Here is a 72,089-nt window from a genome sequence, read left to right on the forward strand (position 1 = left end):
AATATGATGATAGACATATAAAGCTTAATTCTAAAACCTCAATAGAAGCTTCGGTTGTAAATAAGACGTGACAAAAATTACATTTGGTGCAGTCTACTATGAACGGTCAGAATGACCGCTATGGCCATTCTAGTAGTTATAGAATTCTGGTAGTTCTATTGTTAAAGCTTCAGCATACCAAGACATTTTGGACAATTTCATGCTCTCAACTTTGTGGGAACAGTCAAGGGATGGCCTCTTTCTGTTCCAACATGACTCCATAAAGGTCCATAAAGACATGGATGAGCGAGTTTGGTGTGGAGGAACTTGACTGATAGTCAAGTTCCTCCACAGTCAGGGACTGTCAGTCCCGATAGAACACTTTTGGGATGAATTAGAGCAGAGACTGTGAACCAGGCCTTCTCCCCTAACATCAGTGCCTGACCTCACAAATGTGCTTTTTGAAGAATGGTCAAAAATTTCCATAAACACAAACCTAAACCTTGTGGGCCAACTTCATATTAAACCCTACGGATAAAGGCAGGCATCCCAAAACTTTTGGCAATATAGTGTATATATATATATATATATATATATATATATATATATATATATATATATATATATATATATATATATATATATATATATATATATATATATATGTGAAGAGTTCATATGCAAAAGCCCCTAAAAGCCACTTCGGTCAAACATGTGATAACGATACTGAGTGAATGCTCTCAGCATATAGTATATGTTCATAAAATACTTTCACTTCAAACCCACTAAATCCCAGCCTCAGCCCATTCAGAAATACCGGTACTTAGGTAGAAACCTATACATAGAAGCCTGACAAAAATACTTATTTTAAAGAAAAACGTCAGATGGACTTAGAGGCTTTTGCATCGGAAGTCTTCAACATCATATTAGAATGATTTCTAAAGAATCATGTGACACTGAAGACTGGAGTAATCACAGGACCACAGGAAAATTACTTTTTGAATTGTATTTAAATATAAAACAGTTGTTTTAAATTGTATGGATATTTTACAATATTACTATTTTACTGTATTTGTGAACAAACAAATGCAGCTTTGGTGAGGTTAAAACATTATATATATATATATATATATATATATATATATATATATATATATATATATATATATATATATATATATATATATATATATATATATATATATATATATATATATATATATATACTTTTTTTTATGTATAAAAAAATATATATTTTAAGTATATATTTTTATATATACTTTTTTTGTTTGTATGAACAGTTACTTCCGGAACATGTTTTGTCATCTAAAATTTGGCAAGAAATCATTATGAAAAAATTACAACTGCCCTTAATCTCCCCTGTTTCAAGTTTGCAGTTAGACCTCGATCTTATTCAATTATTTTCAGTAACACGTTTAGATAACAGGCATTTATCACCTTTCCTAGTTTAAATGTTTAAACCAGCATTATCTATTTTAATTGCAGCACCTGGAGACCCACAACATATTGAGAGCGGTAGTTGTTTCCTGTTTAATCAGTATGGCAAAGAAAGTCGACTAGCAGGTCTAGAATGAGCAGCTCATTAGAGATGAAACAGAATATTCTACAGGGTGAAATTAAATCATTTGAAATGATCCGTGCTGTGTTAATTGTCCATGATGATTCTTAATTAAACTCCTTATGTATGTACCATTAGGACAATCATGAGAGGGGATTAACCTTTCTTGCTTAATTTACTATCAGCAACACAACGAAGATTGCTTCTTACTTGAATAAGTCGCAAGATTCAACTTTGTTTATATCTTTAGGATGCAAAAACCCTGACATTAGCGGTATTATTTTACCTCTTAACAGAGGAACGCGGTCGTCTCTGAGATCCGCCATTACTTTCGGAGAGTGAGGTCAAATTAGATTGTGGTTATAAATATATCGATAGTAGATGCCTCATTCTACTGATCCGTGCAGTCGCTAATGAGGCATCTACGTATACATCTATGACCACGATCAAATTTGACCTCACTCTCCGGAAGTAATGGCGGAGCTCAGAGACGATCGCGTTCCTCTGTTAAGAGGTAAAGTAATACAACCCGTTCTCATTCCCAAGGCGTCAAAGTCCGAAGCATGGTCAAGTGCTTTCCACGTCACAATAAAGACGCTAAAGGCACCCTGAGGCGTCACTATATCGCCGCGCTGAGTGCTCCATTCATTTCAACGAGAAACCTTTGGGGTCATACACAGACGCGTTGGGCATGGGAACGTTATCGTCATGATCATCATATATTGGGTTATGATTTTGCCATTATGACATGTTGGAGTGTGATTCTCAATTTAATCAGCCAGCATAATTTTATTTACGCTATCTAGACACGTTTTAACATGTAACACAACCCCATTCCATCCCTAAACTTGCTGCTATTGCACTTCTGGTTAGACCTAAACTGCATTTCGTTGCCTTGTACTTGTACTTGTGTAATGACAATAAAGTTGAATCTAATCTAATCTAATCTAAACCTACCCATTTGTGTGGTATATAAAACACAGGATATAACAGGCAGATACGACTGCAGGCACAATTTATTCAAAAAGTACAAATATCCCAAGTGTTCCGAGGCCAAGCGATTGATTTGTGTGAAGGAAATCCCCAAAAGCGATCAGCGTCTCCATCCGCAGAAGATCACGAATACATTAAATTTCAAATATTGCCGCCCGTTACATCAGTTTTCATAGTGAAATTGCATTGGCTCTCGTATGTCTCGTGACCAATTGCGTCATTACGTCAGCTTTGATTGTAAAATGTCATTGGTTCTCGTGTGTCTTGTGACCGAATGCGTCATGCTATAGAGTCGTGTGTATTATTTGAATGAGATATGAATGAGTGCGTTCACGGAGCGGCGGGATCATCATCTCAGCAATTAAAACATTAAGATCAACTCTGTTCTTTACATGAAGACATCTTGTGACTTCAGAAGACTTGGAATGCAACATGAGTTAATACTTTTATACTGTTTTGGTCAGTTTTTGCAATAAATAGATGTGACTGTACTTGTATTTGCCTGTTATGTGTTTCTATATTGTTTAGGAGTGGATACACTGTAAAAAGGTTGCTGTAAATTTTACAGTAACTTACTGGCAGCTGGATGCCAGTAAGTTACTGTAAAAGTCTTTACAGTATCATTACTGTAATTTAATTTGCAGTAGTAATAATGTATACTGTATTGATATTTACAGTATGAGTACTGTATTTTTCTTAACAGTACACGTACCGTATTTTCATTTACAGTAATAATACTGTATATTGTATTACAGTATGAATACTGTTTTTCATTTACAGTACAAGTACCGTACTTTTATTTACAGTATTAGAATTGATTTCCTATTACAAAATTATAATTTTTTTTACGATTTGAGTTTAGCTTAATTTACTTTAAACAAAATTAATTTGATTTGAATCTACATGCCATAGGTAAGGTTGCAATAAAGTTGATGAAACGGATCTAATCACAGCGGTCAGTTTTATTTAACACAGAACTCAAAATACTCAGAAAACAAAGGAATAAAACAACCAAATCAGACACAGAGTTTAAAAAGACAAAGCAATTAATGAAATTAACAACAGGTGTAACTGATGATTAAATAATGAAAAACCCTTACAGCACAGTAAACTATACGTTTTTTACCCCCAAAAAATTAATGAGTCCTCATGAACATTTGTCATTAAAATATGCTGTTTAATTGTTTAACTGTTTAACATTTACTTTAAAAAGTAAATTTTACAAATGTGTTTGAATTCATCCCGTGTATTTAACATGGCTAAAAATGTAAACATGCTGAAAATCAGAACAAGCCTTCAATAATTTTGCCAATCGAAGTCAACAAGCTCTCTGATGAAAGATGCCACAAGGGGATTTAGGCTGGCGATTTTTCTCTGGACCCTTTTTCCAGATGTCCGGCTGATCTGTGATTTTGATTGGCATTTGGTGCCATCAGGGTTTATTCTCAGAATGAACCTGCAAGCACAAGAAAAAAGACATTTATCAAACCAATGCTTTCCCAACAGTCATAACATGGTGCTGTATGCACTTTGATGTTAATAAAAGCAATATGTACTATATAAATAAATAATTAATTGTACAGTGTAGACAGATTATAATGGAACTTTGCGAGATTGCAATTAAAACGAGGGACACATTTTTAGTGATTATAAAGGGACAGCTCTTTGCGTGCTTTCTGCCATGCCAACTCAAACATCCAGTAGCCTAAGCTTGATTTTTTGTTAAAATTAACAGTGGTTTGTGAATGTAGATAATTTATCGGGAAACACTTATGTGATTCAGTACGGTGACCGGAATGTCATATTAAGTCGTGGGAACGTGATAATTAATCGTGGCCACGAGATAATTTTGTTGAGTTGACGACATCATTATTACAGTACATATTACAGTAAAATACTGTTCAAATTACAAAAATCCATTACAGTGTAGGTTTAGGGTAGGACTTGGGTTAGCTGCTCCAAAATATAAAAGTAACCTTTAAATATGAATAAAATATTAATAAAATCATGTCTGCTTTTACAAATGCAAAGAATAACATGCGTCTTGATCTGACGCATTGGGTAAACAACTGAAATGAATGGAGGACCCAGCGCGTCAATATAGTGACGCCTAGGGGTGACTTTAGCGTCTTCGATGTGACGCGGAAGGCACTTGACCATGCTTCGGATTTTGACGCCTTGGGAGTGAGAATGGGTTGAATAATAGCATAAATACTGCTCGGTTTCTCGCAGAAACTGATCGTTTCGCTAGATAAGACCCTTATTCACCGTCTGGTATCGTTTAAAGCCTTTGAAGCTGCACTGAAACTGGCATTTGGACTTTGAACCGTTTGGGTCCCACTGAAGTCCATTATATGGAGAAAAACCCTAGACAGTTTTCATCCAAAACCTTTCTTTTCGACTGCAGAAAGAAAGACATGGACATCTTGGATGACATGGGGGTGAGTAAATTATCAGCAAAAGTTTATTTAAAAGTGAACTAATCCTTTAACTCGAAATGAGTGCTTTGTTTGAACCCACACAAAAAAACAACAATTTACCACATTCTAATATTTTAATCTCCAATGCGTGTTCATGAGAGCACCTTGACTCATGTGTGTTGTGTTGACGTGAGAGCAGATGTTGTTTTTGCGCAAACAAGGCACTTGCTTCGTAAAATAGAGGTTAAACCACTGGAGTCACATGGATTATTTTAATGATGTCTTTGCTACCTTTCTGGGCAATTAATGACAGAAATTTCATTTTTGGGTGAACTAACCCTTTAATAGGAAACCAAAATACAACTATTGTCATAGCAGCACATATTACACAGTGTGACAAATCAAATACTGGTTGACTAGTTTAGCCAGAGGAAAGAAAGATAAGATGTAAAGTATTTCTAAATTCCTCATATTTCTTTTCTCTGAAGAGACTATTAACCTGTTAGCCGGCACCCCCACTTTTGAGAAATCCCTGTGTACTGTAGCTATGTACTTTACTACACTAAAGCTACATTAAATGACATTTGTTTACATAAACCATAAATTATAAATGTGAGTGCTTTTGGCACCTGTCTGATATAATGCATATCCCCAATTTTTAGTTTTACCTTGAATTTTACATGTAAGGCATATTTAAGTTTCACAGCTCTGAGGTGAGACACAGAATAAAATAAATCTAAACAAGCTCGACAACCAGTTAAAAACTTTGTCAATGTGAATTTCTGGGCAAGCTGTTTTTAGATAGTACTGTTAAAAAAGGCTTGTCATATCATTTTGTAGAAATGCCAGATGTCTCTGCTTATAGATGAAAAAAGAAAAAGAAAAGAAAAGAAAAGAAAAGAAAAGAAAAGAAAAGAAAAGAAAAGAAAACATTCATACATTTTGTTGGTGTTCTCATTTTGGGAAGAAAAACACTGAAACATAAAAAGAAGGACAGAGAAAAAAATATGTTTACGCAAGAGAGAAACTTTCTCAAAGATTGTTTTTCGGTTTGTACGAAATAAAACTACATAACAGCATCAGCTTATTTTGCTCACCAGAACTCACTGTCACAAAATGTAAAAACAGACACAAACACTGCAGCGTATTTACAAGTTGTGATAGAATAAAAAAAAAGTAAAAAAAAAAAACCCGACATGGTTTGAAGTAAACCTATGGTTTTGCATTTTAATCTGCAACACAACCCAGATATTTGTCAAGAAACTTTAGGCTTAGCAGTTGGAACAAAACTTCATTAGGATTTGAGGTTTGTCAGCTGTGTTAAATTTAACTTATTTCTAACCTGCAAATAAGCTTATGCTGATTGATTGAGCAGAATCATGGACTTTTGGTCTAGTCAGATTTAAAAACATGTACTCATGCTTTATGTACTGATAAATCTGCATCTAAACCAGGAGGGCTTCCTACTAAAACAGGACAATCACGCACGATCAATAGTGGCTTCTGCTCTGCGTAATAATTGCGACCCTGTTCAATAAAGTCAACCAGACAAAGGACCGCTAACATGGCAGATTACCCCAGAGAGCAGAAAGACTCATTTTAGCCTTCAGCTCTGAATAAGGAGATTCTCGGGGGTACCAGCATCAATTCATAGAAAATACACCACCTCAATTCGTTTCAAATAGCATATAACCCATTTCTGAATTCTCTCGTTATGAAAGCAAAAGATGTTTCGCCAAAACATCACTTTCCTTTTCTTTGGAATTGTGGAAGTGTATTTTGCAACAATAGGACTCTAAGGCAGATTTTTTAATTGTTTTAAAATTAAACTAAGTGTAGGTGTGAGACACATTTTTGACTTCCAGGAGGAATATCTTTTAAGGGAAGTGAAAGAGGCCACTTGGAACAAATCATCAAAACAGTCCAATTCATATTTTATGAGGCCCTGGTATTCAGGATGACAATCCGCAACTTTATGACTAAAGGCTGTGAAAAGTTCTCACAATCATAGTGGAACTGAGAAGCATAGCTAACCTCTGGCTCTCTGGACAAAGGATTTACCAAAACCTTGAAGTTGAGCATTTAATTGTAAATAAACTGGGAGTAAAAGCAAATTTGAGCACTGCAAAATACCAAAACAATCTTAAATCACGAAAATGCTAGAAAATGCTTAGATCAAGAACAAATATCTGCCAATGGGGTACGAAAAATAAACTCAAAGTGAAAACAAGATCCCCCCCTTACCTCTCTGGCAGATACATTTTCTAGTTTTATGCATAAACTAGCTTTATTTTGATAAATTTTAAACCAGTTCTAATCTATTTCCCTAACGTATTTTCCTAATGTAAATAATTTGTTCCCTGGTTTTAGTAAATCGTGAACATGATTTAATAATTTGTTCACTCGTTTTAGTTCAATCGTGGCCACAAATTGAGAATAAATAGTAAATCCTGGCCACGGTGAAATAATTATTACAACATGGCCACAATTTAGTAAAATGAGGGAACAAATTATAATATTGCATGCACAATTTACTTAAAACGAGGGAACAAATTAGTAAATATGCTGATGTTTTAATAAGTCGTGGGAATCTTCATTTAAGAATGTTTAGATATTTGTACTTGAAAACAAGACAACAATTAAATTTTATATTTCTGCTAACTTGTCAACCTCACTTATCAAATAGTAAATTGCTCAGCCTGGTCACACACAATTGTGATGGCTAAACGACTGGGTAAGAGCATCTCCAAAACTGCAGCTCTTGTGGGGTGTTCCCAGTCTGCAGTGATCAGTATCTATCAAAAGTGGTCCAATGAAGGAACGGTGGTGAACCGTTGACAGGGTCATGAGCCTTTCATGCAACCAAGGCTCATTGATGCACGTGGGGAGCGAAGGCTGGCACGTGTGGTCCGATCAAACAGACGAGCTATGTAGCTCAAATAGCTCAAGAAGTTAATGCTGGTTCTGATAGAAATTTGTCCGAATACACAGTGCATCGCAGTTGATGTGTATGGGGCTGCATAGTCGCAGACCAGTCAGGGTGCCCATGCTGACCCCTGTTCCCCACCGAAAGCGCCAATAGTGGGCGAAGGTGGCCTGGTCTGATGAATCACGTTTTCTTTTACATCACATGGATGGCCGGGTGCGTGTGTGTTGCTTACCTGAGGAACACATGGCACCAGGATGCACTATGGGAAGAAGGCAAGCTGGCAGAGGCAGTGTGATGCTTTGGGCAATGTTCTTGGGTCCTGCCATCCATGTGGTTGTTAATTTGACACCTGCCTAAGCATTGTTGCAGACCATGTACACCCTTTCAAACTGTATTCCCGGGTGGCTGTGGCTTCTTTCAGCAGGATAATGCGCCCTGCCACAAAGCAAAAATGGTTCAGGAATGGTTTGAGGAGCACGAGTTTGAGGTGTTGTATTGGCCTCCAGATTACCCAGATCTCAATCCAATCGAGCTGAACAAACAAGTCTGATCCATGGAGGCCACACCTCGCAACTTACAGGACTTAAAGGATCTGCTGCTAACATATTGGTGCCAGATAACACAGCACACCTTCAGGGGTATGGTGGAGTCCAAAAAGGGGGACCAACAGAATTTAGGAAGGTGGTGTTCATAATGTTATGCCAAATCGGTGTGTATACTGTACTGTATACTGTATATATATATATATATATATTACAGTTTATGACAATTACTTTTTGCATACCGAAACTTACAATATAACATTTAGACAGTATCTAAAATGTGAAAGTTTTTGGGGAGTTTTAAAAATGCACAAATTAATTATTTTTATATTTTTATATTATACATCTTATGTGCGCATAAGGAGGTAAATTATACATTTATTCTTTCAAGCAACTAAAATATGGCTTCTGAAAATTAGGATTAGAATGATAATGATAATTTTATGGTGCAAACAAAATAAAAAGTTAATGTGATGTCATTAAGCATTTAGTTAATTAAAGGGTAACTAAACCCCTGCTCAGAGCTTAACTCCACCCACTGGCAATTTTCAAAAATGTTGGAAAAGTGGGCAGAGCCCGGCGGACACAGAGGGGACGAACCGAGGGCGGGGCTGAGCGGAGGGCGTGCACCTGAGACCGCAGTGACGGATTGTTTGACAGCTGTCTGACTCGCTAGTCGCAAAGATGGAGAATGACTGGAGTGACGCCTGCTTTGCAACAGAGCGGTCATTCTCCTACCTTCACCTGAAGTGGAGGAGGGTGGATTGTCTGCAACAGACACAAACCCGGAGCCTTATCAATGCGAGCCGCTGCTCAAACTGCGTTAACTCCCGATGCCGACGATGCTAGTGAAGCAGCCGCACAAGAGAACTGACCTAATCTATCTGCGTCCGTGGCAACCACTTGCGTGTCAGGGTTTGAAAGCGCGTCGCCTGTATGAAAATTATCTGTACACATGACGGGCGGCAATAATATCGCAAGAAAAGCCTGACGTGTACTGACAACTGCATTATTTAACCGTATTTTCTTCAATACAATGTTAAAGCAAGTATCAGTGAGTTTCATTCATAATGTTTACTTCATGTAACATGACAGTTCATACTGGAGTGAAGCCGTTCTCCTCATGTGATTGGGGAAAACATTTCTGAGGGCGTGGTGAGCTCGTGCCAGGGGCGCGGATAGTGAGCCGTTGGAGGTACCATCCTACGTCACGATGTACCACAACGTCCAATAGGAAAATTCAACTGCAGTAGCCACCGTTCAACCTTAAGAGGGCAGCACTTTGGCGGTTTTACATCATATTTTATAGAATTAAAACACTTTATACTCAAATGTCAAAACATTTACTTGAATCAATGAACAGCATTAATAAAGCCCCAGTATTACAGATCATTAACTAAAAAAAGTTGGTTTAGGGTTTAGTTACCCTTTAAAAACAATAAATCAACCTTTTTTCATGAATTTATTTTTCTATTAAGCGGAATCGTAAAATATTTTGAATGTCTTGTAAAATGCTTGGGTCTTAGCTTGTTAGCTGTCAGTGCAAACATGTAAAATATAAATGTAATTTGCTCAGGTACAATTTAAATACTTGAAAGATCATTTATAAAAAGATACGAAAAAATATATATGTCTAAAAAGGACTAACTTGTCCGAAGCAACTAACATCATTAATAAAAATTAAAAAAATATCAGCATACTAGCCAACAGTTTTGGACGTCTATGGGTGCAGTGTGTTAATTAATGGATCACACATCATGAAAAATAAGAAAGTGAGATTTGGCTATAATGGACAAAATCACTGGTCAATTCTGATGGCTCCTTTATTTTCCAAAAAAAAAAAAAAAAAAAAGCTTGGGTTCTCTATTTACAACTTGTGCAAAACATTTAAAGGTTTCAAGGACTTTACATTGTAAGTTCAATTCAAGGCACATACATGGGACAACAACAACCGTTTAGAAGTGGAAACAAATAAAAGAAATTAAAAGTACGTTGCAAACAAAAGTTGCTTTGGTTCCCATTGGATTCTACTCGCAAAACCCAGCTTAAAGACCAAACAAATCACCATATCTTTAAAATGAGATTGTTTCAAAAATTGTAGAACCACGCCCCATCCTCATTATGAAGGAAAAAAAAGACATAGAATACTAGAACACATGACATTTTCTGGTTGTTGTTCAGCTAGTCATGGCTGTTAGAATGAACTGCCACTTGGTAATCGATTTATTCAAATATCAGATAGATTTAGCTTTATCCTAAAGTAAAGCCACTATGTCAACCGATGTGCTGAAAACTGCATTAAATAAGTTTTAATAGTGGATATCTACCAAATCGAACAGGTGAGAAACTTTCAAAACATAGCGAAAAATATATTCTTTCAAAAAATAATGAAAGGGACACACAAAGATTAAAGATGTATTCAGCCACATGTGTGGTAGTGCTTTGTTCAGACTGACCTCACAGTCATTTAGAGTAATTATTCCAAAACCAAATCAATGTGCTTTTTCAAGAGACGGATTGACTGTTGGGTAGGATTACGGATGCAAGGCATTGCTCACAGTCCCTTTTGTGTAATACATCCATTTGACTACAGGGCCACTACTGTGATTTTCAGCTCATCCATAGAAAATAAAGAACAATGTCCGCCACACGAGTGAGGCAATGAATCACTCTGAATCATAACACACCATTCTTGTCTGGAGGATAGACCTTGGCTTGTTAGCAATGTCATCTATTGATGTCTGTCAGGATGCAGTTTGCAATTGCCCTTCAAAATGTGTGCTTTCCATTTAGTCCTTGCCTTCAAAATGTGTGACTCTCACTGTAATCCACAGATCTCTGCATAAATGATGTCAAATCTTTCATGTGAACCACATTAAGACATACTGCTGGGTTACAGTAAGGCAATAGATAAAACTGTTCGTGTTTAGTATGAAACATTTCTGGTTTTGGTAATGACCCAGCAAATCCCCTCCACGCCTGAGGACTTTGGTAGAGGGAATGATGTACTGGATAGTGGCACAAATAAGTTCCTCTGCTTAGCCTGCCATTACTGTTCTCTCTGTGAAAATATATCGGAGAGAGGCTCGAGACAGATTTATCTCACTAACGGGTTAACTTTGCAGCGATTCATTTGGGTCTGCGCCACCACAACTGCCTCCTCTCGGGGAACCTGAGCCTGATAACCGCACCGGACTTGTGTGGAGGAAGTCTGTTAAAAAGAGTTACGGGTGGCCACAGGATTTGAAATGAATTGTTAATGGTGTACACATCAGTTAAAAGCCTTCAGATGAGAAATGAAGCCCTAGGATGTTCCAGATTTCAAGGAAAGTAGGGACGGGGTGGTCGGAGCAGCCTGCTGGGATGCTAATGAGAAATACTTTCAAGACCACAGAAGTGCAGTAGCCCTTTTTTTTCTTTTACAGAGCATTTTGTTTGTGCCACGCACTGAGGCAAACCTTGTGTGTTGTTGGTAGTTAACCTGTGCAAGCACCAACTGTTAGTCACAGAAATCAAACATCTGTTTGATTCTGAGTAATTCCAAAAGCAATTTGGATGTAAACAAGTATCCAGCAATCTAGTCTTACCCTTAATGCCAAGTCGGAGAGCGATGAATGGTTAACTCTGACAATTAGGACCCCCACCCCATCTACAAGCCCCCTCTCCAATCCAGAATCCTCCTGCCAAGCGAAAATAACCTTTGATTTCCCCCCTTTCTTGGACCAGGGATTATGCAGTGGGGGTTTGAACTCAGCCCACAAAATAAAATCTTGTCAAAGCAAGTAAAGTCTATGAGTAACAGCGCATGATAAATACTTCTCCACAGTAAGCCTGCATTCCAAACTCTGTCCTGGAAAACTGGTGCGCCATTTAAAAAATAGTCCTAATTGCACTCATGCAGGGATCCAAAACTCTTTCAAAGACAGAATCTGGCATGTGCCAGTTCTTCTCCATGAAAAGAAGGCTTTTGTTTAAACGGTCATTCATCATCCCACCTGATGTGATGCATGATTAAAAAGGGTTTTGGTCCGTAAAGGAAAAGCTAGACAATGATTTGGATGTCGCTGTAGAATGTTCCTGATCACATTCATGTGAGAGAACAGAAATAGATAGAGAGGTGGAGCTCTGTGTAATGCCCTGGCCTAATTTGTAAAACAGAACAACAGAAAAGGCAAGTATAAAAAAAGGGAAATACAGACTTAGTTGATGTTTTTTTAAATGTCTTCCGTTTTTACAATTTATAATTAAAGAAAACATGAAGCAGATTATAGAGCTCCCTCAGGATATGAATAGTTTACCTAAGGGGTTTAGATATTATAATGCCGAATTTTATGTTTGGACTGTTAATTACTTGATAATAAGGCTCCAGCACAAAAGCTATCCACATAAAAGTATTTTATGTGATTTAACATGCTAGAGGGTTTGTGGTCTGTTCTCTGTATGGACTGAAACAAGCTGCCCTCTGGTGGGTAAAATGAAACATAAACATGCCCTGGAAAATGCTTGCACAGGAACCCTTTTTGCCCATCTCCCTACCGCGATCACCGATGTCAGCCTCTCCTTCTGAGAACTGCAGGGTGTTGAAGGGTGGTCCTTTTCCCTTCAAATGTGATTTCCACAAAAGCTCATTTCCTGAATGACTGCTCATGCTCTCTGCTGCATTTTAAAAGTGCACTTCAATTCCACAAAAAAAGCGAAAAACTCAGCTCCTTTTTTTCTACTGCAGCTTAATCAGCGGTGTTTTGGTTTCCTGACCACTGTTATCTTAACTACTGTTGTGTGAAGGGGTAGCTGTATTTCAGCACAAAGGGCATATTTTGGTTGTGTGGTTAGCAACGTTTTCAAGACCCTTAAGTGGTTGAGAGGCAAAACCTGTGGACTGCACTTGCAGCAGGTAGCCAACGTCTACGGCATCAAAACATCTGCAGCGTCTTTGAGCGAAACAACTTTGAAACTCACAAATTACAAAACCATTTCATATTTACTAAGAATAGAAAATATAGCAGAATTCCACATAATTGTCCACAGTATAAATTACCATGTTGACTGCACCTGGAAATATATATATGTATATGTATACGTGTAATTTACAGTATATTGAATTACATTTCCTTTGAACAAATGGTTATAGCATCCATTGAAAAGCATCATGTGTGGCAGAAGTCCACACTGGGAACGTTGCTGCTCTTGCAATAAGCTATGCTATTGTTACTAAGGTGACAGTCTCGGAGGCCAATTCCTCCATTAGGTGTGTAGATGGGCTGAATTCTGAAGTCCCCCTTTAAAAGCTGCTCATTGTTTAGCGACACTATCTGAAAGCTTGTTTCAGTCATTTCCAGGATGGAGTTATCCTTTTTGGTGCCGGCCTCACAGTAGTCATCTTTTCTCCTGCCGCGATTGTATTTCCATTTGGACGACGACGACCTGCTTTTCTTGTGCATGTGCCAGCAAAACACACTTAGAAGTGTCACTAAGACCACCAACACTGCCCCACCTATCACTCCAGCTAATAGGAGTGTGGAGGTGTTGTCTTGTTGGGCAGCCTGCTCGGATTCAGAGTATGTGGATGTGGATTTGGTCTTAGCCTCAGAACAGATAGTATCCTCGCCTGGTCTGTAAGTGTTAAGAGTATCCAGAACGTACACGCAGATGCGATAGACAGACCTGGGCTCTAAATTTGACAGGCTAAGTCTTCGTTGGTATCCTGGGACTGTTCTTTCTCGATGGATGTCGCTCATCAAACTCTGCCCCATCTTGACCCAAGTCACCTTGTAAGCCGTCACAGTGAAGTAAGACTCCCAGCTCACATCAATGCAGGTAGAATTAACGACATGAAAGGAGATTTTTAAGGGGTCTTCATAAGGAGGTAGGGGACCAGGAGGGAAATGTGGAACTGGGGGAGTGGGGTTGGCTGAGGCGGGGTAAAAAGCAGTGGGTGAAATGGTGGTGAAGTGGGTGGTTCTAGAGTTGGTCGTGGTGATGGTGGTGGTTCTGCGTGGTGGCAATGTAGATGGATATGAATGGGTTGGCCAGGGATGCAACACGGTGCCCGCCGGGCAGTCAATGGCATCTAAGGTGAGCTCTCGAATTACCATGCCACGCACCCTTTCTGGACTCTGGCACGTAAACCCACGGACATTTATCGCAGTTGGCAGAGACCTGAGCCATGCAATGACCCACTTAATGCTGCAATCACAACGCCAGAGGTTGTTTCTTGCATTAAGGTTCCTCAGGTTTCTCAAGCCGTCAAAGACACCCGATGGAAGAAACTGTAGCTGGTTGCTGGATATATCCAACTTCTCCAGTTTACTAAGCCCAGCGAAGGATGTCACTATAATGGTGTCCATCTGGTTTTCTTGCAGGTTAAGCTTGGTCAGGGATGCACTAGGGAGCAACGGTGGCGGAGTGGTGAGTGAGTTGCGTGCTAGGGACAGTTCTTTGAGGTTGACCAGATCCTGGAAGGTTCCTGGAGCGATGCCCTCATCCTCGAGCAAGTTCCCATCCAGCAACAGTCGCTGCAGGGTGGTGACATTCTGGAAAGCATCCTCGTCAATGTCGGCAATGCGATTCTCATCCAAACGCAGCTCCTTGAGATCTACCGGTAATCCGATAGGAATGCTGCTTAGGTGGTTTTTGGTGAGGAAAAGAAGCTTGAGGCTGACAGCCTCCCTGAAAGCCCCCTCCTCTACCCCTACAGTTGAGATGGAATTGTCATCCAGGTGGAGTTCCTCCAGCATGGGTAGCTGGGCAAGTGCTGCCCTTGAGATAGTCTGGATGTTGTTTTCCTGAAGGTGCAGCACTCGAACGTTCTTGGGAAGGTTTAGGGGAAATTCATCAAGCTGATTTCCATATAGGTAAACAGTTTCTACAGAGGCAACATTGTGTAGCTCCAACGGAAAGCCGGCATTGTTGATCTGATTGTTATGGAGGAAGAGGGTCATATATCCCTCTTGCACCCCCAGAGGCACAGACGTCAGGCTCCTCTCATTACAGTAAACAAATGTTCTATCGCAGCGGCACTCCTCAGGACAAGAGGAGACGGGACTGAACTGCACATGCAAGCTCAACAACACTGTCAACCAAAAGCGAAGAAATGAAGTCCAATCGTTATTCCAAAATCCTGCTTGAAACTCCATAATGAAAAAGAAAGAAACCACTAACAAACTTAGTGGTTGGAGGGAGTAAATGGAAACATCACAAATCCAGCAAAATTATGTCCTATAAAAGATTATTTTAATGTGAAATTTGCCGATAACCAGGAATTTGAGGAGTAATCCCTTGATAATTTCTGGTCCTTGTCTGGAGATGGGGTCTCATTAGAGGGCATGGGTTCTCTCCCTTAAGCCATCCATGCTGAGGAATCAGATCATTGCAGAACTGCTCTTGCTCAATGTAGGGCCCAAGCAGGATGTGACTGAGAGAGTGCTGAAGCACTGAGCCACACCGTCCACCTCCCAGCCTTCTGTCAAGTGCTGATGGGCCCCAGCCCTGACTTTTTCCAAAAGATGTGACATTTGGGTCCAGAGACCTATAAGGACAAATTAGAATACAAATAGTTAACAACAAAAAAAGAATAGTAGGCCAATAAACCTTATATATGCATGTTTTTCACTGACATCAAATTATAGTCATTCAGAAAACTTAAAATGAATGTCTTGAAAGTGGTTAAATCTCAAGAGCATGATATAAAACTGCATAAACAGGATTTATTTCTCAAATTTCAGTAAATCAATAAAATAAAATAAACAATAGCTTAACAAAACATGAAGCAAGGAGTATATAGTTGCACATAACGTTTGTGTTTATTAAAAGTATTTCCAATTACATGGCTACTGCTTATGTAATATTCTCTTGTTTACTATACGGCACATGGCGTCTTCATTGTGCATCATATAATATGCACATCCAGTTTAAGCATAGCTCAAAGGGAAAAATAAAGTTGAGGGAGAGGGTGAGTCTTACACAGCTCAGAGTGACAAATGCTGCCTGTAAAATTAAATGGGAATTTAGCCTCTCTATCTGCAATAAATGATCAATACAGTTTTTTTGTTTGTTTTTTCCTCAGCAAAGATGTTTTATGCTACCTCAAAATCACTACTCACACTGAATCTACTATTCAGACTGCATTGTTCTCATTTCTGAGTGATTAGTTAGGATTAAAAAAATGAATGTGCACCGTTTTTCATCAGAATAATAAACGTATTTATAATTGTCCAAGGCAGCTGCTTCCTTTTAATCAAGACTGGAGAAAGATTTTCTTTTTTCTTTTTCTTTTTTTCTTTTTAACATGGGGGATAGAAAGCAGGCTTTTTCGCTGACATTTACATTTTGTGAAATATGACAGCAGTATAATATGTTGTAGTTGACAACACCAAAAACAGTATTTATGCACAGATGTAACTAAAACATTGCCATTAGTCCTATTTGTATTTTTTTTTTTCATTGCTCCTGTAAAATAACAGATTTCTTGGCATCTTGAGCCTACAGCAAACACCTTTGTATTGGATTGTTGCTTTTGCGACCTGACCATCTGCTTTGTTAACAGAGTTAAGACAATCAATGCCTGGCAAGAGAACGCTTATCTTTACTAAGAAGCAATCTGTGACACATGTGATTTAAATTTTTAAAAAAAACATTACCGGCAAACAAAACCAAATTTATATTTGAATTAGCATCAAAATGCATATTGATGATTATAAAGAGGTTTACAGCAAATTATAGCCTATGTAAAAAAAAAAAAAAAAAAGAAAATCTTATTTGTGAAAACTGAATAAAAAAAAGTTATTTGGTTACTAGTAAGTAATGTTTTGTTATATACAGTTAAATGTATATTTAACAGATCATTCTTTACTGTAAAATACTATGATTTTGGAAGTAAAAATACAATACATATACCTTTACAGTAAAATATTGTTAAAATATTGTTTTAAAGTATGAATCATAATACAAGTCAACTAGTAAAACAGTAAAACGCATCACATTGAATTATATTTTATTTAATCATTTATTATTTGAGCAATGTATTTATACTATTCTAATCATTTATGTGCAAAAATGTATGTTATAGCCTACTAATTTTATGTTAGGCTACTGTTCACTGCATTATTCATGTCGTGGGTTACCCGATGGGGTTTTGTGTTTGTGTGGGTCACACTGCACTCTGTCTATAGCCTATTGATCATGGAAAGGCCAATTTTGCTTAACATTGGTTCATCGTGTGGTCTTCCATTTTACCACATTTATTAATACAGTGCTTATATTTAACAAAGTATATTTTAGTTGTTCAATTGGTTGCTATACTATCAGTTAAGAAAATATGCAGATAAGAACTGTAAAATATGCAGTCACCAACAGTTACCTGAAACGTCATATTTTTAGGGCGAATTTCTGACTGCTTCACATTATCTTGAGAAAACCGCATGCGCACAGAAAAAAAGAGCAAAGACAAAACAACACTAAAAGTTTGTATCGTAGGAAACATTACGAGGCAGATCGTGAGAACTTAAGAGAGCAGCGAAGCTGTTGATGTGAATGGATAATCAGATGGTAGGAGAGCCGAGCGTAAGTAAAAAGAAACGGCGCTATGACGCGCATTGATGTTTGACCAGATAAACCGCTTAAGTTAGGCTATCTACTATTTACCCTAAATATGTTATTTGAGATATTGAAATGCAGACAAGCCCTAACCTATGAACGCAGCAATTTGCGAAAAAGTAAAAGCAGAATAGTTTCGAACAAGATGCCTGAAAACTATAGGCTACAAAGGTCACTTACAACTATAGTCTAAACCTACAGTTTTAACTTAACATGTGGATGTCAACTATAACCTATTCCTGTATTTAGACGGGTAAATGGACCGGATCCACCAAAAAAAAAAAAAACACACAAAAAAAAAAAAAAATATTTCCATTAAAAGCAGCCTACCTTATCAAACATGATTGTATCCGTATAGCCTGTTTTAAGCACACAGAACACTTGCCCCCCTATCCTTGTTCTTCATGCGCTCCATGAAATGGACGGGACGTAACGATCCAACGCCATTCCCACAACATGCTGTTCTACCGAATCGGTTCCGAGCTCCTCTCCGCCCGCGGCTCCTCCGGACAGCATACTGACTCCCGTCTGGAGAGCTCAGTGCGCGCGCTCACTACTTTTTGTCGAAGCGACTCCCTCTGTTCCCCTATCCACGGCTGAGCCCTCGTTTAAACCTTTAATTTACATCAAATTCACATTTGCAAAATCCACTTTCTCCAGGAGTCGTTAAACTCGCCGAAAAAGCCCAAAATACATCCACGTCACCGCGTATCATATCATCATACTTCGAGAAAGCGAAACACAAGAGTTTGTCGATTTATCTCCGAGAGATGTTTACAGAGGAAAACTGCGCTGGTTATGATCTGTTCACTGCACACCTCAGTTCTCTCTCTCTCTCTCTCTCTCTCTCTCTCTCTCTCTCTCTCTCTCTCTCTCTCTCTCTCTCTCTCTCTCTCTCTCTCTCTCTCTCTCTCTCTCTCTCTCTCTCTCTCTCTCTCGGTCGGTCCTCCCACACTGTCCTGAGTAAAGAGATTACAGGCTGGGGTGGAATGACACTTACATTTTAAGTTCCTCATATCTGTTTAATGATATGCGTTTGCTTTCCATGTTGATATGTCTACATTACGTCATGTTAAGTCAAAATATTCCATATGACACGATTGCAATGTTGTAACCTATCTCAGAAATAGATTTTATGCTCTTTATTTATCTCTTTTTGTTTTCTCTTACTTTTTTGCTTGGGAGGAGACAACGCGATCTCGTGAGAAAATGAGCTATTTAATGAGGTGTTACAATTTCTTATGAATTCGTAATGTGATTTGTACACACACATACATATATATATATATATATATATATATATATATATATATATATATATATATATATATATATATATATATATATATATATATATATATATATATATATATATATATATATATATATATATATATAGGCTATATATATGTGTTGCAAGGAGAGTGTTCCCGAATTAGCCACCAATTTGCCAAACCATATAATAGTAAAGTGTTGCAAGGAGAGTGTTGGTTGAACACAAATACAAATACAACAAATATGTCAAGTCTCAAGATTCAGTCATCAAAAAATGTGAGTCAGTATTTATTGAGTCAGATATTTTGAATGAACGGTTGATTTTGGTTTATTTTGCAAAAAAAAAAAAAAAAAAGATATAGGGTTATACAAAACCCTGTGGTTCTATGCAGGAATCAAGGGTTCTTGACTTAGCCAAAAATGTTCTGTAATGAGAAAACAGATTGCATAACATGTTTATTTCAGTTATTATTTAGTGATAAAGTATGAGCCATTTAAAAATATACAATTAAAATCAAAATATAAAAATAAAATATTTAAAAAATAAAATTAAAAAGAAACCTAGATCTATAAATTGATTTATTTTGGATAATTCAAATCTCTTTTTGCAGTATCTGTTTCACACTAAGTTATAAACATTATATCCAGATGTTCTATTGTTTTGAGGTGGCTGAGGCAAACTTAAGGGAATCTCTCGTTCTTGCTCTTCCTGTGTTTGAAAACCAAAGACAGCTGTGTTGCTGCCCGGTTAGTCATTGACTTGACAGGCAGCATGTTTGTATGAAAGCACCTTCTAAGGTAACTGCTTTCAGACAGTCTTCCAATAACGTCATGTCTAATAACGTACAACAAATTCAAGTGAGTGTAGAGATTTAAGAATATATATATATATATATATATATATATATATATATATATATATATATATATATATATATATATATATATATATATATACACACTTAGGTGTCTTGCTTTCTTTCTACTTCCGTACTGCCAGTAAAGGCATTTTTCAGCCACATTTTTTTGGGCACAGCTTCTCTCTCCCTCTCTCCAAGTGTAGCATTCATTAACTATTCGCTCACTGGTGTGCAAGACGCACAGAATGTGCCGATACTGCACTCTGTCAGACTATACATTTTAATTAGGGCCAGATTACTGTAAACGCGACATGATATTTAAATAGAGGCCGACTAACAGTGAGGGGACAGCTTGACGTAGGCCTATATCCAGTGGGAGGGAAAACTCCACACACTTATTAGGACCCGAATGATTTGGTAATCAATTTGCGATCGTTAGATTAAATGACAAGGAAGGGCAGAGAATTATAATTGTTGAACATTGAGAAATGAGAGTGTCTCCCGCCTTATTGAAAATAAATTGATCTTAGTATCTGAGTTCCATCGTATCATGTTGCGAAGAGCCCTTTTAGTGACTTTCCAGATGTCTTTAATATTTATTTTTATCTTCTAAATGTCAGTGATTGACTGCATCGTCCTTCTCAGTCCACAAAATTTCATTTCAACATAAATCTGTCTGCCATACAGACAATGAATTATATACTGAACCCAAAAAATATGCAGAAGTAAAATGATAGGCTGCCGTATATTTTAGATGGAATCACATTTACTTAAAAACGCTGTCCTGGAGTGTCTCAAACGGCTCACTAGTTTGATAAAAATTCAAAAAATTCCAATATAAACCAGTGAGCACTATATTCATGTATCACAAATTTTGTCATTGTTAACTCTTTCCCGATTCTGGATGTAGTTTTTGAGTGATTTTTGTTGCTTTTTTAAATGAAACTTACCAAAATTCAAGTGTTGATTAAAAAGAAATCATGAAGCTAGAATAAAACTGTATAAAGCAGAGTGTCTGTTCTTTTGATATATTGCGTATTCAGATATTTATACCAAAAAAAAATAATTGTGGGGGCCATGACATTTTTGTGGCTGGCAACTTTTTTTAAAAATGCTGGCACGCAAAGCGTTAAAAGGTTCACTTCCTACAAAAATGAGGGTTAGCAAATTAAATTTAAAAAAAAAATGTCTTCTGTAGAACACAAGAAGATGGTGTAGAAACAATTTTTACCTGGAAATTGCAAGTACATTTCACAAATATTTAAAATAAATAGCAAAACAAATTGAATTAAACATGCAATTTTGAAGTAGAAAAACGGAAATGGTATTTTATTGTAAACCATACTTTAAATGTTTGGAATGTTTTGGATTTGGAATGAGATGAGGGTGAGGACTATCCCTTTAAAGATGCAGTGTGTAATATTTATGAGGATCTATTGACAGAAATGCAATATAATATACATAACTATGTTTTCAGTGGTGTATAAAGACCTTACAATGAACTGTTATGTTTTTATTACCTTAGAATGAGCCATTTCTATCTACATACACCGTGGGTCCCCTTAAAGTGAATTCACCATTTTCACCGTCATGTTTCTACATTAGCCCTAAAAAGACAAACTGCTCTACAGAGCACTAACTACTCTCTGCTGTCTTGACGACGACATCTTTGTCATGTGTCGGCCACCATAGCTTCTCTATGTTCTTTGAAAGGGAGGGGTGAGTGGTGGGCGGTTGCAATTCACAACCTCACCACTAGATGCCGCTAAAATGTACACAGTGCACCTTTAACGTAACTATAAATAACTATAGTGATAACTATAACTATACAGTTTTAATAATTGTCCTAATTATCTGAGACATCGACAACACACGATTAATGTTAAAGACAGAAAAACGGTAACATTAGAATCACTTTCAGAATGACGAACCAGCTGCTGAACGATAAAAGCAGACAACATAACCGCAGTGTGCACTTAAAATAAACAAAATGTTATGTGTTGTGGTGTGGACGCTAATATAGTTATCGCTGTTGTTCTTGTTATGAATGGGCCTTAAAAATCTCTTGAAGGTTCAGTGTGTACATTTTTGCGGCATCTAGCGGTGAGGTTGCGAATTGCACATAGAGAAGCTACGGTGGACGACACAGGACAAAGATGTCGTCGTCTGAGACAGCAGAGAGTAGCTAGCTCTCTGTAGAGCAGTTTGTTCCTGGGCTACTGTAGAAACATGCAAAATGATGACTTCACTGTAAGGGGACCCGCGGTGTATGTAGATAGAAATTGCTCATTCTAAGGTAATAAAAACATAATGGTTCATTATGGGAAGGTCTTTATACACCACTGAAAACATAGTTATGTATATAATATTGCATTTCTGTCAATAGATCCTCTTAAATATTACACAGTGGACCTCAGGTGGGCAACAATCATGTCACATGTAATTGAATCAAATGTTAAGTGGATTGTGTCCTTGCTAATACCATAATTTGTGTTTACAATATACTGATTCTCAACATAGAGAACTAGAGAGCAGAATGAGACACAGCGCTACATTATCAGAATAGTTAGCTTTACTTTCATAGAAGGTTTTCTTAAGTATTTGCTCATGCCTTTTAGTTTCATTATACAGCAGTGGAAGGACACAATTTACAGCTCCATTTATGCAAGTGAAGGCATTTCTTATTGCTTTTAATGAACCACATGGCCCTTCAGCAGCCAGCTACTCAAACAAACAAATGTAGATCTATTGCACATAGGAGTTTTACTAGTCTGAAGTGTTCAAAGGGCTGCTACCAAAACTCATGTGTGATTTATATTCCTCATCACATCGTGAAAACTGAACGGATCCTTTTTCTTAAGACCACCTACAACATACTATAATAAAGTAATATCTGAACTGTTCTTAGACCTGCAGCACGTCCATAACAATTTAAGTGTTAAATATTTAATAGTTTAGACCAAACATTAACACTTTGTGGCGGAAAGCACCTAGGAGTTTCTTTGATAATATATAATATGAATAATACCACAGTGTAATTTCGAGTTCAAATTGGATGGCTGCGTTGTCTCTGTTTATTGTGAAAAGAAGACACAAAAGATTCAGATATCTGAAATTGTTAAAAGTAACATTAAACGTATCATTCCTGTTTTTAACTTTTTGTGTCTCAAGCAAGCTACATGCAGTATAATGATGTTACATATGTGAACAAATCATTGTTTTAGAACAAATTGTGAAAATGTTTTTAGGGAACAAGTCGTGAATAAAATAGAGGAAAATGTGCAAGATGCTTAAACACTCTTTTTGGAGTGTCGTAGTAGATCTGTCAACATACATTTTAAGGATAATAAGAATGGTTTTGCTTGTGAATGAATGTTTTTATAACGAATCGGTTGAGTAAATGATTCAAAAACTCACTTCCCTAGGCTTGTGGCCAAAAATAACATCACACTTGTCGAAGTAAATTTGAATTAAATTTTCAATTTTTAAAAGAATCAACTCACTGAATCAAAATCCCCACTAATTACAAGTAAATGTAAATATTTATTGAGTGAAAATTATTTAAATTTTTACACAAATTATAGTCCAGATTTACTAAACAGGGCAAATTAGTGTGAGAGTGCAATTCCAAAAAAGTGACGATGGGAGTGGGATCTACTGACGTTGCACAAATTAATGAACACAGACGCAGCCGGATAATTTCCATAATGACCAGCGCAATCTACCCGTTAGTGTCTGGTTTAAAATGTGCTTTTTTTGGGTGGTAAATAATGTAAATTGACCAGTAAATTGACAAGCGCAAATCTTAGTAAATCACCTTGCATGATTCATTTAAATACTCTCCTCCCATAAATTTTAAATGTGAAGTATGTATAGATAATTACTGTAAAACAATAATCTTTATACAGTAGCTGAGAGTAAACACTAACACCCTGTGGCTGATGACATCTCTATTTCTAAATTAATTATTCCACAGTCTAACATACATATTTTCATATCATGTAACCTGATGAAAATGCTCCACTGCTGATAGATTTGACTGGAAATAGGTTTCAGGTCACATTTATTCTGCTGGTTGAGCACTCAGTGGGTGTCTGGGAGGCAAAGCTTAAAATCTGGATCAAAGCCCTCACTCACTGACCCCTCTGGACCCAATCCACAATCGGCGCACTACAGAGAGAGAAAGATGCCCGCTCACTCTCCTGACAAACATGCATTGCACTTTTACAGTATGCAATTTAGTAGATTTGCGTCTGTATGTGTTGTATTTGTTTTTCCAGTGCCTATAGCCTGTCTAATATAACTAGTTAATTAGAAAATGAAACATAATCCATGATGGTTTTAGTATTTGCCGTGTGCTTGAAATGTTTTCATCCTTGAGATCTGTGAGCTGCTTAGCATAAGGACTTAATATTCCTTATATAAATATATAAAATATATATTTTTTTCTTTTAATTTAAGGGTTGATTGTTTCTCATTTCCTTTGCACATACAAACACCTTTCCAAGATGGTCAAAGAGCAAGTGTTTAATGAGCCCCTAGCGTCTTTCACAAGAGGACAGTCAAAAGTATGCAATGTTTCACTCGGCCGAGCGAGACAGCTTCGGCAAGCTGTAAAAACAGTGTCTCGCAACAAGCGAGGCCTTGTTTTTTCCTGCCGACTTGGCGGAGAAAGACAGTGAGACAGAGGTCAGAGAGGCAGCCAGAGGATGGGTCTTATCCAGCGCCCTAATCCTGCCGGGAGCTCTGCCGTTTGAAGTCACATCTGCTGCAAATTTCCCTCCGTCGGGCTCAGGCAGGAGGAAGTCTTAAGTCCGAGGGGGGTGGGTTTCCCCTGGTGATGCTGATACAGCTCAACCCTCATCCTGGGTCACCTGCACTGGACCTGTATTCACATGGCTAAGGGTTTTATTGTTCTCAGAGGAAGTGCTGATCTAGAATCAGATGTTTGACGTTGCTCCTTTGTGGGTATGATAACACTGTATTGCACATTTTTCATTATAGTGTTCATTTTACATGTAAGTATTATTAAATATAGTAGTAGTGTCACGGTTTGTTCATATTCATGTTTCATGTTCTTATTTTGTCATGTTTCCTGGTTTGTCATGTGATTCCCATGCCCTCATGTGATCATGTCATGTGCTTCCCTAGTCTCTTGGTGTCATGGGGCACGTTCAAGCTAAAAATGGTGCGCACCGTTTTGCTACGGTTTCCGGGTTGAACTACATGTTTCCTGGAAACTGTGTGCAACGGGGTTTGAGATACGTTTTCTCTTGTTTGGTGGGTGTGTCAAAAATGTCAGCCCAATCGGCAGCACATGTATATAAACCACGTGTATTAAAGAGACAGCTCGCACAATGGGCCCAAGTAAAGTCGTTTACAAATGTGTCCGTTGCAGCACGGCATATGCAACAATTGATATTAGAAGACATGTTTGTCTTTTCATCCTGAAATGCGAGGCAATGTTGTCATTGGTTGATTGGTTTAGTCATGTGTGTTCTCAGTTCAGTGCTGTCATTGGTTGATTGTCTTGATTGTTCACAGGTGTGTCTAGTTAGTCATTAGTCTCTGTGTATTTAAGCCCTCATGTCCAAGCATTGCCATGTGTCTTTTGTCTAGTATTGATGTTGTAACCTGTTGTTGGTGAGTCCATGTTTGGGCCAAGGTTTCCGGTTCGGTTCGGTTCGGTTCGGTTCATGTTGTCAAGTCATTGTTTACTTTGTTTGTTGTTTGGGTTTAAATAAACTGCACTTGGGTTCTTCAAGTTCGCCTCCAGTGGATCGTTGTTACAAGTAGAGTACAGAACTTTTCACATTTCACAGCAGTCCTTCAGCTAATATACAAAAATATAGTGCTACATGAAAAGACATGACAACAGAGAAGCATATGTAAAACTGAAACAAAAAAAATGAAATTAAAGAACTGATGAGAATATGCTTTCTCCTCATGATCCACAAGGACCAAAAATGCCATCATTAAAGGGTTAGTTCACCCAAAAATGAAAAGTCTGTCATTAATTACTCGCCCTCATGTCATTCCAAACCTGTAAGACCTTCATTCATCTTCGGAACACAAATAAAGATATTTTTGAAGAAATCGGAGAGCTCTCTGACCCCTCCATAGACAGCAATTTAATTAACACTTTCTAGGCACAGAAAGTCATAAAGACATCGTTCAAATCATCCATGTGACTACTAGAGAGATTCAACCTTAATTTTATGAAGCGACGAGAATACTTTTTGTGTGCAAAAAACAAACACAAATAACGACTTTATTCAATAATTTCTTCTAGCCTGTGTCAGACTCAGGCTAGGTTGAACCACTGGAGTCACATGGATGATTTGAGCGATTTACTACCTTTCTGGGCCTTGAAAGTGTTAATTAAATTCCTGTCTATGGAGGGCTGAGAGAGCTCTCCAATTTCATCAAAAAGATGTTCATTTGTGTTCCGAAGATGAATGAAGGTCTTACGGGTTTGGAACGACATGAGGGTGTGTAATTAATGACAGAATTTTCATTTTTGGGTGAATTAACCCTTTAAAGAAACACCTTTACTTTCTTTCTTTTTTAATTTTTTTTTTATTGCCCAGTAGTTATACAATTAAAGATTAAAAATTAATATTAATATTTGTTTATGATTTTAGTGACAGGATTGATCTTATCTATGAGTAGCACTCTTTTCTACGGTGACCTTGCTTATATGAGGTCTCAGGTGCAGTGGCTTCAGGGTATTTGCGTGTCTGAGCGATTATTCATGATTGGCCCAGGCCAATATCCAATATCCCATGGGCAATTCTTCACACATAAATATATCTGCTTAAGTCTTAAGAAATAACCTCTGGATATATATTTTGGGGTTTAATATATGCAAAATCAAGTAGTGTGAGCAGTTAACGAGCATTGAGAAAATGAGCCTGCAAAAAAAAGTCAATAGATTAATCGGTTTTGTTGCAAATGAGGCACAGGTCCTCTCTCTCTCTCTCTCTCTCTCTCTCTCTCTCTCACACACACACACACACACGCACGGTCAATCTTGTTGTCAAAACAGCTCTCCTGTGCTCAGCCTACCATGATGGAGAGAAAATGAAAGACAAAGAGAGAGTTTATTCACACTCAAGGCTTTGTCAGCATATTCCCTTCAGATCCCTAAAAAGACAACAGTAACTAGCAATGTGTCAAAACGTGGTGTTTAGTTCGTTGTGCAGATAGAAATGTATTTATACACTGCAGGGCATCATGAAAAATCTCTGAAGTTCACAGACTATGTGCCAGCAGTTATTTGGCGAGAGCATAAGCCATTGTGACATAATCTGTTTCAGTTAGACTGACAGGCAGAGCCAGAGAGGAGTCCGTGTCTGCCACACATGTCAGTCTGAGCTTCTGTCAATCCAAAAACTGACAGCATTTTTATTTTCTTTAATAACCATTTTTTATATTGGACCCATCAATCCTGAAAATAAACTATAAGCAAACATATTTTTCTGACTTTGAGGATATTTAGAAATAACCAGGAAAAATTTGCCTAGACTGAGACTTTGACTGAAGTTCATCTGGTTGTAATTATTCAGTTAAATAAATATTATACAACAGTTAGTTCCGATCCGGACATTTGATTGGCTGAGCGGCATTCCAAGAGTGCTGATACAGTCCAACAGCACAGCTTTGTATGCCTCCAGATTTGTATCTCTTGTACGACTGTTTCTGTGGGTTACATTGTTGGCACCAGTAGGTGGCGATAAGTGACTTCACCAGTGAGTCATCGTGTCATTTACTGAATCAATTCACTCAACAACACTGATTCAGTATTTTTATGAATGAAACAAGTGTTTATATATATAGAAAATGCACTTGTGCGCATCTGTTTGCCCATGGCCGTGCTGGTCTGAAAACGACTTGTATTGTTGGCGCCTTGCTATTTTTAAGCAACTGAAAACGACTAACAAAAATCTGGTCTAAAGTCAATCGCAGTATTTTTGTGTTATTTAAAGGGCACATTAGGAATATGCGCCTACAGACTGGTGCACAACGCGTGATACACTCTGCTTATTACACACACAGGGGCGCACAGCAGCACACAAATATTTTTAAATATAATAAAATAAAAGGATTCCTCTCTGGAGACATTGAGCATTCAGTCTTTACGATTGCAAATTCCACCATGTTAATAGCGAATCCGCCATGGGGCAAGTGCAACTACTTTTTAAAGGGAATGGGAGATGAGACTCTGATTGGTTTATTGCGCGTTACGCCCAAAACACACCCATGACTCATTAAGAGACTATATACAACCCTTTTGGACCATGCGTGTGCCGTGCCGGCCGTTTTTTCCGTTGTTAAACTAGCAAAAGTGGATTCGGATACACCCTGAGTGCACCTACACCATGCGCTTATAATTTAACCAATTCACTCATAAACACTGATTCGCTTAGGAAAAAGAACACCATTACATTTTTTTTTTTTTTGGAGACTAATGGATTATTTTGCTGTGGCTTAGCTTGGAACTCTTCGGCAGAGCAAAATATAGAAGCAATATTGTGTCTAAAATGTAAGTTACTCAATATCTACTTCCTTGTTTATTGAATTTTAGTGTAAAAGCGATGTTACACCCATGCCAGGGTGGATGACGTAGCACTCTTTGAACACTGCATGCTAAGCAAATTAGGGTTTGTTGCACAGAATGTGCTTTACATTCCAATTAGCTGCTTTTCCATTGTTTTACTATATTTAACTCTTTTCCCACTAGCGTTTTAAAAAAAAGTTGCCAGCCACCGCCAGGGTTTTATGATTTTCACAAAAATGTAATGGCCCATAGAATATTTTGTTGTATGGATATCTGAACATGCACTATATCAACACTTAAATATGGGTAAGTTTCATAAAAAAAAAAGCAACATTTTGAAAGTTGAGAAAATCACGTTTTTGTCAAAGACTACATCCAGATCAGATTCAGAACGATGATCAAACACAGATGGAGTAGATCGAGCCCATCGACACCCCTAATGCTTGCACAGTCCTATACCTCGTCCTGGGTCGACATTTCATTCAGTAACATTAGATGGTTTTGATTTATATGCTGTTTAATGTGGATAATCACGTTATTTTACATATGCATCTGCTTACATACAATCGTTTGGTTTTTTGCGTCTTCCTCGCCTGTGTTTTGATCAGTAGATTCTGTACTCATTTAGAAGATGTGTAATAGCGCCCCCTAGTGTATAAACAGTGAAAACATGGAAACACGGAAAATTACGTGTTTGGCAGGGAAGCGTTTTCTCACAAATAACGGATAATTGTGTTTTGCGGGGAACAAGTCAAGCTAGATAGACCATTGCACTCTCGTCTCACGTCTTTTGCAGCAACTCGCACGACACATCGTTAAAAAAATTGTCTTTAGATCTTGCAGGTTTTTTTTTTTTCACACTAACCAAAGTCTCATGTTTTTAAACTCAAAAACGCAATCTTTAATAACCACTTTAGAGAACCTGTCACTTACAGATCCAATCCAGCTCATTATTTTATATATATATATAAGTATAAGGCAAACGGTTCAGCTGACTTAAGTATTTATTTCTCATAGTGTGCTAATAGCTTTCATATGATGCTTTATGAAATTTTAAATTTAAATGACTAACTGCCACTTGGCCTTTCTGATAACCATCCACACTAAAATTCACTTTGGCAGGATAATAATTCTGTTATTCTCAGATTACATCTTTAAAAAATCAATTTCACACCTGGAAGCCATGTCTGATGTAGGTTTATTGCTTCAGACACTCCCATCATACACGTTAGTGATTTATGTGCTGAATCTAATAGTGTTGCAGGATTATGTTCCACTTTTGCAGTAATTGCTTCGTGTTTGCCCTGCCATTGTTTACAGTGAGTGAAAGTGTCTCAACAAGGGTGTGAACGTGAGACTGTTTATACAGCTTGATCCAGTCAGACCGTACTTTTTTGTCAACTCTCTGACTTCAGTTTTGTTGTTTACATTTTACAAATTGCCCAAATACTTCTCTTGCCTCAAGACAAATGTGATTCGGTCAAGATTAAGAAGTTCTGGTTTTTGGAGGTGGCTGTTTCGCTGCGCGTCCTCACGGGCTCATGGGATTGTTTGTTTACAATCCACCGCTATCGCATCCCTCATCTGCAAAATGTAAAAAAGATTCTCAAATAACATTTTTCCCTCATATGGCTTTGCTCAGGCAAAAAAACCCCTTCATCCCAATCTGTACCTCCATCTGCTCCCTGCGGTTTAGCAGAAAACAGTTTGCTTCTCTTCTGTTCAACGCACAGAGCGCCGACTTTTAAAGAGGAGTCTCGGATATCTCCCACGGAGACTCACTAGGAATGCTGGGATATGTTAATACTGGTGTTAAAAACACACTTGGTGTGACTGGGAAGTGTGTTATGTTATGATCTTCACTGCATCGAGGGGGCCACAGCGAGTGATGATGTAAAGTTTATTGATTTACGGCATTGATCGCCCCCCTCCTGCGGCACAGCACCTCACAGGCATGTTGGTTCTCTGACAAACTCTTTTTTTTCTTCATCTTTTCCTCTTCCTCAGTCTTTTTTTTTAGTAGTGCCAGTCCGATCTCACCGCCCCGCTCAGAACAACTGAGGCATGACATTGAAAATGACATATTGCCAATCGTCCTGCCCTCAAGAGAAACCGAAACGACCTCTGTTCTTTCTTACGACTGCACAGAGGGACGTTGTGCTTTAGTTTGCTATCCCTCAAAATAAGAAAGGAAATGAACAAGGAAAAATTAAGCGGAGCCAAGGTCAGTGTGTGTCTGGGCCCTTTGTATAATTCATGCCTTGCATCCTCCATTTAACTCATTTTTCCCTTCTCCCTTCAGATGGTGGCACCTCAGATAAATTGCTCTGTTCCAGAGAGCTGGACTGCAGCGTTCATGTCCTCATGTCACCGCGACTTAAGATGAAGAGATCGCAACCCTGCGTTCATTATTCAGAGAAGCTGAAGCGAGCCAGGTAGCAACACCTGAGTGAAACCTGAGGGTCAGGCTGAACACAGAGGTAGACTTTATTATAGCTCTGCCGGAGAGCTGGATTAATGCATTAGAACTTCACACATGCACCAAAACACGCATAAGTAGATATGCAGTGGCCCATAGAAGTATTTTCACACTTCAGCAACACATTCAATGGATTGAACTAAAATAAAACTAAATGGATTCATATACAACTGACAAAGAAATAATACTACAGCTTTTCCACAATTAACTTAACTTTTCTTAATGAAAAATCATACGTATTGAGCTTGATGATTTTAATGTACACTATACCGTTTCTTTTTTTGTTTAAAGAAATTCATACTTTTCAGCAAGAACACATAAAATTAATCAAAAGTGACAATAAAGACATTTATAATGACTGTTCTTTTGAACTTTCTATTTATTAAAGAATCCTAAAAAAAAAAAAATTCCAGAAGTTTCCCGAAGTCTTGATTTTGTTTTTGGGGTATACTAGAATATGTTTTCATGCATTATTGTGCACTTATTTTACATTATTACAGCACTTCTCTACCCATTCTGACTCAACAAGCCCATTTCGATGAAGCCACAGCAAAATGTATGATTGGCACAGCCTAGCACTTGTTCGGGAAATGTCCCGCCCCTCCAAAACTATGAGTTCTTTTCTAGTGTAAATTTAGTAAAACCCTCTAACTAAAGTTGAAAAGTGGAAAAGCATGGAGGACTCCTTTAAGCAGAACAACTGTTTTCAGCAAATCAGCTTATTAGAATGATTTCTGAAGGATCATATGACACTGAAGACTGGAGTAATGCTGAAATTTCAGCTTTGCCATCAATAAATACATTTTTAAAATATATTAAAATAGAAAGGGTATATTAAATTGTGCATGTGTTTGAAATATTTTAGCCTACTTGGAAAGTTTTTTTTGTTGTAAATACCACTTGGTTTGATAGTTTGTTATTTAATGTGAAGACATTCATACATTTTTGAAGTGTGCCTAAATACTTTTCGGGGGCCGCTCTATGCAATGAAATGTGATGTGTATGTTATCGGGTTACATCAGGTTTAAATTAAATCAAATTATTAGGCATGCAGGAAAAAAATATGAGGCTGATGAAATATTCATTATTTAGACAGTGGAACAAATAAACTTAATTTAACCTGATTTTTCAGATGAAACCAGTTTCCTCCTCTTTTTAAGATTTTTCCTACTGCACCATAATTATACATCACTGAATTATGATATAACGAAGCTTGACAGCTCTCCGCCTCAATGTTTCACGTTTGAATGCTACGTATCATTTTGGCAATCAAACCTTTGTGAGACATTTCCTGGCACGGCTAAACCATACAAGTGATTTGCATTTATATTTATCCTCCCGTTAGACGGTTTCTTACCAATTTGACATAGTGCATATATTATGTTATTCCGCGATGATTACTTCAGCGGGTAGCTGAGGTCACGACTCCAGTGCTAAGACAAGAACGACATGCGTGTCATTGCCTTTACAGAACAACACTGGATAACTCAATATATTTTATTTCTTTCTAACTTTATGTAATTACAAAAGGCATTGGCTTACAATGTGGAATGCTACCAATCTTCACAGTGGAATTGGGTTCCCATATCTGCTTTAAGATCTGAAACATTTATGCCTTTGGCAAAGGCCCTGATTTCTTTGTTTCAAGCATGCATAGATGTATTGGTCTTGATTTTTTCCATCTTGCGGTTTGCCCAATGGGACGCTGTTATCATGTAGCTTTCTTGAACTTCTGAAATGTTAAATGCATCGGTTTGTCACATCAGATTTCCTGTAAATGTTATGGGAATACCATAATACATTACACCATTTAATGTGTATTTTTACTTGCCAGTGATATTGGAGGTTCATTTAAAGAAAATGCTATAAACAATGACCTTAGACTTGCTTAAAATCAAATCAATCGTCACCAGATTCCCTCGTCTCATATTTTGTACAAAACACATAGCATGAGGTAAAATATGTGCATTAATAAAAATGTTTTAATAATGATGAAAGATACAGCATGGAAGCTATATCTACACTGTTTGAATACTAAATACATTCAGGCTTATCATCACCTTTCATGTTACTTGATCCTCTTTAACATTTCCTTTGTAAATAAATGAGTTGTCTGCTGAAACATATGAATCACGACAAGATTTGAATTTAATAAAGGGAATTGTCTGATGTGACACACGTTCAAACTCTGGATCATGGTTTTTCAAATCTGCCAAAAACATTCTCCACCGGGAGGTCGTTGTGGAGAGAGATCGTTTGATTAATTAGGTGGTTTGTAGAGAGAGATTTAAACGGTGCTGTGCTGTCAAAATTCCATGCCACTCTCTGTTTCAATCATTGTAAAAACAGATACTCAAAGCAAACAAGCAAACAAAATGCCTTGTTCAGGCCACTGCAGTTTTAATTTTAATTTTATCTGTTGTTCAGGTGCAGCCAATATTGTTCAATAGGTGTACTGTCATAAAAAAGAAACATGAAACTGTTGTTGTTGTGTTGCCATGATACCATCTATCTATCTATCTATCTATCTATCTATCTATCTATCTATCTATCTATCTATCTATCTATCTATCTATCTATCTATCTATCTATCTAATAAAATAAAAAAAATTCAAACTTTTCAAAAACCCAAAGGAGGATGGATGGATGGATGGATGGATAGAAGGACAGACAGACAGACAGACAGACAGACAGACAGACATAGATAGATAGATAGATAGATAGATAGATAGATAGATAGATAGATAGATAGATAGATAGATAGATAGATAGATAGATAGATAGATAGATAGATAGATAGATAGATAGAATAAGTAGAAAGTTTAAATAAACAATAATTCCTTACACTGTTTTCCTTTTTGTTGTCATATTTTCTCATGGCAACACAGCAACAACAGTTTCATTTTTCTTTTTTTTATTACTGTACACCTATTGAACAAAATATAGATCCATCCATCCATCTATCCATCTATCTATGTTAAATGAGAATAGTTTGCAATCATAGTTGAATAATGTCCTTTAGGTGTCACACTGGACCAAACCTGGAATGTGGACGTGTCAGACTCCGACGTGTAATATTAGGCCACCTAGACGCGAACAGTAATGTTTCGGTGACGGCTCTCGGTGTGAGAACATGCCTCGAGACTGCCTGGGCTGGCTTCAGGCCAGTTGAACTGATAGGTTAACAAGAAGAACTTGTTCTTATCAATGGGGCCCTTTATTCGTTCTGTACACAGACACACACATTCTCACACTTACAGCCCTGCAGGCATAACAGCACTACTGACACCAGCACAGCTCTTCTCTGCACTAATCAGGGCGCTTTAAGTGACACGGCTAGAAAGTCATTGTTATTATTCCTCCGGCGTGGAATACGAGAACGTCCAGTCAAGCCGAGCTCTGCCCCGATCGCCAGGGTGATGGGAAGAAGGCGGGAGGAAGCCGTCACTCTCCTCAGCTGGGTTTATCTTGGCTGCCGGCTAGCCATGGCTTTGGGCAAGAGAAAACAATCTCGCTCTCTTCTTAACAGGCTAATCTCTTATGCTAAATCCTGGTGAAAATAAAAGCCTTTTGACAGTATTTAATTACGAACAGGGCAGATTCAGGTAACTCTTCCCCCACCTCACACATAGAGACACACACCCCTCCACTTCCCAGCAATTATGTCCTTTTGGTCTTGTCAATGCAGCCATTTTTTTTGTGTGCAGCATAGCTCAGCATTTCCACTCATGCAGCAGAAAGACCAATTGCACCATTACTCATTGGCCAACACTCTCTGACCTTAGCAGAGGTGACCTGCCTTGACTGAGATGCAGAGTGATGGGCCAAGCAGGACTTGGTTCAGCAGTCGGGTGATAATTGCTTTAATAGCACAATGCAAGTGAGAGCGGCACATTTTCAGTCTATCTGTTACTCATAAGGTGACCAGATTTCTGAAATGACAGCCAGGGACACTTTTTTCTTTTGTTCTGTGGTCAGTAGTACATTTTAAACTTCCATTAATATGATCAGTGAATTAAAGGGATGACATAAAATTTGGCCCTGCAGTCACTTGGCTGATATTTGCCTACACTGGATGTGAGCGTTGTGTTGCAGCAAAAGCAAATAGAAGCCATTATAATCACCGACACCATCTACACTGATAGAGCTTGAGTCAAGATTCAAAACTCTTGAATCTTGAATCTGCTGACAACAGTTTGCTTTGACGTGTTCAGCTTAAATTACTCGTTTGCGTTTCCTTACAGACTTCAGGCTGATTTATACTTCTCCGCTGGACCTACGGTGTAGCCTCTACGGTTTTCATTTATAATTCTGCGCCGTTGTCCATGTCAACTTGCAATTACACATGCAGACCGCTTGTAGGCAGTGTCCACATGCATGTTGATGGTGTATCAAGGCAAAAGCCGAAGAAGAAGCAACTTGTTGTGTACGTTGTCGGAGAAGTAGCAGCAGTGATGGCAGTGACGAAGTGACAAGTGACTTTTGTTGCAGCTTGAGTTGTTAAATTTAGCAGAAAAGATTATTTATAATCCGCAAGGAAATGCGTATGAGGAAATTGAAGATTTTGTTCCCGAGGTCGTTCTCCCCCTGGAGCTCTCGGGAGATCAGTGCTGTGTTCCCGCCGTCACTGACGCTTCGGGCCTCACTGATCTCCCGCACGCGCGTGCTGTCTTCGCTGCCTCCAACAGGACTTGCGGCTGGACAGCAAACGTGTGCACCCACCGAAAATCGAACGAGGCTCGGTTGACACCCGAGGCCAGCCTCAAGAGGCTGGTTCCCTTAGTAGATTATCTTGGCGCATGGAAATGCCTTCCGAGTGTATCTACATGGGTCCTGCAGACTGTAGAGCTGGGTTACAGGCTGCAGTTCGGTTCTCCTCCCCCGAGTTTCAACGGGGTGGTCCGGACTGTGGTCGGCCCAGAGCAGGTTCGGGTTATGGAACAAGAATTACAAGCCCTGTTAGCCAAGGAAGCCATAGAGCGGGTTCCTTTGGCGGACAGGGACTCCGGGTTCTACAGCCGGTACTTCACAGTTCCCAAGAAGGATGGTGGGTTGCGTCCGATAATAGATCTCAGGCTCCTGAATCGGTCTCTGAGGAGATTCAGGTTCAGGATGCTCACAATTCCAGCCATCGTGAATCAGATCCAGTCCGAGGACTGGTTCGTCACGATAGATCTAAAGGACGCATACTTCCACATTTCCATCCTTCCAACCCACAGGAAGTTCCTGAGGTTCGCTTTCGGGGGCAAAGCGTACCAATATCGGGTTCTTCCCTTCGGCCTGGCACTCTCCCCTCGCACCTTCACCAAGTGTATGGATGCAGCACTGGCTCCACTGAGACTCCAGGGCATCCGTATACTAAATTACATAGACGACTGGCTCATTCTGGCCAGGTCGCGCGATGTGGCGGTTCGGCATCGAGATGTCGTTCTAGCCCACATAAGGTGCTTGGGGCTGAGACTCAACACGAAAAAGAGCGTGTTGACGCCCTCCCAGCGGACTACGTTCCTGGGAGTTGTATGGGATTCCACGTCGATGCGGGCACAAATGTCCCCCGCGCGCGTGGAATCCATACTGGCGTCGGTCTCCAGAGTGAAGCCAGGCCGCAGCCTCACTGTGAAGCAGTTCCAGAGACTGCTGGGGCTCATGGCAGCAGCGTCCAACGTGATACCTTTTGGCCTGCTGCACATGAGATCCCTACAGTGGTGGCTGAGGGCCAAGGGGTTTTCCCCGCGGGGAAATCCGTTTTGTATGATCAGGGTAACGCGCAAATGCCTTCGTTCCCTCGTCATATGGCGGAAACCTTGGTTCCTGTCCCAAGGACCTGTGCTGGGATCATGTTGCCGGAAAGCCGTTTCAACAGATGCTTCCCTCACTGGTTGGGGCGCGGTCATGGAAGGCCGCTTTGCGAGAGGTCTGTGGGAGACCCGGCATTCTTCATGGCACATCAACTGCCTGGAGATGCTGGCGGTCTACAAAGCTCTGAGGAGCTTTTACCCGGACCTCCGCGGCCACCATGTCCTGATACGCTCAGACAACACTTCGGTTGTCGCGTATCTGAATCACCAGGGGGGTTTGAGGTCGCGCCCTCTATGCAGACTGGCGCATCAAATCCTCCTGTGGTCCCAGGGGAAGTTATCGTCCCTCAGGGCGATATACATTCCCGGGGACCAAAATCAGGGAGCAGACATCCTGTCGAGGCAGGGGCTGAGGCCCGGGGAGTGGCGACTCCACCCAGAGGTGGTGGAGGCCATGTGCGAGAGATTCGGCCCAGTGGAAGTGGACCTTTTCGCGTCTCGAGAGACGTCCCACTGTCCACTGTGGTTTTCTCTCAGGCATCCAGCTCCGTTAGGGCTTGATGCCATGATGCAGACGTGGCCGAGGCGTCTGTACGCATTTTCCCCGATCGCTCTGCTCCCGGGAGATCTGGAGCGGGTCCGCCGGGAGGGCATCAGCCTGCTCTTAGTAGCACCCCGGTGGCCCACTCGAGTATGGTTCTCGGATATCATAGCTTTGCTAGACGGCCTTCCATGGCAGGTTCCTCTGAGGAGGGATCTGCTCTCTCAGGCAGGGGGCACAATACATCACCCCCGGCCAGAGTTGTGGAGCCTCTGGGTCTTGCCCCTGAGGGGGCTCAGTACCTAGAGGCGGGCCTGTCAGCAGAGGTAGTCGAGACCTTACTCAGCTCCAGGGCTCCTTCTACCAGGAGACTGTACAGCCTCAAGTGGAATGTATTTTCCACTTGGTGTAGAGAGCGTGAGGTGGATCCAGTTAACTGCCCAGTGGCTTCAGTGCTGGAGTTCCTCCAAGATCGCTTCTCCGCTGGTCTTACCCCGTCCACCCTAAAGGTGTATGTGGCTGCCCTTGGGGCTTTCCATGCACCTCTAGGTGATGGACCTTTGGGGAAGCACCACCTGGTTGTACAGTTCCTCCGTGGGGCTCGGAGGATGAGGCCGGTAGCTCGCTCCAGAGTCCCAACCTGGGACCTGGCGGTGGTTCTGGAAGGGTTGGCTCCCATGGTCCCATGGTCTGAGGCCCCCTTCGAGCCACTGGAGCTGGCTGAGCCTAAGAACCTGACCTTGAAGGTGGCCTTCCTACTCGCCATTACCTCTCTGAGGAGAGTGGGAGATCTCCAGGCCTTGGCGGTCACGCCAACCTGCCTGGAGTTTGCCCCCGGCAGAGTAAGGGCCATTCTTCACCCTAGACCGGGTTACATTCCCAAGGTTCCATCTCATGGAGCCCGGTCCCTGGTTCTTCAGGCTTTCCATCCCCCTCCCCACCTGACGGCGGAAGAGGGGAGACTTCATCTGCTCTGCCCGGTCAGAGCTCTGAGTATTTATCTAGAGAAGTCTTCCCATTGGAGAAGGTCAGACCAGTTGTTGGTGTGCTTTGGCTCACCCAAGAAGGGGCTGCCTGCGTCAACTCAGACGATCAGTAACTGGATCGTCCAGGCTATAGCCACGGCTTATAGGGTGCGCAATTTGCCTTCACCCATGGCCGTGAGGGCCCATTCCACCAGGAGCATGGCTTCCTCAGTGGCCCTCCTTTCTGGTGTATCACTTCAAGAAGTATGCGCGGCGGCCGGGTGGGCCACCCCGCACACCTTCATAAGATTCTACAGTCTGCACCTCCCGGTGACGCCTGGTGCTCGAGTTCTTGGGTCCTAAGTGTGCCTGGGTACCCAGCTTCACACTGGGACGTGGGGTGACTTGGTGTGGCCTAGTGGGTATTAACGTTCCCAGAGTGTTGTCACTCGACGACGCAGTGCGAGTTCCCTCGAAGGGGAACGTCTCGGGTTATGACTATAACCCTTGTTCCCCGAGAAGGGAACGAGACACTGCGTCTCGTCGCCACACCTATCACGGCTAGAGCGCTGCTTCATCGCAAAAGAGCTAGTGTGTGTTTGCATCAGCTTCCTTTTTGTATCTTCCGGGTATGCCGTCATCTACTACGTCACGACGCACCACCAATCAGATTGGCTTGATTTCATTCATGCTTCAGATGCGTAACGCTGAGGGCGTTCCCAGAGTGTTGTCACTCGACGACGCAGTGTCTCGTTCCCTTCTCGGGGAACAAGGGTTATAGTCATAACCCGAGACGTTTTGTTTTTTGCCTTAAGGGAGGGGTTCTAGTAGACCAATCACAGCATTTGTGGTCCGCATAGAATTGACACATTGTTTAGAGAGGTGAAAGCCAGGCTATGCCACAGGCTACACGTGCTACACACAGCCTATGATGTAGCTGTGGTGTAGGTTCAACGCAGAAGTATAAATGATCCTTCAAGAAGGATCCCAGCATCAGAAGCAAGTGGATGTTTTATTTAATGCCGTCCTGTATCACATTGGAGGATTATATGTTTGTTCGGAGCATTTTTTTTTGTAAACGAGGCAAAGTGTAATGGAGAGTATTGGATCTGACAGCAGATGCATCACAAAACATAAGTCAATGATTTCATAATGTTTTGTCTTGTAAATGGCAGTTTTATAAGGATAATGTTTTCAAAACACTTACATAAAATAGCGAGTGGGTGTTGATACTGTTTCCTATGCAGTAACATTAGCCAATCATAACAGCATCTGTTTATTTACAAGCTTTAAGTGAGCCACCCCTTAAAAACGGCTAATTTTGTGTATTTTGACTGTTGTAAATGTTGCACTGCAGTGGGATATCATACTCTTTTACATATTTTATTAAACTTAATGCTACATTTTAAATGTTTGGGCTATAATAACGTGCATTTTAATGGTATTAATGGTAATGTATTTGTGTTTATGATGCTTATATTGCAGAACTAGGGTAATCATTACATAATTTAATTTGACTTACTACATTTTAATGTGGGGTGGACAATGAAACATTTAACTAGTGTCTTATCTTTAGAATTTGGGTATTTTGATTGTGTATTTTTGTTAAGGACATATTGTAATTATTTGTATATGTTTTAAAGGGGGAAAAAGCCCCTGCACTACAAATTTTTTAGGAAATCTTCAAAGCTTTAACCCTCTGGGGCTATTCGGTCACTCACACACACACACACACAAATACAATTAGCTTTTGGAATGGCACGTGTTAATTTGTGTGTGCGTGTGTTTTTGTGTGTATAAGTGTGTGTGTGTGTGTGTGTGTGTGTGTGTGTGTGTGTGTGTGTGTGTGTGTGTGTGAGAGTTTTTTTGTCTGTTTTGCACTCTTGATGTTTTAGAGATTCACCCCTTCACTGTTAAGTCCTTTTTTTCTGCATCCTGGCTGATTTGTAGATTGTATGCACAAAAAAACTAATTTCCCATTAATTTCCTATGGCGGTCCTTTTTGCCGCGAAGGTCCTGAGTGTAACTTTTTTTTTTTACGACCATTTAGACTTTTCAAATCCTGTCCCCAATTTTTTTGGGTGTTCATATACCAAGTACCAATAAAGTCACCCAGTTTCGGACCATTCCGATGAAGCTACGTTTTTTTTTTTATTATTATAAAACGCAAGATCCACTATAGTGGCAAAAATTTGCTATTGCGTGATAAAAATGCTCAATGTGTCCACCGGATGGCATCGATCTCATTTAAAAAATTGCTTTCATGAGGTCTCTAAAATGAAATACAGCTTTAATAATAAAAAAATTATAATTATATATATATATATATATATATATATATATATATATATATATATATATATATATATATATATATATATAAAAAAAATTGGTAATAATTATTGCATGAATATTAATTATAAATCATAAACTTATCTCAAAACACCAAAAAGAAAAGAAAAAAACATTATTGAACAAAAATATATTTAATTGATTTTACTCAAATCTTTTTTATCTTAATCCCACCCTCCGGGTCATTTTTGACCCGAAGGTCCTGAGTGTGACCCATAAATGAAGAACCCCAGAGGGTTAATTATTTAAATAATGTATAAAAAAAAAAAAATAGGTGGCTAAACACGACAAGTTCAAACGTTGGGTGATATTTTTATAATGCTTTTGAAAGAAGTCTCTTATGCATTTATTTGATAAAACAGTTTTATTGTGAAATATTATATAATATATGAATATTATATTTTTTGATGGCAAAGCTGAATTTTTAGCATCATAACTCCAGTCTTCGGTGTCTCATGATCATTCAGAAATCATTCTAATATGCTGATTTGCTGCTCAAGTAACATTTCTTAATATTATCAATGTTGAAAACAGTTTTGCTACTTTTTTGTGTGGAAACAATGATACATTATTTAAGGATTCTTTGCTGAATAAAAAGTTCAATAGATCAGTGTATATTTCAAATGTATTAAAACATTTTTTTTAACTGTTTTACTGTTACATCAATTTAATGAATCCTTGCTGAATAAAAGTATTATCAATCAATCAATCAATCAATCAATCAAAATCCTACATAATTATTACTGAAAGAAAAAAACAAAATTGCTGAGCAAAAACTCCGTCTTTGCATTCTGTCAGTGTGCATAATTGCTTGACAGACAGATGACACATTTAATTCAATGAACCCAATGAACCTAATGGACCTAAGAATCTCAGACATAGAATTAAAGTTGATATTTAATTGTCTCCTAAATAATGAGTTTCTTATTCTTTTTTTCTAAAACTCTCGAAAAATTTAAATTGCATGTGTGCGATGATACTTCATGTCTCTTTAGACAAAAATGCTATATTTAGCACATTAAAACTAGGAATGTCCAGAGAAAACAAGGACATCTGGTCACCCTCCCTCATTATCACGCTGCTTCATACAAATGCTCAGCTACTGAAAAGCTGTACTGTAAAGATTTGAAAGAGAGGCCTTCTTGATAATGTTGCACTAAATAGCAGTCATTCAACCTTCAGATTATGTTTCTTCAATTGTTCTGAAAAAAACGTATGCGTCTGTTAGCTCGTTAACTGAATTACACGATCAATTTTTGACTTCATCCTCTGTAAACCTGAGATGCCCTTGATTGTTATTCCAATTGTCTCTCAGACACTCAAATACCCACTTACAAAGCCCTTAAAACCTGCTCAAACATTTGAAAATCATTTGAAACATTTTGTTTCTGTTGTGTTGCTAAGGCCAGTGCACAATGCAAATGGGAGGATGCACCTGAAATGAATTAGAGGACGTTTATACATATGTGGGAGACTTGGCAGCAGTAACATCCACAATTTCAGGGGTTGTGTGGCATATTTCCTTTGAATAGGCAGAGATCCTTTCATTTGAGAAACGTGTGACGGGGAATCGTAAATCACATGATATACTTCATGGTGCTGGAATGGTAGAGCAAGATTTCACTAATTCCATCCCAGAGGGCAAAATGTGGCATCTTCTGCAGTGGGTTTTGGTGAAAGATGAACATATTAGTTGTAGTAATAGAATACAGATACGTTTTTTTTTTTTTTTACTGGAAACTGAAATATGTTTGTTATGAGTAATCACCTTTTACCAGGCCTAGCTGTATACATAACATTTAAAGAGAGAAGTCACACAAAAGCTGCCCTTATGTTTAATAAAAGAGCACACTTAAGGCTAGAGTAGTCTTTTTTTATTCCTTGGATCGTTTTCTTCAAAAGCAAGACGTAGTGTTCTTTTGTTGTAGTTTTTCTTCTCTTTTCCATGTATTTTATTAAAGACGGCAACACAGAGACGAGGGCATAAAAGGCTAGTTCACTACGTGCACAAAAACATTAGTGCTTCTACTGGTGTTCCCTACACACATTAGTGCTGAGATATTCCCTCAGAGCAGCTCATTTTTGGCCCGTCCCTTGAAAAGTTTTCCTTTACTGTTTCACGTCCTCCCCCACAAGGCAGTAAAGGTATCTTTTTATTTCCTTTAGCTTTTGGATATTTTTTCAGCCAAGAAGCTCAATATACACAAGCCCCCTGTGTGTGTACAGCATGTGTGTGAGTGTAGGTGTTCCTCAGCCTCAGGTCATTTAGATGGAGGCTTTTTACAGTTTCCAATGTACAGTTAACGATAGATGTTTTGACATTTCTTAAGTCTTAAACCCTCCTCACCCCTTCTTATTTGCAGTGGACTTCCTCACCCCTTCTTATTTGCAGTGGACTTATCGGTGAATGGATACACAACTGGACACACATTCACTGAATAGGGTTGAAGCTTTATAGTAAGTGAAGTTTATAGTAAGTGTCTTGCCAGAGAAATAACTAAAAAGAAAAGTAAACATATAAAAAGACTGCCTCTATTTATATACCATAATGGTATTTATTAATATATTGAGTTAGCTTTTATTTTTATATTTTCAGTTTTAGTAATTTTGTAGTTTGTTTTTTTTATTAGTTTTAGTTTTGTGTTTATATTTAGCTTTTATTTACTTTTATTTCAAGTTTAGTTTTAGTAATTTTACTGCAAGTTTTTATTTCAGTTCTTTTATTTCAGTAATTTCTATTGTTTGCTCATTTTAGCTTTATTTCGGCTTAACAAAACGTTTTTAATCATTTATGTTTAGTTAACTATAACAACACTGATACGTTCATAATAAATGCATATATGAATATTTTCTATTAAATAAAATATTACTACATAAATGTATTTAATATATTTAATAAATAATGTTGATCATAATGTATATAAGAAATATAATTATATAATATATATAATAACAAATTAATCAAATGTATTACAGTTAAAAATCATTGATTATGTCTTAAAATATATTTACATAGATCGATAGATCGATATATAGATAGGTAGATATAAAAAGTGTGTGATATATTTATATGCGTATGAGAGAGGGAAAGAGGATAAGTGTCTGCTGTATCACATGTTTTGTATATATATATATATATATATATATATATATATATATATATATATATATATATATATATATATATATATATATATATATATATATATATATATATATATATATATATATATATATATATAATGGGATACAGAACATGCACTGTGGCAATGTTTGCTTCATTTCAAGGAAAATGTCAAGCACCTTGCTTTACTGAATCCAAATGCAAATTTGCTGCTTAATTTGCTGCTAAACTCATTCTTTGTCTGTCGCGGTTGCTGTGTTACTAGAAATAATTTCCACACAGACTCTTGACAAGCAAATATAGATTCACATCTTGTATTTGAGAAGATATGGAGTGTCAGTGTGATTGCAGTGAAGTTTTAAGGACACATATCCAGTTATATTGATCTAGACGTCAAATCCGCATATGGCAGATCGTTCGGTTCGTTTACAGACTTGTGTAGGCTGGGAGCTTTGCAAGTTTGTCTTTTTCTGTCTCTATTGGCCAATTTTCTCTCTAAAGTTTGAACAGCATCAAAGACTTCTTGACATCACAGCATATGGAGTATGAAAACGCATCAGAGAGAGTGTTTTTGTGAGTACTTTTCACTCTCCTAGTAGTTAGTGGAGCTCAAAACTAAAACATGATTTTATTACTATTGTAATGGACTTGTTCACAGGAGCCGTGATTTGGAATTTTGTTCAGCAGCAGTAGTCCTTTTAGTTTTACTGAGTTAGCATTACATGCCTAAATGGAGAATGCTTGACCCTCACAGTCATAATTTGTCATGGCGTCTGTGTTATCGACAGTTGGTCTAGAGGTCCGAATCAAAAACAGCCAAAATCCATCTTGTCACAATGACCCTGGCTTTTCTAGCCAATCACAATAATTGAAATCCACCGCTCACAGGGGGGAATGAGAGGGGGAAAATCACGCTAGATCTGTGACTTTTGCTTGTAGCAAAACAAGAAGCACTTTTTTTTTTCTTGTTGTTTTGTTTTCTTCCCAATATCAAAATTGTGGTTTGAATGCAATCCAGTGTAATTATGTTTGGATGTCAATTTTGAAAAAAAGAAAAGAAAAAAAAATATTTGTTTTGAGCAGTTAAACAAATGTACTTATCATTTAGAATACATTTAAATCAGATTTAGCTTAAACAATGCACATTCTGAATGCAGGCACAGCAGGAAAACATTTCAGAAAACTACACGTAACTCTCTTATCCAAGCATTTCCACATGCAGGACAATCTGTTTGACAGAACAATGTCATCCTAGGTCGCCTGCAACAGTGCTGCACTTTGAAGCTGGTTGTTATAGTATGGTGTCGGTAAGTCTATATACCCCAGAGACAATGGACTGGCTCTATGCCGTTGTCATCTTGATATGTTTGGGTAAAAAAAAAAGAAGAAAAAAAAAGTGGTAACAGCTTTTTAGGATTGACTGTGACATAGAATACGAGATCGAATTGTTGCCACGCCGTCTGAAACCAACCGACACTGTGCAGGGCCAACACAAACTCTCTGCTCATGGAATCTTTCATTTTGCCACAATAGATTGCAATAGGAAACAATTGCAAGGCAATGTGCTGAGGATCTGAAATTGAAGCCTGCACCCAGAAAGGAGCTCCTGCCATCCCAAAGAGGATCATAGCCAAAGCTATACGATCCTACCGTGGCCCAGCTGAACAAATGCTGCCACAACGCTTCTTCACAGCAAGCCTCGCTCTCAAGCAAACAAACCAAGGAGAAAAAGAGAGACCACACCATGAGAGACTACACCACACCATAGTGATCTTGGCACATCAACAACCAACTATGCTTAATAACGAAGCTCAGAGGTCTCAAACTGTGGAGCAGTCCGCCCTGCAGGTGGTACACAACATGATTCTGGAACTTTAGAATACTAAAAAGTTTAATCTGCAAGTGACATTTTGGCGTTCAATGTATGTGAACAGCCACACGCTTAAAAGAGTGGCTTGCTTTTGAGTACAATATTAATATTACAATATTAATGTAAAAACAATATTGAGAAAGTTACTTTAATGCGTTGCAATACATACTGCCTTAAAAAAGTAACTAATTGTGCTACTTAGTTACTTTTTTATTGGATTCCCATTTGGATAACATGTTATAATAACTGCATGCTATGAATCATTAGTAAAGCATTAGTAAATCGTTAGTTTATAAAGCATTAATAGACATTAATAAGCAGTTTATAAACACAGCTATACATACTTTATTCTTGAGTTATAAGCATAATCTATAATGTATTTAATAATTGTATTTTCATACTTCATTAATGATCATTGTATCATTTCTAAGTTAAGTAATACATTTGCAAACCCATTATTTAGGAGTTGTCATGAGATCATTTAGAAAGTGTAAGTAAATGATTAACAAAAATATGTAAATGTGCATCTTATGATTTAGACATATAGTAATAATGAATGCTTTATTAACACATATTCCTACTGCAATTCATGATTAATTCAGGTAGTTATATAACATTTAGTAGTAATCAGTTAACTAATTTTATGAGGTAATCTAAAGAGAGGACTATTTATGCCTCATAAAGCTTTTACAAAGGACATTTAAAGGCTCTGTTATCTTCTAAATAGAAAAAGGAAACAAACACAGCACAGAGGGATATAGAACAAATACTTATTTATTTCAAGACGCAAAAAAAATGATAACTTGTTATCAAATGAAAAATACATTTAATAGAAAATAAAAATCTTGTACACCTCTAGAAAAACATAACTGTGCAGTAAAATGCAATTAAGTCTCGGCAATCTGATATAAAAATAAATTCAACCTGGTCTCATTGTGAAAATGTACCGCCAAAATGCGTACCAATAAGTACATATCTCTGCAGTTTCAAAGTGAAATGAACACTAGAGGCAGTAAAACAACAAGCACTTTTTATCGTTTTTTTTTTCCATGTAAATGAATAAATTTTGGAGTTTGCGTCACTTAATCTGCTCCATATGCTCGGCTTTTTTAATATAATAAGTTTGCTCAGTAGCTCAGCTGGTACAGATTTGTACTTGTAATAATGAAAGCTCAGGTACGAATCCCGTGAAAGACAAGTCATGATAAAAGAGCTCAAAGATGAGTTCACACAAGCTAACAAGACATGGTTACTATTGTATTTTTGTCACATTTGCTTTTGTTAACACTATCGGTTAGGTTTAGGGTTTAGTGTAGGTGTACGTTAAAAAAACAATGTCACAAAACGTCAGATTGAACTGAACAGACTGTTCCGGGAAAAAAACGAAGCTTTTGGCGGCACCCAGTGGACATATCACTTTGAAACTGCAGTGATATGTACATATTGGTACGTATTTTGGGGTTTGCAAAAACGTTGCCAGAGGTACATTTTCGCAATGAGACCAGGCTGAAAAAATTTCTGTAAAGTGTAAATCTTTTTTTTTTTTTACCATTGCCAACACTGGATTGCAGGAGTGACAAAATGATATAGCCATATCTATATTTTCCGTCGGTCATAGTACACAATGTAACTACAGAAGAATCAAGTTTTAAAAAGGAAATATATTGAAACTCTTTGGTCATTTTTTAGCAAGATTCTAACGGTCTAATCAGATTCAATGATCTATGCTAAGCTATGCTAAAAGTGCTCCTGCCAGACATGAATGGATTCGAAAACGGTAAAACTCTAGGGGAGTTTTTAACTCTATGGGAGTTAGAGTTAAACGGTTTAACCCTCTCGAGTCGGCCGTCGCGTGATTGGCTTGTTTTTTTTCTTATCAGTGCCAAAGAGACTCAAATAACTCTGTCGTTTTTTATCATTCAGGCAAGTGTTATACATAATTTTAATCAGTTTCTATTTTTTTTGTGTACAGTCACAATAAAAACAAATTGTTGTGCTTTTTGCAAAATAAAGAACTCAAACATGATGCGCGATCTGCAGCCTCTCTGTCAAAGACGTTTATTCAGATAGTCTTCAGAAAATGACCTCTAGCTTAGTGAATACTTGTCTCACAAACATGAGACATATGTCTAAAGAAACGCTGAAATGTCAGGTTTTAAACACTGTAAACCAAATCAAAAACAAATATTTTGTGTTTATGTAATCTGGTTGAAAGCTGAGAGATGTTAGTCGTTCCTGAGTGGCTCATTATACACTAATGCGACCACGGCCACGAAGCGCGCGCTCTATTGAGATTCAAATACTGAGGATCTGGAGACGACGCCCACACACACATCATCTCAAACTAACGCATCAAGGACTGCATTCCTACTTCAACTACATCGTTTTGAGACACGTTTAATAATCCTGGAATAATTCTCCATTAAAAGCTGTTCATTTCTGAAAGAAACGATCCACCGCTGTGTATAAGTAGGCAAAGTTTACTCTGTAAGCATCTGTGAATATTAAACGCAAAAAACCTGCACGAGGACGCACTGAAGCTTTCTTTTGTTTAAATTAGCTCAAAATTACTGTCAGATGTAAGTAATTACTTTGACAAACTATACATAATTTAAAAGATCTAAGACTCAAGCTTCCATTTTTGACCTCTGTTTTATTCTCAAAGGGGAGTTAGTGGCGTGTTTCTATAAATCTCCTGTAAAAGCTTTACGAGGCAAAATATTCCCCATTTTAGATGAACTCTCAAAAATAGTTAACTGACAACTACTAAATGTTTTTTTGAGTTAATCATGAATTACAGTACGAATACATGTTAATAAAGCATTTATTAACACGCTGAGTAACTATTACTATATGTCTAAATAATAAGATGTATAAATGTACATTTAAATAGTTTAATAATAATTTACTTACACTTTCTAAATGATCTTACGAACCACTGACAACTCCTAAATAACTGGTTTGTAAATTATGTATACTTAATTTAGAAATGATAAAGTGATCATTAATAAAGTATGAAAATACAATCATTAAACACATTATAGATGTGCTATAATAAAGCATATATAGCTGCATTTGTAAACTGCTTATTAATGTATATTAATGCTTTATAAATGATGAATTAACTATTTACTAATGCTTACATTTAACATTGTATTTATTCATTTTGAGGAATACTGAATCAGCTTTTGAGCAAGCGAGATGAGTACATTCATGCTCACATTAGTCTAGAATACAATAATCATCATGTTTACACAGCGCACACAAAGCCTCTGCTCTTACTCCTGATTTCACTCAACACGGGGACAAGAGAGGTGTCAGTCAATAAATCTGAAAACAGTAACTTGCGTTACATATTTGAAAAGTAACTCAGATATTTTGTTGCTAATTTAAAAGTTAATGTGTTACATTTCTCGTTACTTGAGGTAATCTGATTACATTACTCACATTACTTGTAATGCGTTGATCAGACCATGATCATGCTTATAAGAATATGGACATCAATAAAGTTCTCACAGATTGTCCTTGCACTCAGACATGTCAGTTTTTCTTAATGCTGAAAAAAAACATTGGCGTGGTAGTCATTCTGATTTGATCAGCCATGGAACTTGACCTGACAAGTTTGAAGACCACTGACTAAACAAATTTACCATCCCCTTTAATAACACATATAAGTCTAACAGCAACAAAACAGGATCAAACCAGCCCGTTTGACTGTCAGCACAGTGTGAACATTTCTGCAAAGCCGTGTTAACTGACTGAGCTTAAACCCAAATTTGTTTTCAATTAGTGTCCCATTGCCGTGAAGTAAGTTCTGACAGCAGGCCAGTCACTTGGTTCTGTTCAAACTGCAGGTGGCATCAGTGATGTGCATTAGAGCCCCACAGCCCTTGTCATGCCGAGCTGAACCCAGACATAACTGGATAAAGCCAAAAAAAAGGGCTGTCTGCACCACAAGTGGAAATCTAGAGTAAATCTAATACAACTTCAACCTAAGACCAGGAGCATACAACATGGACACAACAGTCCGGAGTGTAATATAATCTCTTTGAGGTTTATTCTCATACATCTCCACCGGCACCAAAGAAGTGGGTTCTGGTTCTATTGGTCAACTTCTTTAACACAAACCGTACCTAGAAGCCAGTTCTGGCCAACATGTGGTCATGCAGCACTGTGCGCATGTGTTTTATTAGGTGATAGACAAATAAAGTGTATCAGAAACAATGTGTGGGAAGACCAACTCTGGCCTTAAGCTGCTGTCATCTTGACTCGTGTTTCACAAGGGTTTCAGTGTCAATCTGCACCAAAAAATTCCTTAATATCCTCCATATGCCCATGTGAGAACAACATCTTGGGTACGCGGTTGTCTTTTCCCTCAGCCTTGATCACAGCAATATTCCCTCAATATGCTAGGTCTTCTTTTGCCTTTGCTTATTGTACTTGGATTTGACTAACAACAAAAATATATGAATAGCCCTCCTTTGACACGGCGTATCCTTTGATGAGGTTGTTATTCCGACAGCTGCCTACTCTTTTCCAGGAGAAATGTCTGGTGTGTTGTTACACCTCAAAACCCTGCTGTGAAGCAGTTGTTGAAGGGGGAAAAAGTGAGGAAGAAAGGAAAAAAAGAAAACAATGAAGTGCCTAATTAGAGAGTGAAAGGTGCGATATATGCCCCGTCTTCACCCTGAATCTCGTCACAGAGGTTCCTCGGAACCTACGGTCCCATAGGAGAGGCTGTGCATTGTGTCTGGGAAGAATTCAGTCTGCTTTCAACAGCTGGTCAGCATGAGCAGAGGTTGGCAAGAACAGCAGTGGCCCACATCCCCACCCTCCATTCGGGGCAGTTTGCCAGTTCCCTCTACCCCACTGCTCCATAGGGCATAGGGGAGGCGAGAGGATCGGCTTGTCCGTGGACCTGGCCACCTCCAGGTCATCAGCTGAGTGTGGTATTGTAATTCGGCCGGTTAAAATGAAACCCAGAGTGCACAGGTGAGGCCAAAGATGTGGAACTTCAGTTGGAACTTATCCAGAATGTCATAATATACACATCAGAACTAACAATCATTTTATATATACGTAATGACTCCTTGATATTGTCTTTAAAGAAAGAATGACCGGAAAAAGAGATATAGGCCTCACTGTAAACCCTATCGTCAAAATACTTAATTATTTTTGAATAGAGCCAACTCAAACAAATCAGTTCAATGAAATTAACTTTTATGAGTATTTAGAACTTTCTTTTTCTTTTGAGTTCACAAAACTGACACATTTTAAATAATCTAAAATGTTTCATTGTTTTGAGTTTTATGAACTTGTTTCTTTTAATCTAGACTAACTTAAATTTAACTGAAACTGGGCAGGGATTTCTATTTCCCAGCATGCTTTGCCATGCCACTGAAAAGGGCATAAAAGTAAATGCTAAAATTAAAAGTTATATAATGTTGTTGTGCAAGATTAAATTTAAGGTGGGGATTTAGTAGTGTTTAATGTTGTGCTATGTTAGTTTAGAGGAGTTTCTGTAAAGTTATTTTTTTTTTACAAGTGGAGTATGAGCTTAGTTTGTGAACAGATATACATTTTGTTAAATGTTCTATATTTCTGTTCTCATTCAACAAGTGCTATGCTTTGCTGATGTTAACAAAGCATTGTGTTACCAATTAACAAGGTACCATTTATTAAATTAGCTAGTTCAAGCTAGCCAAGTTTCCACTACTAAAAATATCGAGTTGATCGTTTTAATTTAAATGTATGAATTATCTCACTCAAATATTTGAAGTTAAGAGCAATTAAAATATATGGGTACAAAATAAAAATATGCAATTTCTGCTTACTTAAACATTAAATATATTGACTTTGATGTTGGAATTTGATGTAACCGATTGGCTCATTTTTTATTATTTTTTTTTATTATAGATTTACAGTACAGACAGTGTTTAGATTAAGCCATGATTATGCCTTAGTTCAATTAGGGTCAATTTATTTAAGTAGCTTTTAGAAAACATACATAAGCCTTAGAAAAAAAAGTACTGGTGTGCATCTTGAGAAAAACAATTGCACTGACATATTTTAAGATATACCAGTGCAAGGCTTGTCTGTGAAACCGGGCAATGAAGGATGCAATAATGGATATATAAATAAGTAAGGGAGAGAAAAGAATGATTTATCAAGGATAAGACTGTGCATGGTTGAAACTGAAGACAATTTATGTTGTTGGGTCAGAATGTTCCAATCTTTTACCAGACTCAGCTATAGAACTTGTTCCTTGATGCCTGCTGACTAGTACAAAAGAAATACCTTATCTAGATCTCATTAAAAAAATGATCTACCACTGATTCTTCACAATTCCTTAGGCAGAATACACGGAACTTGTCACTGACAGCAAAACAATTTATAAAAATCAGCTATATACATACTATTTGAGATGGTCTAAACCTACATTTTCTCTTGTTCTCAGCTGTCTTACTGACTTACCATGCAGGCATATATTTCTTCACTTTGTTTTTCATGTGGATGTGTTAATGTAGAGAGACTCAACATAATAGTTAATATCTTTTTTTCTTTTTTCTTGGAATAATCAGAAAAGAACAACGGTAGTGATGTAGATTAATATATATATATATATATATATATATATATATATATATATATATATATATATATATATATATATATATATATATATATATATATATATATATATATATATATATATATATATATATATATATATATATATATATATATATGTACACAGTACATAATAATTAAACACAGTACACACTTATATATTATGTAAAAACTAATTTTTATTTTGGATGGGATTAATCACGATTAATCGATTGCAATCGATTCATTTTAACACATTGATTTAAAGCAAAATAATTCAAAAGGTGATTAAAATTATTTTGTATAATAATGCCCCATGGCCTTGTATTACTGATATTAAAACTTTGTTTTAATGAATCAGCACATCATGGAATCAGTTGTTTTAAATTAGTATGTATAATTTGAAGAACTTTAAGGTCATAATGCATCTTTTATAAAATGTAATTTAGGAAATATATGACATATCAAGTCTGTAATTTACAAAATGCATAGAGTATCAACTCTTCAGTTTAACTGAAACTAATGATGATTTGAATTGTTTATATCTCTCTCCTGTGGTGTTACAGTAATCATTTGGAATATGCAAATATGCAAACCTCTCTTATTTATCACAATCTCTCTTCTCTTCAAAATTGAGAGAAAAAAAACAAAGCTGTGCCTTCTCCGCTATACATGATACAGGCAAAATGCTCTGCATTGTAAAACACTAATTTTTTTGTGATAGTTCAGCATTAAGAGGAATAACAAACCAAGCGCCACATGACCTGTCAGTTGTAATGATTGATGGTGGTTGAGGAACAAGCATAGCTAGCTTAATTAAATGAATGCCCTTCCCCACGCTTTAGCTTAATTACATTAGCCCTCTTTCCACCATGTTTGTTTTTTCTTTTCTTGCGGGAGAGATCACGGTCATCTTGAGATCTTAAGGGTGTATTTGAAGGGGGGACTCATAAGAAGTAGACTATTTCTGGTGCAAATTCAAAACAGTTAAGCGCTTGTGCTGGCATTTTGCGACGAGACATTGCCCTCTGCACTCTTGCATATTTGAGCTGTGCCTTCAGGCCAGGTCCTGCTTCACAAAACATCTGATTCATGAACCGAGTTCTCCACTCGCGACACTGATCTGACCGCACATGGGCTGCTGTCACTTGACTTTACAACTGTTGAAATGTCATGATAAGCACTGCAAGCATATCAAAGCATTTATATACAGTAAAAAAAACTTTTTTTTAATTTTTTATTTTAAGCTTTGGATTTGCTTGAATTAAATTATTAATGGGCAGTGGACCAAAAGGTTATGGGCATTTAATCTATGATTAAAAATATATGAATGTTTGTGCAGAGATATATTAAGTGAAAATGTTCGCAAATACAGCTTTTTCAAAGAAATAAATAGGATAATGTTGGAGTTTAAATGATAAAACAATAGATACAGTTAGTGTTCAATGTGACACTTTCTGGTTGTATAACGCTAGTGAAACATGTAGTCAATGTGCTGGAAACACACCTGTGTGAATTTGAGGAGAACTGCTACAACAGTTGATTAAAAATCATTGGGAAAATGCTTCCGAGGGATACTCAAGCAACTCAAGTGGTTTAAGAACCCAGCAGTATCCAAATATGTTTTGAGATCACTGTTCAAACCTGAAAACTTGAATTAGTAGCCCAACATAATACAGTAAAGTAAGGTCACATTTTAGTTTGGGGACCAATTCTCACTATTACCTAGTTGCTTATTAGCTTGCATATTACTAGCATATTGACTGTTTATTTGTACCTTATTCTGCATGACCATATTTTACATTCATTAATCCTGAATACCTAAATTTAACTACAACAATTACCTTACTAACTATTAATAAGCACACTGTAAACAAATATTTTTATGATTTGATATCACAACTTTTTATCTTTTGTCAAATCAACTTAGATAATTAATGGGGTTCAGATAACATAATATTTTGAGTTTCTACTTATTAAACCAATCTCCTTCATTGTATTAACATTGTATTATTTTTTTAAGGCAACCAGGTAACTTTTGTAACTGTTTTAAATTTAAACCAACAATATATATTTCCTGAAGTTTCCTGAAATGTATTTATTTATTTCACTCAAAATCCACGAGAACCCATGCTGATAAAAAGCTTTTAATCTGCAACATGTTGTGGTATGAATTTACATTGTGATCTCAGAATGACATTCTTATTAATAGCTGAAAGCATAATCCCCAATATGTATTTTTTGTACAGCACTTTGGTCAACTTAGGTCGTTTTTAATTTGTGCTATATAAATATAAATTTAAAATCCTATAAAAACTGTGTTGTATTGTATATTTAATAAATGTTCAAGTAGTAGAACTTGGTGTAGAACTTGTGAATAACGAGTGTAAGACTAGCACATTTTCATTCATGCCTTTTGGCAGATTCACATTCAAGGTACACTTCACCAGTTGAGCTGGCAGGAACACGGTCGTCATAACAAAAACGTCAGAATATAATGTTTGCGTGATGATCCCTGCAGTCTAGATTATCATATCAAGCATTGAACCTTGTTTCTAACTATTCTATTTTTGTTGCAGTTTTAAAAAACATATGACTCATCATATGAACTTTGCAGCATGGCATCATAATAGTTTTTAACTTGTTTTTCCTTGTCATTTTTTGACTTTCCCTCACTGAATAACTTAAACTTTTGCCGGTGAATTGTGCAGTCCTTTAAAGTTGCACCAGATTTGCGTCGGGACACACTGATTTTTGTGCCATTTAAATAAGCATTATTTTCAAGTTATTGAAATCTTTATACTGTACTTACTATGGTATTCAAGTTTAATCTTTTTCAACTGTATCACACATACACACACACACACACTTACGCTATGTCCAAACACGTGTTGACTGGTAGAAAGCGATACAGTATACAACAGTCAATGTTCTGGAAAAAAGACATGAAAATGGCTAAATAATTCATACAAGTATATCCAATTATACCGCAATGAATTAAAGTTTAAAAAGCCTGTCCACATGAACAGCATCAGATCACTCATTCGCATGACATCTTTCGTAATTGGCACAATTAGTTTTGATAATCCCGTTACGAAAGTCCCCAGTGCATAAACCACCAAAACTGTGTTTCATTCAATCCACGCTCAGATATTCTTTAAGTGAAAGCCACTTACTTCTACCAGAGCCTCTTGGTCGCAGCAGGTCAGAAGGGCAATGGGAGCCTTCTGGAATTACGTATGTTTTCGATAACGACTCCAGCAGGGGAGAACGAAACTCCTGAACTCAAAAGAAGAAGCTCCCGCTGAGACGTGCGGCGTCGGTTCTGAGAATGCGACTCGTGAGCACAACGAACCTTTGTGTTTCCTTATGTTTTGGCTGTGTGTAACTTAACCCCTCAGAAGCAGAGTCTAACGCTGTCTAACCTGTCTTTTGTTTCTACATTCCATCTCTCGCACACTCTCTCTTTTCTTTTTCGCAGTTATTTTGTAAGTCCACGCCTGTCGATGAGCTCACTGGGTCAGGATCATGTTTCAGCCTCGTACAGGAATTCGGAGGGCAGGCAGATTCTGAAAGTGAGCCTGGGAGACGACTCGAGGAGAAGGAGCAGGTCATGGGGTCGCATCCCGCAGAACAAAGCAGGAGTTAGAGGGTGAGGGGTCAGGCATGCCGCAGGACGTCAGAGCTTAGGGAGAGTGAACCAGTGAGGGGACACCTTGGGTGATAGTCCTTCGATGACTATATCAAAAACTGGAAAGGAATTAGATCATATACTATGTTGTTGTAGTGTAACATACTGTATTTAAAACAACATCAGCATCTGATATATTGTGTGTGTGTGTGGTGCCAATATCCAGCTGTGTGTTGCTGAGTAAAGAGCAAAATCTAACTCACGGTTGCTAAGGCCTTTCAACCCTTATGAACTTTGGTGTTATTTGATTTATGTTTGCTAGCCGGAATCCAATAAGCTGCTAAGTGAGCACAACATGCTTTCGTTCATGATGCTTTATGATCCAGTGGCATGAAGGGTCATAACTGAGGCTGCTCTTTACAGAACAAAAGCTTTTCACACGTCAAGAAATCTTCCTGTATCTGCTTGACGCATGGCCGTGGAGAGAATAGATGGACAATGTTATTATTATTCTTTGAGTTGATTGTGTTTTTATGGGTCGACCAGCAAGAGATGACATTTTGTGACGTCAGAGAACAAGCTAAGATATTATTATAAGCTAGTTATTAGAAAGTAACATCTACTGCTTAATACTTATACTGAAGAAATACATAGGTTATTTTTGTATGAACAATCAAATTGGTTTCAACTTTATTCAGTAGTAGAATTTGTTGGAAATGTAACTAGTTAACAATCAATCAATCAATCAATCAATCAATCAATCAATCAATCAATCAATCAATCAATCAATCAATCAATCAATCAATCAATCAATCAATCAGCATTCCTGTAGCTCAAACAGTAGAGCATGACGCTGGCAACACCGAGGTCATGGGTTCGAGTCCCAGGCAATGCATGAACTGATAAAATATACATAGAATACAATGTGCTTTGCTATGGATAAAAGTGTCTGCCAAATATGTAAATATAAATAAATGTTTATTGATACATTTGCACAGAACCCATGATTGGACATGGTGTTGGAAAAAATTAGATGGGTGGAAACTATATATTTCAATTATTTTACGTTTGCTTGAAAACATTTTGCATTCTGCAGAGAAACTTTGCCTTTTGCGGTCCCCGGGGGTGAAAACTTTTTGAATTTGAAGATCAATGTAAATTGTGCTTAATTTGTGTTCCGGGAAGCATGTAAGTTCTGTTGCTTCTGAAGGGCAGTACAAAATGATATTTAAACTAAATAAGAAACATTTGGACAAAAGCTGAACATTTGGACAAAAGCAAAACTTGTTCAAACGTTTTCTCTTCCTCTTATTTTGTTAAAATTATTCCCATTTCCACATATTCTGCAAGGGGTTAACAAACTATCAAGCTGCATTGTATTTTTCACTGTGGTTGTGATTTTTGAAACTTCAGGGTATGTGCCACGGCTTATTGGATTACAAACCTACCAACCCAGTCTTCTGTCACTCGGATCTTATTATAGCAGAGACAGTTATGATGCAGAGATTTCTGAATTGTCGAAAAGTGTGTCAAATCATGATCCACCAATCCTGTTGGAATCCTAAAGAAGGCTATATCTCCAAAAATCTTTCATTTTAAGAGCAGAGATGTGCCACCCCTGAGAGTTTATTAGCAACCAATAATTTCATCAATAATACTAAAACATTAAATGGGACCTATTATGCCCTTTTTTAAAAGTTTTTATTTTGTTTTTGGGGTCCACTAGAATAGTTCAAAAAACATAATTTTTCACATATTAGACGTTGTTGCAGCAGCTCTTCCCAGTCTCTCGGTAACACTCTATTTAGTTCTGGTCTATATGAAGCCTCTCCTTTCGAAAAGCAGAATGTGCTTTGATTCACTGTAAAAAATTTATAATCTTCCCAACTCAAAATTTTCTAGTGACTGGTCACATCTAAAGTTTTCAATTGGCCCAAGTGAAATTCTGTAAATGTAATTTTATCAATTGTGGCAACAGCCTGTTAACATGGGCTCAATTAGAAATAATATGTTGAGCCAATGGAAAAAATTTATAATCTTCCCAACTCAAAATTTTCTAGTGACTGGTCACATCTAAAATTTTCAATTGGCCAAATTGAATTTCTGTGAATTGAATTTTATCCATTGTGGCAACAGTCTATTAACATGGGCTCAATTAGAAATAATATGTTAAGCCAATGGAAAAATTTAATTTACCAACACTGTAAAAAATGTCAGACCTCTCCAATTAAAAATGTTCTAGTGACCGATCAAATCTAAATTCTAAATCTAAAGTCACTAGAAAATTTCGAATTGGAGAAATGTTTTACAGTGAAACTGTGTGGTTGGTCCAATTAAATATTTTAAATTGTAGTAACAATTGTTTATTTCTCACTGTCCCAAAAGACAAAAATGACTAAAAACATAAATATATTAAGCAAAATACAGAAACAGACAACAGGGTTGACATTTTATCACATTACTTTATTAACAAGTAAATTCCAACACAGGATATTTGGGTGAAAATACCTTATTTTCAATAAGGAAAAACTCTGAATACATTCAAGAAGTCTTCTGCATAACAGGATGTCTTGTTGTGGTGAAGAAAACGCGGCACTGCATGCTAAAAACCTGCAAATAAAAATAAAAACTAACATTAATGACAAAGCTCCCCTGCATCACATCTGGCAAGAGACAGAACAGAAGTTTCTTCATTATATAATGAGGATGAGACGAATGAATGGACATCAGAAAATCACGAGCTTGACGTGTTTGATATTAAAAGGCAATAACTTAAGCCCTGAAAGAGGCCGACGCCAAACGCACCGTGTTCAACAGTCACATGCCGCACATATCACACAAATGACTTAATTTCCTTATTACCTATTGTTTTAGACATATAAGACATGAGGAAAATAAAACTATTGGCTACAGGCTACCATTAGATAATTATGTGGTAAACGAGAACACACTCATGAAAACAATGAATGCATGAACTCGTGATTCTACAAAATGTCTTTTAAACTTCATAACCGGTCATAAAGCAAACTCTGGAGAATAATTTCAGTGCTAAATACTCACCAACGTCTTTGTGAGATGAATATCTCTCTATTCTCTTGGGAATGTCTGTTTCGGTCTTCAGCACCTGCTGGTTCGGCTCCGCTCGCGCTGCCGCTCCCGCGTCTCCGCATTTGAAATCTCCACACGAACGTTTTTTTTCAAGCGCATTTTGCGCATGCGTATACCGTTTTTCGGAGGACTTGTTCAGCCAACATGGATTTTTCACTTCGACTTCATAGATTGACTCAGCACAATTAAATATGTTCGGTGAATATACAATTTTAATTTTGAGTGAAGACCTTAAGCTATGATTAGTACAATGCATCTTTTTGCATGGCGATAATTATTTGGAAGTCATTTATTGGGCCAATATGTAATGATAAATTTACACAATTTTTCCCCCCAATTTTTTTTTACAGTGTTGGTCGGCTGGATCATTGTGTTGTTATTGGTCAACTGCTTTGAGCTTGTTGCATAAATGTCACGCCCCTTACCATAACCGCTAGTTTCAACACACTACTAACGTAACTCAACCAGTTCCCTCACCCAATGTGCCTTGGCCGGGAATTATTTAAATGAGGAATATTGTGATCAATGTGTTCATTCCCAGAAGTAAACCTAAGACTACAATCATTTCAGGGAGTTCAGAAACTGTGCTTACTGAAATAGAGAATAAGTCCCTTTGGAGTGACTTTGTGCTTTGTAACTTTGTAGACCTTTTCCATGCTCAAACAGCAACATTACACACACAAAAAGCTTAAACTGTAAAAAAAAAAAGTGTTGTTGTGTATAAAAAGGTGGGCTCGCTGAAGTCCTATGGTTTGTTCTTGCCTATATTCTCCCATGCCTTCACCTGTCTAGCAGGAAGAGTGGCCTCTTTTAGTGACAGGAAATATCTGAGTGAGCACTTGAGGCCAAGATATCAGGAATCTCGATATCCACCCCCCTCCCTCACGGCAGTTTCACAAGTGCAATAGGCTAATCTCTCACACGGTTAATGCTCTCATCTGAGGGAGTGCTTTTTCCCCCGGCCAGGAATGTGGAATGAGTCACCGGCTGAGCTGAACGAGAGTTCTAAGATGGCTCACATGCACTCACACACATGGGCCGGTTCCCATGGGAACCCCATCATGGTGAACAACTTGCTTTGTTTTGTTACATTTCCTGTAGCATCCTCACATGTCAATTATATTTTGAATTTGCACCAGTGTAATCAGTAGTTTGTTTTGGGAAAAACAAAGTTCTGAACTGCTCAACCCATTATTACTTCTGAGACAGCAATACCTCTTTCAGCGCCCACATCATCTGTTGAATAAATTCAATGCAGCCTACTTGGTTGATTGTTTTTTCCTCATCCAAGATATCTGACCACACTGATTGGACGCTTGCAACGTTGGAACAGACATCAATTGTTGCCATGGCAGGAGGCAGTAAACAGGCTGGGAGGTCCGTCTTAGAAGAAAATAAACTGCTTTTAATTATACAGCTGCGTTTATCTGGCATCAGCTTAATCCTGCGGATAAAACTTGATTTATAAAGTTCAAGGATTTATTTACAAATCTACCTATATCGTCTCTCAATAAAATGTATTTTTAGATAGATAATTAGATGCATAAATACAAAGAAATGGTTTCTCAATAATATTGCAAATCTAGACTATATTGTAAAATTTTGCATTTTCTCATTGGTCCGGTTTGCTTTTGCAAGGCAATATTTCAAAATTTACAGAAATGTGTTAACAAAAGTGTAAGTAAACTGTCACCCTGAATGTTTGTGCTGTTTATGTTCCAAATTTAAAGTTTTAGGCATTTCCAAGTTTCAAGATGGATGTACAATGGCTCCTTGGTTGCATCATGGCTTTCTTTCTAATAATCATTATCATTCCTATTTATCACATTGAGCGCAAATCAGGGCCACCACTCAAGGGAGAGACATGTTTTGAATTACAGTGATGTGCTGACCCACAGATTTTGTCTCCAAAGATGTATCAGGTATACTCATGGTTATCATAGGAATATTACAAATAGATATTGATTGGCTCTTTTGTCTGATTGGATTGCATTCTAGTTCATTCAATAGATCTTTTCCAGAGTTTCTTCAGAACCGATTTTGAACTGCCTAAAATGAGTCATCACTAATTACAGTCTTACTTCCTGCTCGAACCTATGTAGGTTTGTAATACATTTGCATAATGCCAGTCTATGGTCTCCATTCGCTGCCATGAACAACGTCTACTTTGACCCACCCTCAAACACTGTAGTTGTAGCTGAGGACTGGAATAATTTGGTTTGTTTTGTCGACCTGTTGAGAAGACACTGTTTTCTGCACTGCAAAAGCAAATCCACTTTGCATGTACTTCCAAAGGATGAGGACTCTGGCTTGAGTTGTAAAATGATGCCATTGTTACTGTTCATATCACTGTGTATCAAGTGCTGAGGAAGCCCCCAGAGCTGAAATTCAGATATGGTAATGTGTGTTTTGTTTCAGAAACGGTAGACCAATCACAACAAATTGGACCATCTGACCAATCAGAGCAGAGTAGACCAATCACAACAGACTGGGCCATCTGACCAAACAGAGCAGAGTAGGCTCTTGGAAAGGAGGGGTTTAAAGAAAATTAATCCTTTATTGAACCGTTTCAGACACTGTGAGATAAGGTGATGTCGCAATGTATAATAAGAAAAATAATGTGTTTTTTGAGCTTGGATGCACATAACCCTAGTGTAGGAGACCTCCAAAACAAAATTAGTAACCTTTAAAATAGCATAATAGCGGCGCTTTAAGTGATAGTACTAATAAATGAGAGAAAAAATTAATATCATGAATACCAAAATTAAGCCACATAAATGTGTATAAACAGTGGTGCGCTGCTGATGGCAAACACCTCTAAATAAATTGAATGAATGAAAATATCCAAGCACCGTTTTTTCATCACTAAAAACACAAGCTAGGCTGTGGTGGAAATAGCGAATGAAAGCTGCTGTTCCTGGAGCAAACTACTGCTTCTTTTCTGCTGTTTTGATTCCTAAATGAAAAACATATTTGGAGAAACCTCAGCGACTCTCTTGCTGTGAGCCCATGGCCCTGTCTTATATGTTCCAGTTTAGCACAAGCCTGTGTGTTGAATGGCTGGGTAATTACATCATTTGGAAGTGGCGTGAAAGCACTTTACAAGACGATGTAACTGAAATGCTTTATTGCTTTCAGAACGGCCAATTAAAAGACAACACCTGGACCACAGAGGGGCAATAAAATGGCCGCTTCCTCCAAACGAGGGAAAGCCGCATGCTTGCGTGTTGAAAGAAACTATGGGAGCTTGTTTTCCTTCCAGGTTGGTTTTTTATTCACTTTTCTTCTCTGAACGTGGCCGACAATACTGCCTCACATTTGTGCACATGGACCATAAGTCACCCATCTGACATGGACGTAACAGAATTAATAAAAACCCATTTCCTACGGAGGACATATGGCCTGGGTACAACATAAACTTGTTCAGGGCACACTGCTGAAAAAGAAAACAACTCTTCTTATACCGCTTCTGTCCACACCCGAACCTTTCATACTTGTTCTGTAGTTGCTTTGCTGTACAGTTTCCTTGTGTAACAGGAATTATGTTCATCAGATTAAACAGGAGCCTGCATTCATTCACCCAACCATAACCTACAGATTTGAAATGAGGCATAGTGATACAACGACAACATGGATACACTGCCTTATGCTCACACACACACGTCCTTTCCTCAGCATGCCTTCTTTTGAGAGATCTACTCAGCGTGTGGAAGTCGGGGATCATCATGCTAATAAGACAGAGTCAGCACAGCTACTGCATTAATAAAATCCTGCTGCTATGGATTCAGACTTTAAAAAGCCTCTTGCCACCCACAGCGCTGAATTAAGAGAAGGAGAAAATGACAAACGTTAAACCAAATCTTTACAGTTTTTGTAGGATGTTAACATACTTGAGTCTGTTTTTAAAGAACCAAACTCAAGCACTTTTGCCCTGTTTCCATTTTTTTCTGGTATTAAGATCATTAACCCTCTGGGGTCTGATGTGTTTTCTGGGCCCTGGAGGAGTTTTGACATGCCCTGACATTTGTGCTTATTTCTGTTTCTTATAATATTTTCATGGCTAAAGTCTGATTACACTCTATTCAGCACAAACTCTGCTACAATAATATATGAGCAGCATGCAAAAGTTTGTAGTTAAAAATAAATAAGCAAATAAATAAATAAGCAATCAACCAAAAAACAGAAGGATAATGGCACTTATAAAGGGAAAATATGCCCATAAAAGGAACAAAATATTTTACAAAGTTTATTTCTGTCACTGCTCATGGCTTACCGCTAAGGATTTTTTATCTTTATTTGACCTGCCAAAATTTTCAGAAAAAAACAAAAACAAATAAATAAATAATAAATACATAACATATGCATAGTTATTGTCTTTGTTGTTTTTGACCCATAACCTTAATAAATAAGGTTGTGACACCAAGAACTATTAGCCTAACTCATGTAAATTTCAAATATTGTTAAAGACAAGTAAACGATCAGTAATAAAATAAGAACAAATAATCAAATAATGAGCAATAGCACAAATACAATAGAATAAACATACAAATAAAATAAACACTGTTTTTCAGGTAACTCTAACAGTAAATTTCAGGCAGAGAATAATAATCAAATGTAAAATAACACTGCCCAGTCTTCACTGTTAATTAAATATAAATTAACAATTATTAAAGTTATTCAGTCAAGAGCAGTAAGTGATTTTTTTCTTTGTCCTTTGTTGTTGTTTTTTTTAGCCTGCCGTCACTTTAAGAGCTGCACGGATCCAATATACTGTTACACATGCACTTTATTTCTCAACTGTTTATGTTCACTTAGGATATAACAGACTGTTTACTAGGATACTCGCCAAGAAAATGGTATTTTTTGATGTAAATGTATGTTAATATGTCCGTTAAAGTGCAAGAAGACATGAAAGAGAGTTTAATTCAGCATTCGCAAACTTTCAGAGAAGTGGCTTTCTGGGCATGCACAAAACTTATCACACTATTGAATTGAGATCTCTTCCGCTTCTTCTTGCACTTGAATATTTAAATTGGCAAGACTTAAAAACATGTTCAAATGATAAACTTTTGTGATGCAGCACTGGCCCGATCGGGAAAGTGACAGTTGTGCCAACTGTCCAGAACAACGTTTACGCTGTCCCGGGTCATTGGCAGTCTACTACTACTAACTAACCACCACACAGAATATGAAGAATGTAAAAATATTTGGGAGTAAGCAGTCCACAACAGTCCTAAACCTGCCAACATACCAGCACAGTAACACACTAAATATTGCTATCGACAAAATCCCAGAAAATATTGAGATAATTTTTTGTCAAAATTACACACCCCTAACTAGAATATATATATATATATATATATATATATATATATATATATATATATATATATTAGTGCTGTCAGTTAAACGCGTTATTAACGACGTTAACGCAAACCTATTTTAACGGCGTCAATTTTTTTATCGCGAGATTAACGTTCTTTTTGGTCTAACAAACTTTGTAGTTTTTTCACATGCTGTTGCAGCAACTAGTAACGTTAGAAAAACTACAACACCACTCCGGATGTAGCTAGACCGGAAACAAAACATCAGGCACGCTGCGGCTGCCCACACTTGTGGGCCATTAAAAGAGTAGACGTGGATGGCAAGCGTGAGACGCCGAAATGAGAAACGTATTATGCCATGGTTTAACTCAGGGGTCTTCAACTAAAAGTGCTTGTCTTGAGCGCTGCTTTCTGCTCTGGTGGTGCATTCACACCGGACGCGAATGAAGCGTTTTGCGCGAGTGATTTAAGTCAATGCAAAGACGCAAATAGACATTCCGCGGCGCGAATTAAGCGGCGTGCATGTCGCGTCATTCGCGTCCGGTGTGAACGCACCTGCATGCTTGACCGCGCGTCTGGGTCTGAACGTAACAGTGAGCATTGCAACGTTAACTGTTTCATTAGCCTACGTCAAAAGGCTTCGCGGTCCGGATTTGGACCGGAGTCCGCTAGTTGGCGACCCCTGGTTTAACTGCACTATAGGCGGAGTCCTAGTTTACCTTGCATGTGCACTTTGTAATTTTATTTTGTATCACCCTGTTTTGATCCCTTAGAAAGGGCTGTTGAAGGGGCTGTTTGTGCAACAAAGTATTTTTTTTCACCCTTTTATTGATGGACAGTGTTACATTGTGTGAGCGATTATTTGCTCCAAGTGTGAATGACTGCTTCAAGTGAGAATGTTGGTGTGAAATCGAACACTACAGTATGCCAATGTTGTTTTCAATAAAACAAACATTTGAACAAAGCAAGCCGATCCACTTTTCTATGTTGATAAGAGCATTAAAATAAGAAAAAATAATGGGACAAAAAGAAATCAAGGGACATTTAGAATAAAAAAAAATGCGATTAATTGTGATTAATTGTGAGTTAACTATGGCATTAATGCGATTAATCGCGATTAAATATTTTAATCGTTTGACAGCACTAATATATATATATATATATATATATATATATATATATATATATATATATATAATTATTTATTTTTTTGGTATTAAAGGGATAGTTCACCCAAAAATGAAAATCAGCCCATGATTTACTTACTTATAATAGCAGTAATAGTTGCTCTGTTTCTGAAGTCCATAAAAATGGATCTGTCCGTCGAATAACGTGCTCCACACGGCTCCGTGGGGTTAATAAAGGCCTTCTGAAGCGAATCGATGCATTTGTGTAAGAAAAATATCCGTATTTAGAACTTTATAAAGTAAAGTTCCAGCCGACCACCTTCCGTGGAAAAGTGTTGAAAGTGCCTTCTCGCAATTCAAGATGCGTATGTGACGTCTGACGAGTGTACCTGGTAACGGAAGCCTTATGAATGCAGAGGTACTTTCAACACTTTTCCCATAAATTGAATACAGAAGGCGATCGGCCTTCACTTTATAAAGTTTATAATATGGTTATTTTTCTTACACAAACGCATCGATTCGCTTCAGAAGGCCTTTATTAACACCCCAGAGCCGTGTGGACCATGTTATCTGACGGACAGATGCATTTTTTTGTGGACTTCAAAAACAGAGCAACTATTACTGCTATTATAATGCTTGGATTAGCCAGGACTTTTTTAATATAACTCTGATTGAGTTCGTCTGAAAGAAGAATGTCATATACACCTATGACTTGAGGGTGAGTAAATCAGGGACAAATTTTTGGGTGAACTATCCCTTTAATGGTAGTTACTGGTATTAATATATTATTAGAATATTAGTGAAATATTTTTTGTCAGCATTTCTTCACTTCTCACTGCACTAAACCCCTTTAAGGTTTAATTGTTATGGAAAACTGAAGCAAGACCGTTCAGCTTGAGACACTTGAACTAGATGTGAAAACACCCTAAAAAAGCACAAAGTCCATTGTCAGCTTCAGTTTCATCGAGCATTCCTCTCGGAGTACAATTAAATCTAGTCACTCTAAAACCTCTTGATACTAGAGTACACCACAAATCACCTTTATTTGATTTAAAACTCCCCCTGTTGGAGTATTGATTTGATCCTTCCGTCTCCATAAATAAGCCACATTGCCTGTATGGAGAGGCCAGCAGGTCTGCTCTCCACCTGTGGATGCCAAAGCTGCATCGGATCTAAATGGCATCCATTTGAGTCACTGAAATATTTATAGATGCTCCCAGCCCCGGGGAGAGTGGATTGTGTGTCTAAAACTGGTATAGTAACACTGCCGCTTTGTCTCTATGGGCACAGATGGGTGATACAGTGAATTAATAACGCCATTGACCTTTCCATGGCTCCTATCTATTTAGAGAATCTGATATTTGTTAATGTAATAAAAACGTTGGAAATATAAAGAGGAAAGAGAGCTACAATTCACAAAATATGGTGACAAGCATGTCCCTTGACTTTTTGTCATAAAAACAAATAATAATTTCAAATATTCAAGAAACCACGTTTTAGAGACACAACTCCCTAGTCTAACATTTCATTGAATACAACGTAACATTGGATGGTCTGACTTACTGTACATTCTCTAGTACATGAGAAAAATGTAAGTGCTTCAAATACCTGATGTATATATAATTTATAGTATTTATTATTGTTATTATTAGTAGTATTATACTCATTTACTCAAGTATATCCATTTATTTGTATTATATCATATGTTTTTGTACTTTGTAAAAAAAAAAAAGTATTCCCAAGGTCAAGCTACAGAGAAAGATAGCAAATTAGTGTTGACTTTCCCATAACATTTTGAAAATCAAAATTAATAATACAATTGATTTAATTTAAATACATTTAAGTGAAGATGTGCTTTATGATTTGTCACAATATATTATTAAATACTTTGTGAAAACTTTTCGAATACTTTAAAGTTACAAAGTAGCGAATCTGCTGGTCAAGTTGCTTCAATTCTATTCATTTTTCTCTAGTATCTTGCTTAGTGTATGTATGTAAAGAAGAAAAGGAAAGTCCCTTTTTTTTCTGTTAGTGTCTTAGGCTGTTGGAATTTGTTTCCTCCAGGTCACCTGATCTGGTTCAGGTGTGTAAGCTGATCTAGTTTCTCACCCTTTATCTTCCTCTATGGGAGCCCTGCAGATACTCTGCATTTTGCCAGACAAACTTCTACATAATTATAGACCCGTGTACTCTTACAAAAATTCTGGATATGTGTTGTTAAGTTAGAAACATAATCTAAAGTCATACACATTTGAAAGTACACATTCTTAAACAGCAAAAAAAACACACAAAAAAAAGTCTTGCATTCCTGTACTTGCATGTTTCGGCCCTAAGTAAAACCTTACGAAGAATTGGTGTCCCTCAGGTCTCTGTCTGTGGAGCGGAGATGACTCATGATGGTTTAATATGATCACTTAATCACAAACCGCATTTGTTCTGATCTACCTGTGGCTTTAACAACTGTTACACAAGACAGCCTATATCATCTGCACTTCCTGTCAGCCTTCAGCTCCAAAACCCTGTGTAGCAGCTTTCAGGGTCTCCTGCTGCTGGAAATAGATGCTGGCAAACTTTATTGCAGTGGGTTGGAGGTTCCTTTTTGTGTTCCTTTGAACAAAAGAGCCGTTCACAAATGGCTCCACCGAACCCCTGCGTGTTTATTAACTCTGGAGCAGACCGAGTTTTCCACAACCTGGAACTTCCAGAGTTAATCCTGTGTAAACACACCAAGATAGAAACTCCTTGATATACCATTTACACACTTCGTCCTCTATTTTCTCTCTCTTAGAAGGGAATTCTCAAAGAAGGAATTGTGCAAGGTTATTTTTTCATGTGTTGTTTTAGCATCAGAATCATGCAGAAATTAGGCAAATCAGGTAATACACAGCCAAACAGTCCAATTGCAATTTGCACATAACATTGCCTTGTCTTGCATGCTGGTTCTATGGAACCTATACAGTAAATGTCCTCTTTTAAGGGAAGGCTTACCCTCCTGTGACCCAGGAATTGACTTTGTAGTGGACATTATATTTTTGTGAATTTCTCTGACATCATGTCACAATTTTAGGTCTGGATGTCCTGTAAATGGCACATTCGGGGCTTTGCAGAGATACAAAATGTTTGGAGGTTTCACCAGGAGAAAAAATTCTTCTTGGTCTTTAAAAATGGCTGACATTAGTGTTTAGCACTCTTATGAAAATATGATAATATTTTGTAATTATAATTTAAATCTGATTAATTGTCAACTTGTTTGTAATAAATCAACATCTCAGGAAAATGTTATGGGGTTTCTAATCAAAATATGACTTTCTGTTACAAAACAGGGCATTGATTTCATAAATGCTCACTGAAATGGACGCCAGGACTTAAATCATGTTTAGCAGGCATTTTGAAGACACAACAAGTGAATAGGGAAATAAATATTAGATATTATTATGAAAGTGTTGCCAACTATTACTATTAACTATTACAGTCCAATTGCAATTTGCACATAACAATGCCTTGTCTTGCAGGCTGGTTCCAGGGAACCTACTAACACTGTTTATGTTACAATTTCAGCATCATTACTCAAGTCTTCAGTGTCACATGATCCTTCAGAAATCATTCTAATATGCTGATTTGATGCTCAAGAAAAATGTATTCTTATTATCAATGTTGAAAACTTTGATGAGTAGAAAGTTCAAAAGGACAGCATTTGACATATCTGTAAGCCCCTCCCCTCCAATGCAGATGAGCCAATGGCAGCTGAGTATCAGTTGCATGGGGATTGGAACTCGGACATCTTTACCATAGAGAAACTTTGGAAAATCTGAAGCTCTCATCGGTTTGATGGTGTTTATGGTACGAAAATGGTAAAATGATGTGCCTGGGGTACTTGAGTTTAATCTTACCCTGCAGTACATGTACAGTGTTGATCTTGGATGTTGTCATCTGCGATCGTGATGACCGTAACATGAGGCTTCTCCCGCTTGCATTGTGATCTGTAAACCCTCGCTTCCAAATTAATCTTGTTACGCACCATATTTATTTTAAAATCTTTTATATATCCCTGCATGGCATATTTACGTCCCATTTTAATGATCCTTGACGAGAGGTTGTCCTTCTGTGCCCAAAATGTATAGGTTTAAGGTTTTCACACTGACAGCTGTCATTGAAAGACAATTTTTCTAAAAGTTGCTTTCTGTTATCAACGATAACTAAGGGGGGCGAGGATTACCGATAGGTCAATTGTTTGAAATAGTACTCTTTTAGAACATTATAAATGTCTTTATCGTCACTTTTGATCAGTTTATTGCTTCCTTTGCTAAATAAAATTATGGTAGTAAAAGTAATGGTAGTGTAAACCATATTTCAACAATAGTTACTTAAATATCAAGGTGTACATATTAAAAGCTGCATAGTTAACTGATGATATCACAAACACACATCAGAACACTCCTGACTTAATTTATGGGATTCTAAAATTGAACTATGAAGTATACCCACGTAATGTTAGATGTGCGTCACATCCATTGTTTTCACATTTGGCAAGCCCCAGTGGTCAGATATGCTCTAAATGCAGTGTTTTCATTGAGGGGACTCATCTCCCCCTCCCTGACACTTGGGGAGATGGCCAGCTGTTGAATTCATCAGAATGTAATGTTTTTTCCCTATACTCTATTTTTTCATGGCATGTGAAGTAGGTGACTGGGCATCTGGTTGACTAAATACCGCCGGTCGGTCAGTCACTTGGTCTGTCGTCCATCCATCCATGTATTTAACATGCTGATGATTCCAGGCGGCGCATACAGAACTACTGTCAAATTAGATGTCAAACAATATCATCACATCTCAATAAAATAGCTTTTTTAAGAGCAGACTTTTGCTGTATCTCTCTAGGACCCGCCTATAATTTTGATTCTGCAATGAGACATATCATTTATCTGTCTGAAATACCAAATTCAGTTCTAATGTTCAGGTAGTTCACCATCACTTTGTCAGAACAAATCTCTGTCTGAGCCCTAAACGTGTCTGATGACACAAAAATCCTTTTCTCACAGAATCATAGAATATCTCGTGGTGTCTGGCACTTTGTTTCATGATTGTCTCAGATCTCTGCAAAATGTTATCTTCATTCAATAAGAGTATGGACCAATGTCAATGTATAATTTACTGCCAGACTGTAATTTCAAGAATTGCATGTATCCAGTAAAAATAAAAATAACATTCTCAAAGTTGCAAATGCATTACTTGCAGATTCTTTGCAATTATTTGTGAAATAACTAGCAGTTTCTGAGTAAAAATTGTGCTCCCACTTTATAGTAGGTGCATGGCCTTAACTACTATTTACTATGTACAATAAGTACTACAATGTACTTATTGTGTTCATATTGTATTGCAAAACACTTTTGCTGATATTGAGGTGGGATATGGGTAATGTTAGGCACAGGTGTGGTGGTATGGGTAAGTTTAAGGGTAGAATTATGTGTAAAGGAAGTGTCAACAGTGTAATTATAAATGTAACTACAGAAATTAATTACAGATGTAATTACATGCAGTTAATTTAAAATTTAAGTACAATGTAAAAACATGTATGTAAACAATAAACGCACTGTATCAAATTATTAATTTAAATGTTTGTAGGAATAAGGCCACCTAATATAAAGTGGGTCCAAAATTGTTTTAACATCACTATTTTTCAGTGTACATCTGCCAACTGTAGTACTGATCATTAGCCAAATATATGAGAGTATATGGGAAAGTATATTGTTATGTGTGTGCACATGTGCCCCCAGGATATTTAAAGAATGTTTCAGCTGTTTTCCACGCTCCATAAAGGTACCTTAAAAGCAATCTGTACAACTTCAGTAATTTAATCCAAGTCTTGAATAGCAACAGAGAAGGGAGTGAAAGTTAAGTGGGTATACTGTTTTGTACCTTTAATGTCTAAAGCCGACAGCGATGTTCACCGTGTAAAGGAAGAGTATCATGTAGCTTATTTAATTATCTCAATCAGGTCCATTAAGCTTCATAAGAACAAGCATAAATTATATTTCAATGCGCTCTCGTCTTCTGTCATTATCAGCCTGTTGGACACGGACGGTTTGTTCCATCTTTCTTCTTTTATTTCTGTTTCTCCCTGGCAGATCCTCATTACCGGAATATGACATGGTGCGCTTTGACGTCTTCAGAGGGTTTCCGGGAACTTGCCTCTTGTAAGTCTATGAAGAGAATAAAGAGCGCTGATTATACACTCTATGGGGGGATGATGTAATGATAGGCCATCAAACTGGGACAATGGGATCATGATTAGCCTTCCGATTAGGGCAATTTAAAATGTAATAAAGTAACGTCTCTCTTGACAGGTGACCGTTTTGAAAAAGGCCACAATGATGGGTTTAATGAATGTGGTTGTTATATTTGTAGAAGGTTTTTTTGTAAAACAAAACAG

At 37.7% G+C, this 72,089-nt stretch overlaps 1 protein-coding gene across 3 annotated transcripts; it reads right to left on the bottom strand.

Annotated features, from left to right (window-relative positions):
- Positions 1 to 10,248: 10,248 nt before the first annotated feature.
- On the bottom strand, positions 10,249 to 55,991 carry flrt2 (fibronectin leucine rich transmembrane protein 2). 3 transcript variants are annotated; one of them, XM_079831901.1, is made up of 3 exons: positions 55,646 to 55,891; positions 55,343 to 55,401; positions 10,255 to 15,970 (listed from the first exon to the last, which is right to left on the bottom strand). In XM_079831901.1, exon 3 carries the CDS (start codon positions 15,576 to 15,578, stop codon positions 13,590 to 13,592), a length of 1,989 nt encoding a protein of 662 aa, XP_079688027.1. In that variant the 5' UTR covers positions 15,579 to 15,970; positions 55,343 to 55,401; positions 55,646 to 55,891; the 3' UTR covers positions 10,255 to 13,589. The 3 variants fall into 3 exon arrangements, with proteins under 3 accessions (XP_079688026.1, XP_079688025.1, XP_079688027.1); XM_079831900.1 differs by lacking the exon at positions 55,343 to 55,401 and having other exon boundaries at positions 10,249 to 15,970; positions 55,646 to 55,991; XM_079831899.1 differs by lacking the exons at positions 55,343 to 55,401; positions 55,646 to 55,891 and adding an exon at positions 18,367 to 18,870 and having other exon boundaries at positions 10,249 to 15,970.
- Between the last annotated feature and the right edge of the window lie 16,098 nt (positions 55,992 to 72,089).

Source organism: Gobio gobio (assembly GCF_949357685.1).
Source record: "Gobio gobio genome assembly, chromosome: 12".
Classification (NCBI taxonomy): Eukaryota; Metazoa; Chordata; class Actinopteri; order Cypriniformes; family Gobionidae; genus Gobio; species Gobio gobio.

Bases quoted from the DNA above. Each gene is read 5' to 3' on its own strand.
- flrt2 (XM_079831900.1), bottom strand. From the start codon at position 15,578: ATGGAGTTTCAAGCAGGATTTTGGAATAACGATTGGACTTCATTTCTT.